Source organism: Dipteris shenzhenensis, chromosome 1, assembly GCF_047967505.1.
Source record: "Dipteris shenzhenensis isolate YYH24624 ecotype China chromosome 1, Dip_SZ_1.0, whole genome shotgun sequence".
Classification (NCBI taxonomy): domain Eukaryota; kingdom Viridiplantae; phylum Streptophyta; class Polypodiopsida; order Gleicheniales; family Dipteridaceae; genus Dipteris; species Dipteris shenzhenensis.
In genome coordinates this window covers 69,255,331-69,327,419 of record NC_141596.1, presented here as the reverse complement: position 1 = coordinate 69,327,419, position 72,089 = coordinate 69,255,331, and the positions used below count along the sequence as shown (strand labels likewise).

At 44.6% G+C, this 72,089-nt stretch overlaps 2 protein-coding genes across 2 annotated transcripts; both read right to left on the bottom strand.

Moving 5' to 3' along the window:
- Positions 1 to 11,027: 11,027 nt before the first annotated feature.
- Positions 11,028 to 12,269, bottom strand: LOC147906290 (mitochondrial import inner membrane translocase subunit TIM17-3-like). The gene has a single exon (XM_087377742.1). The coding sequence runs from the start codon at positions 12,040 to 12,042 to the stop codon at positions 11,347 to 11,349; it is 696 nt and encodes a 231-aa protein (XP_087233868.1). The 5' UTR covers positions 12,043 to 12,269; the 3' UTR covers positions 11,028 to 11,346.
- Positions 12,270 to 17,394: 5,125 nt separating this feature from the next.
- LOC147906289 (uncharacterized) lies at positions 17,395 to 65,668 on the bottom strand. The gene is made up of 3 exons (XM_087384075.1): positions 65,438 to 65,668; positions 45,798 to 45,893; positions 17,395 to 18,004 (listed from the first exon to the last, which is right to left on the bottom strand). The coding sequence occupies exons 2-3, from the start codon at positions 45,868 to 45,870 to the stop codon at positions 17,547 to 17,549; spliced, it is 531 nt and encodes a 176-aa protein (XP_087240201.1). The 5' UTR covers positions 45,871 to 45,893; positions 65,438 to 65,668; the 3' UTR covers positions 17,395 to 17,546.
- Between the last annotated feature and the right edge of the window lie 6,421 nt (positions 65,669 to 72,089).

Sequence of the window (72,089 nt, the reverse complement as noted above, 5' to 3'; positions counted from 1 at the left end):
CAGTAATCAAATTTTTGATTCTCCAGACTATCTGCTTTTCTCTCTTGCATACGAGATCCTGTTATCTGTTGAGCACAGATGTTGTATTGTTTTCTTACACTTAATGATTTTAAAAGGTGGATTAGAATATCCCAATTACTTGTGGTTATTTTTCTAAGCACCTTGATACTTACAATGAAAGAAAAAGGAAGGGATGCTGGATGCATGAATTCATAAGAAAGTGGTATCGGAATGGAGGAGTAGAAAGTAGAAAATAGAAGAGAAAAGGAAAGAAAAGAAAAAGGAAAGATAGAATTAGTAGGCAAAACACACCCACACATTCATATGCATCTATACTTCCCCTATCCCTAACTCAAGTATACCTTTGAACTCATATAAAACATTTTCCCCCCACACTTACACAATATAAAACTTTTCAATCCTTTACTTTTTATTAAACTCACACACACAATTTCAATTTCTCCAGTTACTTGCTTTTGGGCCCCCCCCAGTTAGTTTATTCTTTGTCCCTATCTAAATGTTCCCTTATACTAAAAACCTTTTAAATTTTATCCCCACACACTAAATATTTTGTTTATAAGTCTTAGAACTTTATCTATAGTTGATATATAATAGAGTTTTTGTTAACTCCCCTAAACTAAACCTGCTCCCCCCACACCCTTCTATCTTCATGCCCACCTCCCCTCGCCACTCGCTCTACCACTCATGCTTGTTTGGTTCTTATCGCACTTCTTGATTTATTGCCACTTTCTTTTTCTCCTAAGCCTACTAAACCCCATATGCCTAGCATATACTATTAAACCTTTGCATTCTTGCTTGGCGACATAACTTTCCCTTTTACGTAGCTCTATTGATAATCATTTTGGCTTTTTCTTATGCCTTCGCTCCCTGTGTTCTTAGACTTGGCTACCCCAGCTCTCCTTCCTATTCAATATCTGACAGTCATCCTCTCAGTGGTGCGGGTGATAACTCATGAAGAATATTATTAAGGTTTGAGCCCGTAGCTTGGCTAGCTTTCATGATGCTTTGGTTGTCTACTTGCGGTCTTCTAATACTCTTCTTTAACCTCGATAGTGTACACTATTGCAGTTGCAAAACATTTACGGGATCTGGGCACTCTTATAGCAATGTATTAAAGATTTGTATATATTGGTTGTAGGGACGATAAGCCCCTTTGATAGTGCATGCAAGTTTTCTTTGTTTACCCTTCTCTGTGTAGGAATCTATCCGTGTTCTTGCGGGTTCTCTACTCTTGTAACCGGTACTTCTACCCTTGCTGTCAATGATCACACTAGGCCCTTAGCGGCTCATATTGGTTTTTCTTTGATATTGCCCGCTTTGTTTCAGGTCTTCTTGTTGGTCTTTCTCATGATATGACCCTCTCTTTTATATATATATATATATATATATAGCTATTTTTCCTAAAGTCCATGTTTAGGACTTCCCTTGGTTCTTTTCTCTTATATCTATACTTGTCTCTTTTGATTTTATTTTTTAGATACTTGCCCTTTATATTCCTTTGTATTCGCTTTCTCTCTTTTATATATTATTATTATACATTTCTTTATAAGTATATTTATATATTCATTGGCACTTGTAAGACTCTTTGCTTTGTTCATCCCTACATGCATTTTTCATCTAGATTTACTTGTAGTCTCTACCATTTTTCCTACTTAAGTTAGAAATCATTTGGTTTCCTTTTTACTCATTTGCTTGGAACTCTCTCTCTCTCCTTATATATATAGATATATATTTATTTGTCAATGTAACTTAAAATGTCATACACCACTTCTTGAAGATTCACAAAATGGCAACTCTCCAAGCAGTCTCCACAAAGAGGGTAAACATCATATCATATCATTATAATGTTTGGACAATCATATATCCCAAGATAGTCATGCACATATATATAATGGGTCATGAAATATCATACACTTGAGTTCCATTCCACAAAGCTTGAAGCCTATCCCACGAATTGTGCAACACACACACACACACACATGCATGCACGCACGCACACTTACTAACCCTTTTTTCCTTTTGACCATACTAATTACTTTTCTTCCCTTTATAATCCTTCGAAAACCCTTTTTAACTACCTTCCCCCCCCCTTCTCTCTCTCTCTCTCTCTCTCTCTCTCTCTCTCTCTCTCTCTCTCTTCCTCTCTCTCCCTCTCACTCACTCACTCTCGCTCTCTCTCTCCAAAATTGCTCCCTCACTCTTTCTCTACACTTCTCTCCCCTTTCTTTCTCCTAAATTCCCTATTTACCTACTTTTTCCATGTTTACCCTCATTTTCCTAATCTTTCCTTAATTCCCTAACTATTTCCTTCCATCCCTCCCCCTAAATTCCCTTATTTTCTCCCTTTTAATTTTCCCTACTTTTTCCTAATTTCCTTTAATTTTTTCCTTTTTAAAACTTAGTTTTCTCCATTTTTTCCTACCTAATTTTCTTCCTAAAATTTTATCCTAATTTTTCATATTTTACCTTTCCTCCCCTCTTCTCCTAGTTTTCAGTATTTTTCTCCAATTTCCCTTAATTTTTTCCACGTTCTTTCTATTTTTTCTAATTTCTACTACTTTTCTTCCTCCGAATTTCCTAACTTTTCCCATTTCCTAAATTTTGCCTAGTTTTCTTACCTCTACTATTTTTCCTACTTTACCCTATTTCTTCCAAATTTCTCTCTTTCTCCCTATTTACTTCTCCCACATTTTTCCCTATTTCTTCTCCCTAACTAAAATTCCCCCCCTCCCATGAACCTCCATGAGCTTTCCACTCCCGACTACTCCTCCCATGAACTTCCATGAGATTTCCACTCCTGATTACTATTTTCTTACTAATACTTCCTTAAATTTTCATTTTTCATTTTTTCTTTAATTTATTTACTTTTTCCTAACTTCGCTTTCACTAACTAAGCCCCCCTTCTCTCCCTAACTAACTTGCACTCTAATTATTCTCTAACTACCCCAAACTAATTCCTATCTCGCCAACTTAGCCCCCTTTTTTAGTTTAATTCCCACTTAACCTTTTAATTAACCCCCCTCGGCTCTACTGCACTCAATTTTTTCCACATTTACTTCTTTGACCCCCCTGACCTTTGGTTTCCATGCCCCTCATAGTTCACTCGCTTATCCCTCGATCTCCCCACCTACTCCCTCTCATTAAACCCGATTGCTTTGTGTACTATATAAAGGAACCCCGTCTGCCTACACCCCCTCCTACCTCTACCCTACTAAGCCTCTCTCCTAGTTCTCTGCCCTCGCACTATAATCATCATGTTTTGACAGCCCCCGTGCAGTGCTGATGCTTGCTTATCGATTCCCCCACAATGAATTTCTACCATACCTACCACCTCCTTGACTGCTGTGCTCCACAAACCACTCGAGGCTCGAGCCACTATCTCCCCCTCTGCACGATAATCTCCCCCTCTCCCCGTACCATTGTACACTTTCTCCTCCTCTGTCTCTTGCGCTAGCAGTGCTATTGTAACTTTTCACCTCTGCCTCCTAAGTCCTAACCCCTCTGTGGTGCCATCATCACAAGCGCCTTCCATGTATAGTCAATGAGACTGTGCCTCCCTCCTTTGCTGATCCCGTGGTCTTCCACCTCCATCTACCCTTACACCCTCACTTAGTTATGGATTTACGGAGTCACAGGTTCCTCTTCATCTCTTATTGCATTATATTAAACACCCCACCCCTCCTCTTTTTAATCCACACTCCTCCCCTCTTTGGTCTTTTCCTCTTTGTCTAAATTCCCCCCTCTCAATATACTTATGTCTAATCTGCGGCCCCCCCCCCCCCTTATCTCCCTTTAGCTATTCACTAATTTATTTTAAACTCCATCTACCATTTAGCATCATTTATTCCCTTTAGCTCCATTTAACCTTTTTTTAATCCTCTCTCTCTTTGCTATTCACTCCGTTATTTCCCTTTACTTTTCATGCCCCACCTCCTCTAATCTCTCCCCTCAAAACTAACATTTTCATGTCTGTTATTTTCCTCCTCTAAACCTCCCCCTTTTCTATGATCTTGTAACTTTCATTAATTTCCCCACACTTCGAAAACCCCCCACCTCTCCTTAATCTCTTGTATCGTGGGTTGTCATCCAAATCCAAATCTCTATATTTTTTCTTCTTGGCTTACCTGTATTTAGAATATTTATCACTTATATTCTCCTCTTCTAACCCCCTCCCTTTGTTTAAATTCCTTTCTTCTTAATTACCCGTACAATTACGCTTCCATCTTCATTAGTTTTATTTCCCTCCACATCTTTTTACATTAATTCCCCCTTCTCGCCCCCCCCCCTTTCCCCCCTTTTTTCTTTCTATCAAATTTCCCTCTAGTTTTAACTCAATTTGGCTTGGTTGTTTAATAACTACACCTGCTAGCATCACTGCTCCTCCACACTTCTTCCATCCCCTCCACTTCCACATGCTTCTTACCCACCCCCCTTCTACAAAGTGTCAATATTTCTCTCTCTACAAGCTCTAAACTCATTCCTCTACCCAAACAATGTTGTATTTACATTAAGCTTGATAACTTTATGACTAAATGTAACTTTTATTGTGACTCCGATAACAAGGGAGGGGTGTTTATGACACCTTTCTTCCCAACTAAAGTTAAAATTGGTTCTTACTATTTTGCTTGTTGGATGGTGGCAGGTATCCAAGCTCAACTTCTATATAGTTTCCACAGTCATCTCTACAAAATGACCCACCATTGGTTTCCTTTATAAACAGGGATTCACCGCCTTGTACAAACTTTTTCGTTAATTCAATTAGTCCTATTCCATTGTCTAGCTTCACTCTTTTGTGTTTTCACTATGTAATAGGGGTGTTGTCAAATCCTTCACACACACACACACACACACACACACACACACACACAATGGGTCATGAAATATCATACACTTGAGTCCCATTCCACAAAGCTTAAAGCCTATCCACGAATTGTGCAAGATACACATTCTTTTCCTTATTAGGACCAACATGAGATGTCCCTTCATTATAGTAGGCCATAGAGGTATATCGTAACTCAAATCTATCATCGGACATGGAGACTGAGATCTTTTTGGAATACAAAAGGAATTCTATCATCCACAGCCAATCAAAGGTATAATTGGCAAGGCTTATCTTTGAACTTTGCCCACTTGCTCTCTATGTGGCACAATCTCTTCCCATAGTCGAGGTTCTCAATGTGCTATTTATTGATCTTGTTTGAGTATGATAGCCCATACGTTGGTCCAATGAAGATACAGCATAGCATACAATTCAATACAAAGACTCCATTAAAAGAACTTCATGAATGAGCATGACATGTCTAGTGCTCTTGTTTCAACTCTTATAGCAAGCATCCCTTCGATCAAGCAGAGGTCACCATAGACTCTTAGAAGACATCCTTACATAAACTCTTAGGAGATGTGCTGTCTAAAAAGTACAGATTACCATCTAAAGTTTCACTTTCATTCTCATGCTTTATTTTTGTCCAACTTAGGGCACCATACCTTTTCACTCTTTAATTAGTGCATAGATAAGTTGCTTGTACCTTATTCCAAGCTCTCTCTACCTTTTCGGTTTCTTAAGCTATCTTTTTAAAAGCTCTCTACCATAGCTATATCTCTTTGTTTTCTCAAAATAATCTATATCTTCAAGATAGCACATACATGGCCCATTTCTAAGGCAACATCTCCTTGGACTTAAGAATGGAAGTCCCCTTGAGAGCTAGTTGAGGAAAATAGAAATGTGTCTATTCTTCTCACCAATTAGTTGGATTATGGAGTCAATAGAGAGGTAACTCTTTGATATTAGAATTTAATCAAGCAATCACCCTTTCACATATCCTTTTCAATGAATCTTAGTTTATCCACGCTCCATTAGGATTTTACTTCAAAAAAAGAAAGAAACTTATCCCAAACTTATACATGTCCATAAAGTACCATGGATGTATCATGTGCATGCATGCGTGTGTGCATTCATGTGTGTGTGTGCGCGCACGTATACGTGCGCCATGGATGTATCATGAGCATGCGTGCACGCACGCACACGTGTGTTTGTTTTGGTTTCATAATCTTTTGACAGACTCATAAGGAAATGCAAATGGACACTTTAGTGGAGAATTTTACATCTCCTAGATGAAGCTCTTCAATGGATTCCTTTTTTATTGAAACCAAATCAAGGGAGTGGATCAAAGAAGGATTGGCCTTATTTCTAAGTTGGGATGGATCTAAGAATTGATGTGTGCATAGTGAATCTATAGGTATTGCAACAAAATTTAAGTTCTACATAGGTACACAAAGTTGATTAGTGTATCATCAATGTATTTATAGGTATTAGAAAATTTTGTAAGTAAATCCTACCTTTCAAGGAAAGCTAGACGATAGACAAATTGGCATTTATACCATAAAAGTAGAGGCATAAAAGTAGAGGTTACAATAAGCATGAGAAACCCATTGGGATGCCTTTCCGACACCAACGATAAGTACTAGGAAAAATAAAACAAAGTTTGTAGATATTCAAAAGTTGTTCCACTTGGAACAAAAGCTAGAAATGATGGCATGCTCTCTAGGAACCTCAAAGGTAAAACTCTTTGTTAAACTAAAATTCATGGCCAATGTAACTCGTATGTTGGGTAGCAAGTAGGAATTCGTTAAGCTTTGTACTATCTGGCTCTTGGCAAAGGGAAAGGTACAAGTTTGGTCACATCACATGCTAGACTAATCTCAAAGAGCACATTGGTCACAACACATTGCTACACTAATGATATTATACAAACCTTGCCAAACTTTGTCCCACAGTTATTGTTGGTAATCATTGATTATAATTGGGACAAGAAGAAAGCACTTCAGAAACAAGGTCACTTGTAGATCACTTAATAATTTGGGACTAACATCCTTAACATACGATAATAATAAACATAGGGTAGACAATCCCATAAAGTTAATAATTCCAATTATAGTTGAAAAGGAACATCCTCAAGTACATAAGATGAATTGCATAGAAAGATATTGTTGCTACAAAAAGAACTCTTACCTGTCGTAAGTGCTAAAAGAGACAAAGACAAACCAAATGATCCATGGAACAAGAGGACAATTGGAAATGGATATGATACCAATAGGTTCCTCAATAATTCTCACAATTACAAATGCAATGAATGCTTCAATCTTATCCTCACAACACAATAAACACCATAGGTAGCTGAGCTAGTACAAATAAATGATACTACACACACACATGCACCATGGACCCATGGATCTGAACTCTATCAACGTTATCAACAAAGACACCCATAGTTTAAGCATGGAGGAACAACAAATGGAATAAGAAAAACCAACAATTCTCGTGGTCTAAGAAAGGCTTCAAGTAGTTAAGGAAAAATTCAAATTTGAGAGCAAAGTTTATAAACAAAAATTTGGAAATAGTGTGTCTGTAGCAATTACTAGAACAAAGCCAACAAATTGAAAAAATAGCCACAACAAGTCTACTAGAGCTACAAAATTGCATAAGGAAATTGAAAAATCATCTCAAGAAGAGCTTCAAAGTTTGTATGAGACTCAATAAGCATAACTCATTCATGTAAAGGAAATCATAGCCAACTTGGAAGAATTCAGACGAAAGTAAGTAGAAAAAACCCAAGAATTTAACGAGAGCTTCAAGGCGAAAGACAATCGAATGCAACAAGAGCTAAATGCAACAAAAGACCAATTAATAGAATCATCATTGAAAAATGTAAAATTGGAGGAAAGACACATGAACCAATTGATGCAAATGCTAGAATTACAAGTGAGAATTTGTGAGCACTAATAGGTCAAAGCATATAGCAAGTCAAAATTCTAAAAGAGAAATATAAGTCATTGCATGACAAGTACAAAGAAAAGAGGTAAGAACCCCAAAGCCAGAGGGGACAAGATATGACACTAGTAGTTATAGGTTTATACCACAAGATCATTAGCATCTTGATTAGTAAAGATCACTTGGAGATCAAGGTTTCAGTGCAATGGAAATTGCAACAAATAAAGATCCTAAACTTGCCGACTTTCAAACTCGGATAAATCAACTAGAGAGAATGCTCTTGGAGCTATGACAAGAACGCCTTTTGCTTTGCAATGCACACAAATTCTAAAGATCAATCACCGTGTCTTCACAATGTATGTACGCCTCATGAGGGTAGTCCTTTCCTAAGGGCAACTCATTCATTGATACCTCTACTCTAAAGGCATCACCTACATCCAACATATACAATATCATATGCCAATTTGGCATTGAAGCTTAAAGTTTTAGTACTCATAGAGAAGCATGTGTCTGATAAACATGTAGATAACCTCACCTCCAACCTTCCCCATACCTACTGACCTCCATCATGATGTCTTTTTATCCCTCTCGGCTTCTCCTCACCACTTCTAGGAGATGAAAGCCAATAAATATTCCTACCATGTTTCTTCACGCATGGCCCCTAGCCATTTCCACCTCATTCATTAATTTCAAAAATACCAATCCCTTGACTCCCAATATTTTTCCATAACCATCATATCCTTTATCAAGGAATTATTTTCCCCTTGTTAGCCAAACTCTCAAAACCCATCCCATTTTTTGTCTTCTCCAAGCCATCCCCCTTGTGATTTTCGTAGAGCCAACCACTTAACCCTCTCCCTTGAACCTATCTTCTCCCATGAACAATGCTTGTCCTCAAACAATCCCATATTTTAGCACAAGAATGTTTGCACTCCCTGACCATCTTAGGGGTGAGGATGATCCTATATAGACATCCAAGAGAGACACGATAGAGAAAGCAAGCTGACTTGCTCAAATCCTGATGCAACAAATCCCATTCAAGATATTTGGCAAAGTACACAAAGATAAAATCTAGAGGAGGGTGGAAGTACCATTCAAGGATTTAGAAAAAATATAAATTATTTCAATGTTGCCCTAGTCAACAAGCTTGAACCACATCCAGAAGGGAGGAGAAAGAAGCTAGAATACTTGATCGCTCCTCCACATTATAGGATGCAACCAAAATTTAATATGATACCTAGGGAACCCATTGGGACACAAAGATACATACACTTAATCCAGAAGTTTAAAAAATCGAGCAAGAATTGAAAAGCATATCAAAATCAAATGAAGATTTCAAGCAAAGCACTCAGGGTACAAGCAATCCAGATTTAGTTTGCCAACTTCTATGAGACATTGGCTTTAATTCTCTAAGTATTGGTCTCATTAAATGAGGCCATGACCATACTAAGCTTCATCCACAACTTCAAATAATACTCAACAACCAACAACCATCCTTTCCACAAAAGTCAATAAAACAATACTCAATAACCAACAACCATCCTTTCCACAAAAGTCAGTACTCTTGAAGGCACTCTTTGACGCTCTAGTGCTGCAAGGAAGCGATTTAATAACTTTTGTTTCTCGACTCTGATTAGAGTTTTATTTATTCTAAGATGATTTTGGGACAAGGTGGAGATATTTGCAATCGACGTCTCAGAAAGAGAAAATAGTCCTAGAGAGCATGTGTCAAGCCTCATATTAGGTACCCTGTTCAGCTCACTCTTTATGTACTTCGCTCTCTTTCCAATTGACCAACCTATGAGGGGTCATCACTTCTGCAATCACAGAAGGAGAAAATAGAATATGTTGTAGCAACCGAATTAGCACATGAAATAGGGTACCTTCGAGAGTGGAAGGAGTAAATTATCACGAGAGTTCCACCTGTGGCTCTGACAGAAATAGAGAATGCTTATTGTAGCAAACCCTTGCAGCAGATATACTAGAATCAGGATAAAGACTCTCAGATCTGGCATACGGATGCACTCACAGATGGACCGCAGTAAATTGCAAATCTGGAAGAGAAGAGATAGAGAGGACTCAGATTATAATCGTTCACAGATGCAGGAAAAACTGCTCAGAGAAAAGCCACAAACATCCAGCAAGGTGCTGGGGAAACTCCAGTCAAGACACTGAAATACTGAACTGAATAAAGCTATGTGCTCACTCCCTCTCCTTCCTGCAGTGAATGGCAATTAATCACCTTTTTTAAGGTGTAGAGGGGCCTGGTCCCCTCCTGTGGACAGCCTATTGAGTCGGCCAACAAGGGTCAGTAATGACCCTACTGCAGGCTGACCAAGTCTCTGTGCAGCACGACCTGGTCTACGTCAGCCGGGCACCTGCCGACCTCCCTGCTGCTCCCTATAAGGCCTTTAAATAGGCACTAGCCCTGTCTGCAAAATCCACTGCAAGCCTGCAGCTTCTGCCATTACTGTGTTGCTAGGTCTACTGCAACCTACTCATCGTGACAAAACCTGCAGACTCCAGGTACAATCCCAATCAATAAGGCAATTGTGTTCAGACTCAAGATATTTCAGTCGAGAGAGAGAGAGAGAGAGAGAGAGAGAGAGAGAGAGAGAGAGAGAGAAGGGGGGGGGGGGGGGATTTCAAAGATTTCAATGTGGTCATAATCCATGAAAGTTTCATCACAAAAGCCAACCTGATGAGCCCAGAAAATAACCAAGCTCTCAAAAATCTAATCCCAGAGAGCCTGGAAACTAGTGGCTGCCATCTGACATAAACCAAACGGAGCACATAAATAAATCGCAAGTATGTGAACAAACACACCAAAATTAGTCCACGGAAGAGAAGCTTCATCTTTAATTAAATGTCTGTTTTGCAGATTTACAGCTATTCCCTACTCTTAAAAGTAGATCACACACATCCACAGTTTATTGCTGAAAAGACAGAAAAGATAGTGTCAAAATGGGCCTCTTTAACAGCAAAAACAAGCTCATACCCAAAATTCTCAAGGTGCAGATGTCTTCCCATCAACTAAAACGGCACAAGACATTTCATCAGTGTGCAATAAAGGTGTTACAGAGCTGTAAAAAGGACTGCCTTTTTAGCCTCTATTGTCATGTAAGATTAATGACATCATGCTTCCGAAAAGAAGTAATGCAATGACTCAAACAAAACCAATCAAGGTAGAGCACAGAGCAGACAACATAGGCACTTACTGCAGAGTCATAAAAGTCAATGGTCACATCAAGAGGAAATAATATCACATCATTCCCAAAGGCATATGGCGATCCCAGATAGATAGCTTATTTGTTGCCATTCTCGTAGCAAGCAGAGTTCAGCTGTCTGGGCGTCAATTTTGAGAGCGCGTTCCTGGAATAATCCTGTGGAACACTTAACTAGTTCCGACAAATTCCAGCCGAACTCAGAGAACCTTGAGCCCCACTCTAACTGTGAGAACCTCAGAGATGGAGGAGAAAACTGACGATAACCCAATTTGAACTTGTGAATTCGAATTAAGGGCCAACTTACATTTTCAGCCCGATGGTCTAACATGTTCATTTGTAGTCAAATGTGGGCATCGTTGTTCCTGATGTAGTTTCAAACGAGCCCAAAGTTTCGCTAGCGGGAGTCGATGATTCTTCTTTCTTCGTTCCTAACCATCCTCCAATCCATGAGCTCGACCTTGAATCCTCTGCGCTTGAAGTCGCGTTGCTCACAGCAGGAATCCCTTGAGCGGTGCTAGGAATACCCGAAGGAATTCCCCCAAATGTGGCTCCTCCGACACCAGCCATTTGCGGCATGGGTTCCTCCATGGGCGGGGGCATTTGAGGCATAGTAGCGAGAACCCTATTAAGCATAAGACCAGCTCCTTCGATGAGGGCAAGTATCAAACCACCAAACATAGCAGATCGAGAGGCAGATCTCAAACCGTGCCGCATCTGCAAAAAGCCACCGGTAGCTGCACCAGCGATGATGGAATTCCAAGGATCCTCCTTTTGTCGCAGGTAAACCATGGAGCAATCAAAAGTGGAAAACAAGCCTCCCCAAACAGCAAAGCTTCCTCCCACACGCGGAGCATTCATCCTCACGGCTTGGCCACCGCCGAAGACACGCTCGCCCTTGGGCGAATTCTTCACGCCTTTAAGGAAATGGAAGACGGAACCACCCACAGCGCCCATTGCGAAGGCACCGCCGATGTCATCAAGAATCCTGTCAGGGCAAGGCTCTCGGGATTGATCGGGCGCAGACATGGCGGAAGGAGGCGTGGGGGGGGGGGGGGGGATGGATGGATGGAAGAAGAAGCGAAGAGCGTGGAAGGTGCTGGTGAATGGACGTGGGCGCCGATCCTCCACTGTGGAGAGGTTGCTTGCGCTTGACGACTTCAACCTAAACCATCAATCAATGGTTTCTTCTCATATAGCTTTCACAATAGTTTAAGTAGTATGTTTAACAAAGCATGCATGTTTACATACAACCATGATCTTTTGCATCAGTAGTATCGCCCTGGGCATAAGGAGAGGGAACCTCCGTATTGAGGGATGCTCAGAGAAAAGACGAGGATGGTTTAATCCTAATGATAGATTTAGGCAAACAAGTCCATTTGCTCATTATCTTCCTACTAAAGAGGTCAAGTTTAAAAGCACGATTTTCTTAAATGTTCGAATAACAAATCGACTAACAAACCAAGGATCAATCATGAGGAGATCCCTCATTAGCTTAGAGGTCCAATCCTTCTTGAGAAAGTGCACAAGGGAAGGCTTCAATAGGTAAAAACTCACAAACTTAATGAATGAAGTCATGAGGGGATGCCTTCCTAAGGAGTCCTCAAAAGGGACTCCCATGAAAAATCCCTCACAAAGCTAAAGGCCTTTCGCTTCCAAACACATCGGGCCTTCATAGTGAATGAGCTTACGGTCATGGAAGATAATAGCTTTTCAACTAATTTTTCGAGCCTAACTATGCTTAGCCCCCTTGAAAACTCCTTAGGGAGGGACCCTTAGAGCACCTACAAAGAATCTCTAATTGTCTTAGAAAATCTTCGACTACTTAACAGATTAGACCAAAATTACAACTTTAGCAATCATCATGGCCATACAAGTCAAGGTCACTAATCACGGCCATACAAGTCAAGGTCACTAGGCTATTCTTCAAAATAACCTTTGATAGTGCATATGCTTGTGCATATGATGCCATTTTAGATGAGGATAGCCAGATTACACCATAATTGAAAAATCAATTGTGTGACCATATCAAATTGAGAGAAATTAATCAAAGTCACACGTTACATCAACCTAGTCAACCTAAGGCCTATGGACATGAAGTCTAACAATTGCCTACAAATAAAAAATAGCAAAAATGTCCAAACAAAAGGGTCAACTAGAGGATGAAAATACTTTTGATTAGATACATCATCCATCTATATCATGTCAAAATACACTAATATAAATGCAGTTCTTTACACACAATATATAGGCTTCAACCTTTTGCACGCAGAGGTATGGCTTTATTTAGGATAAGCAAAATTCAAGGACAAGGCTAAGCAAGACTTAAGTTAGCTTGTATTGAATATTTTTTGTGCGAGGCTATGCAACATGCGTGAAGGTGAGATTAGACAACTTGGAGAGGATAAGCATTGTGAAAAGGATAACAGTTGAGGATGCCAAAGAGAACTTGAAATCTCAAGGCCATGATACCTAGCTAACCTAGTACATGGGAGAGTGATAGCATGCTTTGGACTGACATCTTAATAGAAAATACCAAGAGCCTCTTTATAGAAGCGTGCAAAGCAAGCTTGAATCTTGCCCATTGTGGACATCCTTGTGGACTGACACGTAAAGGATCTTGAAGTCGGAGTGATGAGCTACTATCACTATGTGTTTAGTGAAGAGGTCAACAACCACCTTTGTTAAGGTTGAGAAGCTAGCAAAAAGAGGACATGCGACTGCTAGACCTTCTCAACCATTAGGGGAAAAAATAGCCTAAACCAAGTACTAACACTACCAACATCTCTTTTTTTAATGTACATCACAAAGGCAGAGATCCCCTAATGGCACTATCTACAAAGTCTTGTTAATAAGATCCCCAAGTTTATCATGCCATACTAGCTATGGTGGCAAAAGATACAAGGGCAATAGTTTGCATGTGGGCAATGTATGAATGCAACTTCATGACCTAGTGCTTGCTTGTGTGATTGCAAACCCTAGGAGAGCCCTTATGGACATCACGTCATACTTTAATGACTATAGTTTGATGCAATTCCTTCATATCTTCCCAAATGGTAGAGAGAAGTTTAACGACATACATGCACCATTCTAAGGGAAGGCACAGATCTAATGGCAATGTACATCATATTATACATAAATTGGTCATTAGATTAGCAAGGTTGCACTTGGAACATGGAATAAACATAGACTTGCATCTCGACAACATTTCATTGGACCTTGAAGATAGTATGAATGCCAAGTAGGTGTCATTGACTCAAGGATGGCGATGGAGTTTTAAAAGACCCAAAAGCCATTTAGAAAGCTGAAAAGCAACCTCTAAAGACATAAATTGATTTTGCATAGTAGTTTATAGCCAATGAGACAACCACCAAAATATATAACTGTAAATCAATATATAATTGTACATAAAAGGCAGGATAAAAAAGAGGAGAACATAGTTATGAAAGTATAACTCATTGGGCAAATCTCTCACAAATACAACTATGAAGTGTAGGTCATTGGGTGAACCTTTCTCCAATATAGAGTTGTAAATATTGCCCAGCTACCATTTTCAAGGATTCAATGGGTGTAAGTGTACTTAACTTCCTACATAGATTCCTTATAGATGGCTCCAAATGACTTGTGTTGATTACTTGGAGGGCTAAATCCAGAGCTCATGTAGAAAGCTATGTTAATCTTTGGGCAAATTTATCAAATTTAAAGTTGTAAATATTAGCCCAGGCAACTTGGAGAAGCCTCTAGAATCGTATTGGGCTAATATTCACCCCCATGTTTTTCCTTGATTGAAGGGAATCTACAACCATCACTCTAATATATTTGGCGATAGGATAGATCATAGTTAAGATGATCCAATCCTTCAAAAATACTCTATATTAATTTTGATTCCAATCATCCCATGCCTAACACACACCTTCTCAAAGCCATCAAATCGCATGCACATGAATTGATGATACACTAGAATGGCAACACAAAAATGTTGGACATTTTAAGGAGAGCTAGATGCAATGAAATTCTAACAATGAGACCCATGGAAGAGATGGAGTTTGCTCTAAACCTAGTGTCATAGGCTATAACTCCTCTTGTAAATGCTCCATGAACCACATTTTTTGCAATGACACATTTATGAAATATAGCTCACTATTTGACATTTGGCAACACATTTATGGTCAATGTACATTATATATGTTTACATAATAAATTCCAAAATCTGATGACTTTTTTAAACTTGTAGTTGCTTCGAGTTTTAACTTGTATTTGCATTATGGGCATTGGATGTTGATGCAAATTCATCTTAAGTTTTTGCAAAAAAATGGTTTTGTGTGTGTGTTTGAATTAATGCATGCGTAAGTGTGTGTCTTTCAAAAATTTTGCACGAGATGAGAGTGGCCTTTCAAAGATGGAATCGTTTGTGTTTTTGACTTTAAACATGCAAAATCTTTGCGTCTTGCATTTCCCTATCTTACCTGCCAAAATCTTCGCCATCATTATACTTATTTGTGCATCTTGCATTTTCCAACAAACATATCTTCACCTAAGACCAACCGACTAACACGAGGTGATCCTTTGGTTTCATATTGTTCCACCTATATAAGCCCTCAGCATGTTCTACACCCTTTGCTTCACCTATACAAGCCCTCAGTGTGCTGTACACCCTTTGTTGTCCAAAAGCTCGCAAGGCATTGAGTTGAAAAAGCTGGGGCGATCAAGCCATTGATGGTCATGAACTTGACTTCTACAAGGCCCACTTTCAAAGAATACACTCAACCAAAATGCAATGCATGCCTTCCTTAATAAACCCCCTCAAAAAAAGAAATCACCTTGACATCTATCAGTTGCTGTAATGCAAAGTTCTACTGCTTAATTCCAAGCATTGAATTTTACAATCAGAAAGTAAAACTAGTCTCAACTAGCATGCCATCATGGATAATGAAGCATTTGGACAAAGCTTGTCACATGTTCTGCACTCGTATAATCCAAGTTCACAAAGATACTACTGTATGGATCCTTGCAATCTCCAAAAGCCATGTTATAAGGGTAAAAACTTTCTATCCTTATCCATAGCCTTGGCTGAAATTGCCCTAGACAGGGACTAGTTCATTGTGGACCTTGTAAGCTCCAATTTCATTCCCCTTCCTCTCATTCTCCCCTCCATTCTTCCCTTTTTCATGTACTGCCAATCGAGGCCTTCCCCATGTGATTTTGTGAGGATGTGTCTCTCCACTGCATGCTACCATGTCTGCCTGTGACCTCTGGAAGCTATGTTGGACTGTAAAAGGTGGGGGGAAGCCAAAAACTCTTCTACGTTTACCTAGTGCTGCAAGTAAAACTCCTTTCAAAAGCTCAGTTCTAGGCATTTTCTTCTTATTCACGTCAATAATGCTGCCTAGAGCTCCTACTAGGTTTATATTCTATGAATAACTTTCCACCTAGGTCTTTATATGGATTCTAGGTAGATGTCCAACTTTCCTGCATTGTTAGATATTGCAATGTGGCCAACTTTCCACCTAGGTCTTGGTATGGATTCTAGGTTATTTCAAGATGTTATCTTTTGATTCAATGTTAACATGCTGCCTAAAGGAGATACTGTATTTTACAACACAGGATAATCGCTCCTTCTGACCTTCACCCCAGCCGCCTTTCATCATGGTGGTTGTTGCTTTGTTGAAGCTATTTGCAACGCCAGATATATAGTAGATGTTGATATAGTGCTCTCTCATTTTCTTAGGACCCATTGGGTTTGGTCCTGTCACGTCCCTTTAATGGGTTCCTTTTTGTTCTTTGCTGTCATCCAAGGAAGCTACATTACCTGCATTACCAGGCTGCAATTCTTTGGATTAAATGGAATACATTTTCACTTTTTCTTGAGATAAGCAAACCAAGGTGCCTAAGGTTCCTGCAAGTTTGTACACTTTTGATAGAGTCAGGTGAGAACTTGCTCCAAATGGTGTAATGAAAAAGGCTACTTTTACTTTCCAGTATTCATGCCTGGGCCCTGTCGTATTGTTGTGAGTGGAAGAGCCCGCCCCTGTTAAAATTGTAGCACACGTTTTCGCCTGTGTCTTCATAAAGCTTACAGCTACAGTTTTCTCATTGGTTATAGTAAGTGGCCTCAGACTGCTCCTATTGTTTGGCCCTGTGTGTCTAGGGGGTAGAAGAGTCAGAATTATAAGACTTTTGGAACCTTATATACAACGGGCATCCTAACCTTTATCTACATGTAAAAGTAGGCACTGTGCTTTTTATAAAAAACGTGTTCTGCTAAATTTTGGCATTCATAAAATTTCAATTCAATACTTTTTCTACCTTTTTTAAAGATTTCAAGTTCTCTAGACCAAGTATGGGAATATCAATGAAATATCTTACAGCACAAAATTTTTCATTTTAATATTAACCAGGAAATCCGAACACAAATCTTATTATACACTAATACCAATGAGTACAGGATATTAACTATTGCACATCATTTGAATAGACTGTCTGGATTGTTCTGGCCACATGCCATGTCCATGACAATCACTTGGAAGAAAATATCATGCAGAAGAATGATCCTGTCCCAAAATAACGAGACCATACTCTGCACCTAGCCTCAATGCAAGGGCTGTATCTTCCTTGGACATTTTAGGAGCTGCATCTGATGGATTTACCACTTCTTTGCCAACCTCAAGAAACCACCTCTCAAAGCCTGCAGGAACACATGTAAGCACCATGTGTGCAGGCTTGTCTGACTCGTTGACAAACGTATGTGCAACAAAACGTGGTAAATGTATGAAGGATCCCTTTCTAGCATTAAACTCCTGATTGCCAACTTTCCATACAAGCTCTCCTTCAAGCATATACCATGTCTCATCTTCTTGAGTGTGGATATGAAGAGGGGGCCCCGTTCCTGGAGGAACTATATGCTCAAAAAGAGAATACGAACCTCCAGTTTCATTGCCAAGGGCTTTCAAAATAACGAGCACTCCCAATACCCACACACTAATACCTTCTCCTACATAAACAGGAATCTCATTCAGTTAAAGAAAGTCTCTCTCTCTCTCTCTCTCTCTAACACACATTCTTATGCATTTGTTAATGTTTTAGACCATATGCACACTTACGGTTAACCTGTATTATTAACACCACTAACGCTTTGTTCTTGTCAGTAACATGGTATCAAAATAATGTATATTATGCAAATCAAATCGTATCTTATTGTTTACCCATCTAGTAGGTGCATGTTGCCTATGTTGTCACACACACATGATTATGTGTGGTGCATCAACATAGAAGTTAATTAGACAGATTCTATGGTGGAAAACACTGCCAATAGGGGAGACATACTCTGTTGCCACAATATATCTTGATTTCATTGAGCAAAAATCATGTACCAACCGGCAAGCAGTCAGTACTGGTCTCCAAACCACATCAATGTGTCTTATGCATACTTAAAATTGTGGTCCTGAACCAGCTGAGAGCGAGTTACCATCCTATCTTGACAGCCATGAGCTTTCTAGAAGGCTGCATGCCTTTTGGGCAGGACGCTGTTGCCGACAACTACCAATCAATATTCCATGCTATGAAGAAAGAGACGTAAAGGAGTGTAGCTTGGAGATTTAGGAGAGTCAGCATGATTTCAGCATGATGTTACTCGCACTGCAGAAAGATACTTTTGTTATATGCAGCAAGATGGACACTAAGAGATTGGCCTTGGAGGGTTGCTCTAGACTCTACCGGTGTGATAGTGCCACATAACGGTATTAAATAAGGATGAAGATGGAGTTTGACAATCAGAGACACACCAGCAATAATCAAGCGACGATGCTCGATTCAAGGGCATGTGTCACCCATGGCAGCATTTAGAGGAAAGTGATAAGCTTACACCGTTGATATAGTGCCATGTGGCAACATTAGGTAAGGATGAAGGTGGAGTTGATCAATGAGAGACACTCGAGGGATAATCAAGTGATCACACTTGCATATATGAGGGCATGTGTCACCCATTCTTTATTAAATATATACATATTTGAACTAGAATAACCAAAAACACCCTTTTACAAAGGAATAATTCACCCAAGAAAGAAGTGGCGGTAACAATCAGTCTCACCAATCTCTGTACTCCGTGACTACTCATCCTTAGGTTTATCACTGTCCAATTCTATATGCTCAATCATAGAGTTGTCCAAGACATCCCAAACAATTCTCTCTCAACCATTCATCCACTTGGGAAATAAAGAGGTAGAGGAGGATGAAAAACGCCATTTAGTTGATCCCGCTTTACAGCTTTCGAATCAGCCCCCATGGATAAGGAGGGTCACGCCACAAAAGACGAAAGACATTAGAAAGAAAGAAAGAAAGATATATTAACGTCCGCAGGAGGCCTTGCGGGCCTATGGGACAAAGTACAGAATCAAGTAACTCATACAGACCACTGTGGGATGGGGCAAAGGGCTCGCTAATGTTCTTGCTGAGCACTAAAATGCTATACTAGTACAAAATAGCAAAAAAGTAGCAAAATAGCATGAGGGTGGCATGAAAATATGAAAAAATCAAGTGCTTAGAGCTAGAGTCCAAGTGCATGAGCCGACTCCACGTTTCCAGGCTCCATGGTAGCTCTCTAATGAGATGCAAAGAGCTCATGTATCTGCATCTATCGGGCTGTCTCCCGTGGAGGTGGAGGGTGTGGTCTCCTCGATATCTGGATCCAATGGGCTCGGTTGATCTCCCTTGAGGAGAGCTGAAATAGGTCGAACCTCGATCGTGTGTGCTCTGGTCGCCTATCGCATTGTGTACGGTCTCTGTGTCCCTCGTCCAATAGTGTTGTGTCAGCTCTCTCCACCGATCTATAAATCTCTCATGTCGGCCAGCTCCTCCTCCTCTACCCCAGAGTGCCTTGGAGCTGAGTCAAATGCATAGAAATCCGTGACCTGTCTCTACGCTCGGTCTACCTCAGTGCCCTGGGGGTGCGGTGGTCCCATCCTGCTGCCCTCTGATATGTCGTAGTAGTGTCTCTCTGTGTCGTCGCATCTCCATCAGGCAGAGCCCAATACAGACCTAGTCCTGGAAGTGGATCGGTCGTGGGAGTGGGCAAAAGCCATGCCCCTCTTGAAAAAGGCAATGGTAGTGCCCTTAGATCTCATAGTAGGCTAGGCAGACACATAGAAAATGCTCCTCTATCTCGACCGCCCCCATCGTGCACAACCTACAAGTCTGCTGCTCTCTGGGTATGCTTGCAGCTCTCCCTGCCTCGATCCTCAGCTGATGGGACGAGACCCGCATCTGTCCAATGGCAATCCTCAGCGCGTGTGAGACTCCTCTGTCCTCGAGATACTGAGGTATGATGATGAGCCCATCCTCCGATACTCTTAGGAAATGGCAATAGTAGAGCTGGGTCTTGGTGGGGAACTCCTGGTCCCCCCCCCCCCAAGTGCGAGATGTGTGGAGCTGAAGGAGATCTAACCGTATGATGCGGTTAATCTCATCCCGTGGGATCAACTCGGGCGGTGCATCCATGCTATATTGAAATGGGGGAAGCCAGTCCATCTGAATGCCGTGACTGGCAAACCATGCGGTGATGTGTGCATACCATGCTGTACCGACCCCACTCTCTTCTAGTCGTATGGAAGACTCTAGTGCTAGTCTCGGAAGTCTCTCGCGAGGCAGGTCCCAAACTTTGTGGAGGAATGTCACTGTCTAAAAGATGGCATCAACCTAGAGAGGGGTCATGGCAAACTCTGCCTGTACTATTTGATGGGGGACCGGGGCTTACTCCGAATCATCCTAGAGCCTGTAGCTACTCAAATCTCCTCCATTCTGCTGCTGAAAGATCACACCCCCAAAAAGGTGCTCCACACATGGCAGTCGGCCTCACCAGCATGTCGAAAAGCCAACACTTCATTGGTGGATCCTGGAAGTGCGCCTGGAAGAATTGTCGCTCTAGTCGAGCCAAAGCACCATGCCCTTGTGTGAGTCGTGCTCTGGTTACGTGTGTCATCGTGAAAACTGGCCTTGTGAAAACACCACCCAAGTATGTGTAGGACTGCACAATCTCCATTGGCTGACTCTAGTATGTAAAGCTATGTCAGTGAAGCACTCTGTAAGAGTTGTTGAAGATCATGACCTTGGTCTACCGAAGGTTAACCATCAAGTCTCTCTCCCTCTGCAGAACACCTCTAGGGCATCTAGATCTCTTTGTGGTCCCTCTGCTGAAGATGACAGTAGGACTATGTCATCCGCATATAGTAGAATCTGTATCATCAAGTCAGCTAGTGGTACTCCCTCGCCTCCTAGGCGGTCGATGAAAGATGTGATCTCATCAATGTAGAGCCCGCCCATACGCAAAGCCACATCTTAGAGGTTTGATGATGCAGATTCGGGAGGCGCCCCAAATGCAAGTCTATTTTAGGATATGCATTCATGCTGAATGTCCATTGCAAGATGCAAGCAACCGTGGCACTGTCTGTAGCAGAAGCCGTGTCCATATCTCTTGCATGGTGTGCATGTGAAGCAATATGGCTTTGAAGGCCCTTGGAGGATTTTGGTAGATAGTGTTGTCGGGACCTTTTGTGACAACCAAAGTGCCATTGCCTTGGCAAAGAATCCAAAAGATCATGAGTGGTCAAAGCACATTGATATCTACTACCATTTCATACGACATCAGGTGGAGGAAGGAATTGTTCAACGAGTTTATTATTTCTCTAAGGACCACGCAGCAAATTTGTTCACAAAAGCCTTGCCTCGTGAGAGGTTTGAAAAGTTCAAATGGTGTCTATCTCTTTGTGAGATAGAGACCATCCTAATGACAAGGAAGTGTTGAAATATGGGTCATTGGGCTCATTATCATCCATTCACGTATGGTGCTGACATGTATTCATATGTTGTGTCGATGGAGAGGAGTAAAGAGTGTTGGAAAGGTCACCTCCCCATCTGTAAGCCCCCATATGAGGAGAGCGTGAGGGAGGGAGACCTAGGGCAGGATGTGCCCAAGAGAAAAGAAAGAGAGGGGCTGCCACATGGGCAGTCCCCCACATCAAAGAGATCAGTATGGCTGCAATGGATGGAACCTGTGGAAGGAGCAGATGGCGAGGACAGCAAGTCCTGGATCTAACCTGGCAGGAGGTCAGTCAGGGGCAGCAGACATGGCACAGGATTGCACAGATGAAGGCGCCTATGTGGAGGGCATCTGTGTGTAAATGGACACCTGCAACAGAGCCTACAGGTGGCGCAACCATGGAAGGGAGAAGCAGCACCTGGGTCGGCCATTGGTTGAGGCTGGTGGGTCTGGTTGGAGCCAGCAAATCAGGCCTGGAGATGGGCTGGCCAGGGGGGGGCTGAATCCCTGGAACAAAGGCTAAAAAAGGGCCTAGAGAAGACCCTTATATAGGGCCCTGGTTGGGCTGGTAGGGGCAGCCAACCAGGTCGGTTTTAGGGCAGACAGAAAGTCGGCCAGTTAGGGGTCTGCCAGTCGGTTTTTGCAGCAGGCCTTGGGGCCTATAAAAGGAGAGGCCCTGGGCCTCACAAATCATTCAACAGCTCAGCCATCAGAGGAGCAGCAGGAGCAGCTACACTCACACCCTCAGGCCTACATCTAGGAGGTAGAGGAGACTAGGAGTTGCTGCAGACAGAGTTCATCTAGGGCAGCAAGGTGTTTGGATCTTTGGACGGAAACCTACTTACGCTCGAGGTGGAGCACGCGAGCTCGAGTCTAGAGATAGCCAACAGATAGGAGGAGTACCTTGTGGTAAGATCAGAGGACCACACCGTTGGTGCGACTCTGGATCTATCTCTTTTGTATTGTGTCCATAGCTTTGGACAGAAATATATTATTTTGGTGGTTTCTATCTGGCTGGTTCATTGTCTATTGATGAGTCTGCACATCTATTCTATGCACATAAGTTTAAGAAGTTTGTCATTCCACACCCCACAGACACACAGTGTGAGCTCTTGGGGTATTCTATCAGTCTTCCGCTGTGCGTACCCTCTGTTGGGTCATTTCTAACAAAGAGGACTCTCGAAGCAATCCTAAAGACTTAGGGCAACCCATATTAGGGTTCAGTATATATTGCATCATGTTCATCTTTTTGGTATAGAGAGAGTGCACATTTTGTATAGCCAACTGTTGGTGTCTTCTCTAATCCTCATCACTGTGTGTGTTGAGTATTGAACTCTATGTTCACTTGAACAGGAGCTATACAACTCCTAGGGACTACTATGAGTTACCTAGAGTTGCTGCATGGACTGTATCTACTGCTGCTGAAGGTATTGCTGTTGCCAGAGGTGGAGATGGAGCCACCACTGGAGGTGCTCCACCCATTACAGGTTCATTGGGGCTTCTAACAACCTGAGGGAGGATCTTGTTAACTAAAGGGACGTTGGAATGAGAGGGGAATGCAGGTTTATATAAGGCTGGAACAGGGCCAGGGCCGACTTAGTAAGTTTCCTACAGCCTGCCATAAACTGACCCGATTGGGTCTTCTGTCTGTTGACCTGCTCATGTGGCACCCAACCACCTTGCTGATTGCCAACTTGCTGGCATGGCAGACTACTGACCTACCACGTGTCTTGCACCTGCTCTTGGTGCCTACGCCTCTCTACTGGCAGGCATACAACTTGTACATCTAATGTATTGTTCTTGCAGGTTTGACCATGGTCTGCTACCCGAATATTGTGTGGGGCTGCAGTGGCCTGCAATGGGCTGCAGAGCTGCCAGCAAGACAGCCATGACATGAGCCGCACAGCCCATGACATCCCCTTCTGCTAAAACAGAACCAAGGGCAAGGATGAAGACTCCTATCCAAGAACTACTTGTACCTGATGTTGGAGCTGAGTCATTAATAGACCAGCTACTAGCTTCTAGTAGACCAGACTAGGCATCATAAAATGTGCCCGGGCCTTCTCTGTCATCCCACTAATGCGGAGCTTAATGTCTCATGCTATTGTCGTGGTACGAATTGGTGGTTGGGTATTCCCAAATACACTATAGAGTTGGTGTACCATTGTTGAATGTATTGTGGGAAGACGAAGCTTGGTGGCAAGGGGCTCATCCAATAAATCTTCCGAACTACCACTATCAAACAAGATAGTGACTTTTTGGCTTGCTACTTGCCCATAACACGCCAGTACCTCTCATGCCGGTTCTTCTGAAGGTCTCCCTTCTGCTGAATTTCTGCCACTAGTGAGATTGTTGAGAGTGCTCTTGAGATTGTGGTAGATCTTGCCATGAGGGAAGAATTATCAATAGGATGTAGATGGGAGCAATGCCGCTTGCCATCGCCATGCACATGGAAGTGATAACAGAGACGCTTTGAGTCGTGTCTTTGTTTCTCCTTTGCATAAAAAAAACCCCCATACTTACTTCAGCTGCTAACTTTGCCATCTGAGGTGTTGTTCGGATTGGACCCTGCTTGCCTTGAGGTCTCTTGATACTTCCTGTTGAGAGGGCTTTTGGGTCCGCAACCCCTAGTCATGAGCTCAAAATTTGAGTGAGCTCACATCATTGGCCTGATGATGTGCTTTATGTGCCTGGAATCAAGAAAATTTTTCTTTCAGTGTCCTCTCTCAATAAAAGAGGATTTCAGGTTGCCTTTGAGGATGACGAGTGTGCAGTTCGAGACAGAGAAGATGATTATTATTTGAGACTATCTAGCACACATTTTCATGGTCTTTTTCAGCTTGATTTTTTAAAGAAAAAACCAAATCATGCACTTGCAATTTCTAGTCCCATTGTTGCTATGCAAAATGCAGAGTTATGGCATGCCAGATACAGGCATATCAGTTATGGTAGCTTAATGACACGTCGGAAATATGCTATGGTTGATGCTTTGCCTCCCTTGGAGTCACCTTCCCCTCATGCCTATGAAGGGTGCATATTTGGGAAGATGCACAGGTTTCCCTTTAAAAAGGATGGTGCAGTAAGAGCTGTTCGAAAATTACAGCTCATTCATAGTGATGTCTGCGGTCCCATGAGGACTCCTGCATTGGGTGGTTATCTGTATTATGTCACATTTATTGATGACTACTCAAACTACACTTGGGTCTATGGTTTAAATAAAAAATCAAATGTGTTTAGTAGGCATTTTCGACACTTTGTGGCAAAGGTTGAGAATGAAACTCGACTCAAGGTGCAGACACTATGCACAGATAGAGGGGGGGAGTATTATGTCTCATGAATTTGAGGCTTATTTGAATGAGAAAGGCATCACACATCAACTTACATTGAGGCTAACCCCTAAGCAAAATGGCAAAGCTGAGCGGAAGAATAGAACTCTTATGGAGATTGATAGATGCATGCTCATGAGCAAAAAGTTGCCTCACGCAAGCTCCTCCTGTTCCACATGCCCCGATTCAGCCACCGGCTGATTTAGCCACAGGCAGTGGAAGATGCTGCTAGGCAAGAGATTACACAAATACACGCAGCCAAAACTGTTCCGAATTGGCTGCTCCAAACGCTCAGGGAGAGTAGGCTTGATGCTCCTTTGCCTGGCAGAATTCGTAGTGCAGCAAGACACGAAGGGGGGGGGTTCATCTGTTGAATCAGCTTTTGTATGTACTCTTCTTGATGAGGAAGAGCCTGATACTTTTGAAGAGGCCAAAGACAATGTGCAGTGGATGAATGCCATGCAAGATGAGTTGCAGTCTATTAATAAAAATCAAACCTGGAATCTTGTGGATTTGCCACCAAGAAAGAATGCCATAGGTACCAGATGGGTTTTCAAAGTCAAAAGAAGGCCAGATGGGTCCATTGATAGGTACAAGGCTCGGCTAGTTGCAAAAGGCTATGCTCAGAAGAAGGGCATAGATTATGAGGAAATATTTGCTCCTACTTCTAGGATGACCACTATCAGATCAGTTATTGCTATGGCTGCACATTTTGATTGGAATGTTCATTAGTTGGACATAAAAACAACCTTTCTCAATGGAGACTTGTTGGAATAGGTTTATGTCAAGTAACCTCCTGGCTTTGAAATTTCGGGTAATGTACATAAAATGTGCAAGCTGAATAAAGCTTTGTATGGGCTGAAACAAGCCCCACATGCATGGTACTCCAAAATTGATGCCTTTATGACCAGCAAGGGGCTTCATAACAGTCCAACTGAAAGTACCCTCTACATCCAGAAGGATGGGGAGGATATTTTAGTCATCATTGTTTATGTAGATGACATGCTACTCACAGGGTCAAATGAACAAAAAATTGCAGATTTCAAAGCTGAATTGAAAGCTACATTTGACATGTTAGATTTGGGCATGTTACATTTTTATTTGGGGATCCAGTTCTTACAAGAGAGACGTGGCATCATTACGTCTCAATCCAAGTATGTGCAAAAGCTCTTGGATCGGTTCAACATGCAAGATTGCAAGCCTACAGCCACTCCCATGGCGCCAGGGCTGAAGCTTACTATGTATGATATAGGTGAATTAGTAGCTGCCACACTCTACAGCTTGGCTGTAGAATGCCTCATTTTTTTGTGCAATACACGGCCCGATATTCAGTTTGCAGTATCACAGGTGATAGCTGTAAAACGCATCTTCCGCTACTTGCAAGGCACAAAGTCTTACGGCTTGATGTTCCCCAGGGGGGGTGACTTGCAGATGCATGCTTACAGTGACTTACATTGGGCTGGAGACTATGATACTAGGCAGTTCATAAGTAGCAATTGTTTCTTTTTGGGACATGCTTGCATTTCTTGGTTGAGCAAGAAACAAGCTATTGTGGTTACCTCCTCGTATGAAGCTGAGTACAGGGCAGCTTTCACCGGAACAGTCTAGTGTGTTTGGCTGCGCCGTGTATTTGCTGATCTTCATCTCTCATTGGAGGATCCTTCTCCCATTCTCACTGATAGTCAGAGTGCTATAGCAGTGGCCAAGAATCTTGTGTTTCATGCTCGCACAAAGCACAATGAGGTTCACTATCACTATGTCAGAGAGAAGTTGCATGCAAGGGAGATCAGTATGATCTATGTGTCAACACATGACAATGTTGCAGATATCTTCACCAAAGCACTTCCACGTGAGAAGTTTGAGGCATTTCACAGTGCCCTGAACTTATCTCCTTTTGGTGATTGATCATTTCCTTGTACATCATCACATGGGCACTATAGGAGAGTGTTAGAATTATTGCCATATTCTAGGCAGTGACCAATGTAATGTCAATAAGTGGGTTAGGGGAACTTTTCCCTCATTAGAGGTTTTTCCCCCTAACCACAGTTAGGATCTCTAGCTACAGTTGGTGGTTAGTATAAGGTTTTTTCACTTAGACAAAACCTCATCTTTGTATGTTGTTCCAATCTCATTTCTATCACACGTTTTGCATTGCTCTCACTCTGTTCAGCTCCCTTTCTTCCTTCCAGAAGACCGTCCATTATTGGGTGGGGTGGCAAGAAATGGGCTCGAATGTCCTTCATGAGCTCCGCCCAATCATAGTAGCTTCGTGACAGCTTCTCCCATCAAGTGCATGGAAGCCAAGATGCACTTCTTGTTGTCTTGCATCTACACAACAGAAAAGTAGCTCTCAAATTGGTTGAGCCAAGACAAGAGAACTAATGGTTCTGTCTTCCATCATCTCTATCAAAGTACAGCTTCCCTAGGAAAGAACTTGGCTTGACTGAGGGGGATCTAATCTATCAAGCTCTACTGCTTTGGCTTGGAGAAATGAAAATAGCAAAAATCGATCATGGTTCTTCCACCCGCACAATATTTGGAAACCACACTCTCCACTTCTGGATTTCATTAGACTGCCTTGCACAAATTCTGAGATGGGAGATGAAATAATCTGCCACATTGCACACTTCCTAATCACTCTTGCTGCCTTCAAGAGATAAATAGATGAAGAGCCACTTGTGAATGTAATTCTGATGCAGATTTGAGGTGCAACCATTGCTTATATCGCCCAAGCAATGAGCCCTATATCTAGGCTGACCAGATAGCCGACCTGGACACATGTCAACCATATGTTGACTTGCCATATGGCTAATGCCATATCATATGCCACCTATTCCATGCCATGTTCACATGTTTTGCTGCCATGCCATTTGTCACGGACGTGAATTTATAATTTTTAGGAATTTACGGTGAATGACTTGGCCTCAAACTGATTAAATCTGTAAAGGACACTTCAGTGCAATTAATTCCATGGGCCAAGGCAAAGGATTTGAGGGTAGAGAGGGGTAAAAATTCAGTGACTTGTAGGGCAAGTAAGGGCAGCTCTTTTTGGCTCAAGTGGATTGGGGGCTGAGTTAGGGCTGGTTCAACTTTCTCTCAGTTCAAAATCTCATTTTTCTTGCTTCCCAGCTATCCACACACCTTCCGAGAGTCTGTTTGTCATATCTGCCATCACCCATGAGCCCTGCCAGGTCTAGGACAGCAAAATTGCATCTTCCAAAGGCTGCTACAAGAAATTGCAATTCATCAGGGCTGTTCTGGGAGCTGATTTCAGAAATCACAATTCATCCAGGTGTTGCCAGGGCATATGTTCCCATTTTGTGCACTGTTTCAGGCTGGTTTCTAATTCCAGACAGGGCGATTCACTGCTGTGGGTGTTCACGGGGCCGTTCCAAAAATTTCGCAGTTTGCAGGAGCTCCCTTGCCTGTTCCAGGATTTTGCAATTTGCTAGAGCTCTTCTGGCAAATCGCTGTCAGTTTTCCTATGATTTGAGCTGCTCCGGGCCTCTAGAACAGGGCGAAATCTTTGTTGTAGGCTTTCGGTGTGCCAGATTGGTACCAGATCCATTTTGCCTTTCAAGATTGGACTGCTAGGGGCCAGAAGGAAATCGTATTTGCTGTTTTTCACCTCTTCTAGGGCTGCTCTTGCTGATTTTGCCTGCCAGAGTGATTGAGAACTCCTCCAAACAGATTCGCTTCTCAGAGCCTTCATATCAGTCGATTGCTTCCTCGAAGCTCCCCTGCTGCCTCAAAACCTTCAGAGTTCCTTGCCTTGTTGCAACTAGCCTTTCTGTGTGCCAGGAACAGCCAGGGTTGGTTGTTTTGCTGGTCTTTGTCCTGCTAGGACTCCCGTGAAGGGTATTAGAGCTACAAGGATAGACTTGGCTGATTTCTCTCCTGCCAAAAATCATCCTCACTTGTCTGCAATCCCATAAGCGATGCTGAATAGTCTCCAAAGCAGAGAGGCAACGAGGGCAAGTAGGGTGGCTCTGAACCTGGATCTCCAAAGGTTCACTGCAATCCCACCATGGATAGAAAGCCAAAAGAAAAGAGTGATCTTTCTATTCCTATGGGATTTCTAGAGTCTCTTCCAGAAGCACCTCTGCAAATCCGCAGTGATATCAAATGTCTCCCAATGAGGAACTCTGGAAGGTCTCCAACCTCTACTATTGAGCTAGAATCTCTTGGCATTACTGACCGTGTAACGAAAGAAGGAGATGCTCTTCTCTCGATCCCCTGCGCCAATCCACTCCCACTCTCCAGGGTCCCACTGCAAATACCTAATGGGAACTCCCCTGTAGAGCCAAAGCCTCCAAGATCCGGTGGAGAGAAGCCGGGGGTCTAGGTCAAGGAACCACTCTGACTCAGATCCCTACACCAAAAGACCTACAACCCTGATAGGCTGAAAAGCATACTCAAGCAAGATGTCCTCTGTGGACCTGAGCAATCTGCCACCATCATGCACACTAAAAACCAAAGCATCCTCATGTGCATCTCGAAAGGCCAAAACCTGAAGAGGAACACCGCCTCTCGTAAAAGTACATGCCCAAGTGGAGCAAGTGAGTGGCATATCATCTGTGTCTACCCAATCCACTGGAAGGACTGCCTCAATCTGCAAGATCCTCCCTGCACTCCCTCTGAGATGTCCCGTCAATTGAGATTTGGTCTCCTCTGGAAGCCTGTGGAAAGCTTTCCATGACCCCAATGATGAGGCGGGTCCCCTCTCCCACCTGGACCACTGCATGTAGAGTGAGGCACCAAGTGGTCTGCCATGATCATCCAATATACTGTCATTCCACATGATTGGTTGCCTATCAATCTTTTCATGAGACGAAGGAGGAATCCTCCGAAGAGTGCTCCTGAAACTGGCCCATGCTTTTAGTATGGCAACCATGAGAGGGGACGAAGGTGATCTCAGGTGTGCTATGGTGAAAATCCACCTAATACTGCTCATCCAGTCTCCTCCTGAAGAAGGTGTGCACGTTTGTATGCTACTAATAAAAAAGGCCTTACACAGCTCCTGCCCTGGCATTAGTCCCCACACCACTATCTTGCAGAGTAAAGCTCTGCATTGTAAATCTGGATCAATAATATTGAGACCCCTTCCTGTGTAGGGAGGATGAGGGTCTCCCAAGCCACCCTGGCTAACGCATCTGCTGTGCCATCAAGCCCACTCCAAAGAAAATTTTTGATCGGTCTCCTGAGCTGAGTGATGCAGTTCTTAGAACGGCACCAACATGAACAAACAAACCAAGCCATGGCCAAGAGGACCTGGTTGACCACCACAACTCTAGAGGCAAGATCTAGCTTGGCTGAGCTCCAAAAAAGGAGCTTCCTCCTGATGCTCTCCAACACGGGAGCAAACTGCTGCGTGGAAGAAATATCCAAGCCGACCTGGCAGCCCAAATACCAAAGATGTCAGGTTGAGATCTAACATAGATACTCATAGCTTCAACCATGAACAAAAAAAGAAAAGGAGCAAGGGGACATCCCTGACAGACTGATCTAGAAATCTAAAATCTCTCACCCCTTTTCTCACCAATAAGTACCTGGCTGTGGGCTGATATGTACAAAGAGGAAACACCTCTGATCCAAGCATCAGTAAAGCCAAAATGTAGAAGGGTGCCCTCCAAAAAACCCAATCTACTCTGTCATAATCTTTCACAAAATCTAAGAGTAGAATGGCTAGATTCTGGCCGCTCTGCATGGCCCACTTTGAAGCTTCCCAAAAAGAGAAAATGTTATAAAAAATGCTTCTGCCATGCACAAATCCCATCTGAGTGTCATGAATAAGATCTGGGAGAAGGGGCTGCAATCAGAGGCTGATTGCCTTGGCCATAATCTTGTAACATGTCCCCAGAAGTGTGATAGGCCTCCACTGGGACACTAAATTTCTGCAACCTCCTTTCCGGATAAGGTGGATGAGACCCTCTGTGAGTGACCCGGGCATCTCGCCAGAGTCCCAAATGCCCTACAGGGCTGAAGTAATGTAGTCTCCAATCATATCCCAAAATGCAATGAAAAAAGAGGGGTGAGGCCATCCGAACCTGGGCACTTGCCCTTGTGAAGGCCTGAAAGTGCAGTCCTAAACTCTGTGTTGGTGAAAGGTGCATCAAGCAAAACATGCATATCCGGTTTCACCAACAAAGGGATGCTCTGCCAAATAACCTGTCTAGCATCCTCTCTTCCCGTGTGTCAAGATTTGCAGTAAGAAGGGCGGCATAAAAATATGAAGCTATGCACATGACATCATCTGGATCTGTCTGTAAAACCCCATGTGAGTCAATAAGTTGGGATACACTCTCTCTACTATGTCTAGGGCCAAGAGTAGAGAAAATGTGTTTATTGACTCTACCACCCATCTGAATCCAGAAGGACTCCTGTGCATGAAAGGCATACTCTGCTCTTTGATCAAGCAATATCTGTTGATGAGCCCTTGCTGTAGCAAGGCGCTCCTGAATCCAAGCATCTGAAGGCCGTTTCTGCTCTTCGCTCTGCAAAGCTGCCAACTGCTGGCGAACACCAATCTCACGTCTGAGAATATCTTATCTCCTGGTACAAGCAACTGAGTGGTAGAAGTCGCTAATACCAAAAAGGGCAGCAGCTACATGTGATGGATATGGCTGCCCACATATCTACAGGGCTACCTCTGTAAGGCCCTCCTTTGTGTACAAGGCATCTGGAATTTTGATGCTAGCAGACCGGCCTCTCAAGTGAGGCTTTGAGATAGCCAGCACAACAGGAAAGTGGTCCGAAGTGAAAACCCCAGCAGCAATGCATACCGATCCACCTCTGTCTAGTGCCCAATCATCTACATAAAATCTATCAATGCGTGCATGAATAGGTATCTGTTGCCTCCTGTTCGACCAAGAGAATAAGAGGAACTGTGGTTGAATAAGAAAGGCATCATCCAACCAAGTATCTCTGCCACAGTAGTGAAGAAGGAAGGCATCCCATGCTGCTCTCTCCAAAGACTGAAGTCCTCCTTCTCTACCTCCTTTTTTGTCTGCGGTAACTCAACAATGTTAAAGTCACCTCCAATCACCCATGAATCTGCAATGGGGGCCTAAGAGAGCAAATCCTTCCACATAATGACATGTTCCCCTCTAATGTTGGAGGCATACAGGTTAAGGAAACCAACCTACGCCCTCCAATCAAGAGAATAATCCATTGAGCCCTAGAGGGAATAATGACTCCGTGTCCAACAACTAAGGGAAGAACCGACTGCGAAACTGAAATAGAAGTGCCCCCCCTAGTGCCCAAGGCAGGCGACCAAAATGTGTGGCCAGAAAGCAACTTGCCTCACTTGGTACAATCTCTAGAATCCAGTTTGTGCTCCTGAATAAATAAGATATCAATGGAACCCCCAGTAACACTTGGATGAAGCTGCAGCTGTCTGCAGCCGCGATGTGGGACACCAGCTAGGCCTTGTATGTTCCAGCTAACAATCCTCATCGACGGGAGGATGTAGAGTGGAACACCTTACCCGACCTAGTGGCGAAAACAAACCCCTCAGCAAGGGAACACCTCCTGCTCGAGGAGCGAGAAATGAAACCAAGTGGCGGAAAATCAACAGGGGAAAGAACCTGCCACCTGATGCCCTATCAACATGAAACCCAATCATTGGCTCACCAAAAGTAGAGGGCACAAACTCCTCTCGGAAATCCGAAGCATCTGCCAGAGCTGAAAATGAGTTCCTGTGAATCAGGCCAGACACCGGAGTGCGAAGGATCCCTTCTAAGGGAAGAGGATCAACAGTGTAAACCATCCCCTTTCCCCTATCCAAGGGAGGAAGTGAGGATTGCTCTCAATCCTCTGTCTGCATAGATGCGGAGACCTCTACTGCCTCGAGGAGAGTGTCTGGCACTATTGGTTCTAGGGGAGAAGCTGCAACCGGGGAGGAGGTCAAAGTTGAAGCGTCTCGGACTGTGTGAGGTGACACTGGAGGGACAACCCGAGGTGAAGCAGAGTCCACTAGTGTATCCTCGTGAACTGAAGGAGGAATCTACACACTGGTATGCGTCGGGTGACCCTGCAGGTCGTAAGACACTTGAGGTAGAAGGTGGCGGTACCAAAGGAGTGCTCAGTGGAGGAGCACTCTGGCGAGTAAGAGCTATGCCACCATCCTGAGAAGGACCACCATGTGGAGGTCGAGGAGCAGGTGCTGGACCTATACCACCCCCCTGTCGAGGCCGAGGAGGAGGTGTTGGACCTGTATCACCCCCCTGTCGAGGCCGAGGAGCAGGTGCTGAAACTGTACCACCCCCCTGTCAAGGCCGTGGGGCGGTAGCTCTACCAGAGGGCTTCTTGGGCCTTTTCTTCTTCCTGGGGCAATCCCTCGCAAACTGTCCAATGGTCATGCATATCCTGCATTGGTCCTGTCTGCTTGTAATCTCTACTCTCTGGCGAAAAAAGGAACCATCCGGGCGTTGGATCATAACATGGTCCATCGTAAGGTTCGGATCCTTACAGAGGACCCTAACTCTAGGTACCCCATCAGCCTTGGTTGCCTCTGCTGTAATCAACAGCAACCCAGGGAAGGGTGGGATCTCAGCAACCGTGCCGAAATGCTCCCCAATAACAGAAAGAAGTCGATGGTAAACCTAGGGAAGCCTGAGAAATTAGATGAAGAGCGAAAAGATTTCCTTATCTGCCTCCACTGGGTTGAAACCAATATCAAAGGCATCAAAAAAGATCTTCTTGTGTCCCAGGTGTAAAAACTCAGCTTTGAGCACTGTGCTCGCAGCCTCTGGAGTGTCAAAAACAACTGAAAAAAACCTTGTCCCAGAAGACGAACATCTAACAATCGTGGAGTGAGGTCTGGGGGGAGAGCCGCAAGCATCTAGTCTCTGGCTTGGGATTTGGAAGGGTGAGACCCGAAGATGCGTGCGAGCAACGTGGTAGAGCATTTAATCTCTACGTCCTTCTTGAGCTGCTGTAAATCGTCTTTAGAAAAAGTAATAGTTTTCGCGACCGGTGGAGGTGAAGTAGGATTGGCTGACGGAATATCCATTGCCAATTGAGGTGAGGAGGCTGACTCTGACACTTTTTAGGCTCCATCCGCTCCAAAAAATGTTGCGGGAGAAGGAAGAGGGGGGAGACAGGAAGAAGAGGAGGGGGGTAGAGGAGAGGGCTGAGGCGGGGGGATAGGGAGCGGGGGAGAGGAGAGGGGGTAGAGGAGAGGGCTGAAGCAGGGGGGGGAAGCGGGGTAGAGGAGAGGGGAGAAGAGGGGAGGGAGGTAGAAGCAGGAGGTAGAGGCGGGGGGAAGGAAGCGGGTAGAGGGGAGGGGGGTAGAGGCGGGGGGTAAGGAGCAGGGTAGAGGGAGGGCTGAGGCAGGGAGCGGGGGAGCAAGGAAGGGGGAGCGGGCTGAGAGGGGAGAGGGCGGGCTGAGCGGTAGAGGAGAGAAGGGGGTAGAGGAGAGGGAGGTAGAGGCAGGGGGGTAGAGGCGGGGGTAGGGAGTGGGTAGAGGAGAGGGGTGTAGAGGTGGGGGGTAGGGAGCGGGGTAGAGGGAGGGCTGTGGAAGGGAGCGGGGGAGCAGGGAAGGGGGAGCGGGCTGAGAGGGGAGGGGGCGGGTTGAGAGGGAGAGGAGGGGAAGGGGTAGCGGGCTGAGAGGGAGAGAAGGAGGAAGGGAGAGGCTGAGGGAGGGGCTGAGGGTGAGGGAGGGGGCTGAGGGAGGGGCTGAAGGAGATGGGGGCAGAAGGGGAGCGGGGAGGAGCAGCAGCTCCAGGACAGAACGTACCGCATTGCTCATTTAGACCAACACACAACATGATTTCATTGATCAATCTGGCGACCAGTGTCTATGTTGCATGGAATATCCCAAAGAATCTATATGAGATTAAAGAGTCGAACACTTACTCAAGAAAATTAAGGTTTGAGACTCGGTGGGTGAAATCTTGATACCAATCTTCTTTTCTTTTGTTTTGCAAGGACTATACAGAGCAAGGTATCTTAGAGCTACCAAGGCTTCAATCACGGCACTGACGAAGGGTCCAAGAGCAGTCAGATTCCTTTTGAGAAGCTTTGGGCCGTGCTCATTGAGGAAGAACTCCGAATGAACATGTATGACGACGCTGATGTTGACAAAGCTCTAAATGCCTATCAAAGGCCAAGGGAAAAGGAAGAAGGGAACTTCAGAGAAGGAGAACTGACAAGAGGATGGATCTTCAAATTTGAAGAAGAAAAAGGTCATATGCTTCTACAATAACGAGTGCGCCATGGGGTGCAAGAAGCAAAAAGCTGATAAGGATGGTGATGAGAAATCCAAGGAGAAGAAAGAAAGGAAGTCTATTAACGTCCGCGGGAGACCAAGAGGTCTATGGGATAACATGATAACCAACTAGTACATCAGTTTAGGGAGGGCAGCTCCCAGGAAGGCCATACATCACTTTAAGACTGAGAGTCTTTTGGCTTGGATATAAACTCTTCAATGAGTGCTATGCCCCCGCGGTATACTACCCATTTTCCATCATTCCTAGCAGCATTGTCCTTAGCTAATTCCATTGCCTTATTTTTCAATTGAGTTCATGTAAGTTCTTCAGCTATCCATATCTTAGTTCCTTTCAACTTGTAGGATTGCTGAAGAAGCTTGATGCGTAGACCTCGTGAGTTAAACGTAATGAAAGCATGACCTATAGATTGTAAGATATGAGTTGCTCCGAGTTTATTATCATCATCAAGAGCATCATCCTTATCAACCGTCCAATCTATCTTAGGCATGGTTGCTTTGACATGTGCTAAGGTTTCGCTGAAAGAGTCCTCCTCTTTGTACCATCCTTCAGGGAGACTCCCTATTCTAATCTTCAAAGCATAATCACGCCTAGCTTCATGTTCTTTAATCTCTTCCTGAACGTCATCCTTATTTACCTTTGCCTCAAACTCCACAATCACTTCCTTCTTTGTGGTCAGTACTTCATGGTGAACTAGATCTTTGACTGTGGAGACAAGCTGTGGGGTAGGGGGGGAAACCTTGTACTAGAGGGCTTCTTGGGCCTTTTCTTCTTCCTGGGGCAATCCCTGGCAAAGTGTCCAATGGTCCTGCATATCCTGCACTGGTCCTGCCTGCCTATAATCTCTGCTCTCTGGCGAAAAAAGGAACCATATGAGCGCAGGATCATAACATGGTCCATCGTGAGGTTCGGATCCTTACAGAGGACCCTAACTCTAGGTACCCCATCAGCCTTGGTTGCCTCTGCTGCAGTCAATGGCAACCCAGGGAGGGGTGGGATCTCAGCAACCGCGCTGAAATGCTCCCCAATAACAGAAAGAAGTCAATGGTAAACCTGGGGAAGCCCCAAAAATCTGATGAAGAGCGAAAAGATTTCCTTATTTGCCTCCATTGGGTCGAAACTAATATCAAAGGCGTCAAAGAAGATCTTCCTGTGTCCCAGGTGTAAAAACTCAGCTTTGAGCACTGTGCTCGCAGCCTCTAGAGTGTCAAAAAAAACCTTAAAAGAACCTCGTCCCAATAGACGAACATCTAACAATCGTGGAGTGAGGTCTGGGGGGAGAGCTGCAAGCATCCAGTCTCTGGCTTGGGATCTGGAAGGGTGAGACCCGAAGATGCGTGCGAGCAATGTGGTAGAGCATTTAATTTCTACGTCCTTCTTGAGCTGCTATAACTCGTCTTTAGAAAAAGTAATAGTTTTCACGGCTGGTGGAGGTGGAGTACGATTGGTTGAGGGAATATCCATCGCCAATCGAGGTGAGGAGGCTGACTTGGACAATTTTGAGGGTCCGTCCGCTCCAAAAAATGCTGCGGGAGAAGGTAGAGGGGGGAGACAGGAAGAAGAGGAGGGGGGTAGAGGAGAGGGCTGAGGCAGGGGGATAGGGATCCGGGAGAGGAGAGGGGGTAGAGGAGAGGTCTGAAGCGGGGGGGAGGGAGCGGCGGGTAGAGGACACGGGAGAAGAGGGGAGGGAGGTAGAAGCGGGAGGTAGATGCGGGGGGAAGGAAGCAGGTAGAGGGGAGGGGGGTAGAGGCGAGGGGTAGGGAGCGGGGTAGAGGGAGGGCTGAGGCAGGGAGTGGGGTAGAGGGAGCGGGGGAGCAAGGAAGGGGGAGCGGGCTGAGAGGGGAGGGGGCGGGCTGAGCAGGAGAGGAGAGAAGGGGGTAGAGGAGAGGGAGGTAGAGGCGGGGGGTAGAGGCGGGGTTAGGGAGCGGGTAGAGGAGAGGGGTGTAGAGGCGGTGGAAAGGGAGCGGGGTAGAGGGAGGGCAGAGGCAGGGAGCGGGGAAGCAGGGAAGGAGGAGCGGGCTGAGAGGGGAGGGGGCAGGCTGAGAGGGAGAGGAGAGGAAGGGGTATCGGGCTGAGAGGGAGAGGAGGAGGAAGGGAGAGGCTGAGGGAGGGGCTGAGGGCGAGGGAGGTGCTGAAGGAAATGGGGACAGCAAGGGAGGGGGGAGGAGCAGCAGCTCCAATACAAAACGTACCGCATTGCTCATTTAGACCAACAGACAACATGATTTCATTGATCAATCTGGTGACCAGTGTCCATGTTGCATGGAATATCCCGAAGAATCTATATGAGATTAAAGAGTCCAAGAGTTCCTCAAGAAAATTAAGGTTTGAGACTCGGTGGGTGAAATCTTGATACCAATCTTCGGTTCTTTTGTTTTGCAAGGATTGTACAGAGCAAGCTATCTTAGAGCTACCAAGGCTTCAATCACGGCACTGACAAAGGGTCAAAAGAGCAGTCCGATTCCTTTTGAGAAGCTTTGGGCCATGATCATTGAGGAAGAACTCCAAATGAACATGTATGACGACGCTGATGTTGACAAAGCTCTAAATGCCTAGGCAAAGGCCAAGGGAAAAGGAAGAAGGGAACTTCAAAGAAGGCGAACCGACAAGAGGATGGATCTTCAAATTTGAAGAAGAAAAAGGTCATATGCTTCTACACTAACGAGTGTGCCATGGGGTGCAAGTAGAAAAAACCTGATAAGGATGGTGACGAGAAATCCAAGGAGGAGAATGAAAAAAAGTCTATTAATGTCCACGGGAGACCAAGAGGTCTATGGGATAACATGATAACCAACTAGTACATCAGTTTAGGGAGGGCAGCTCCCAGGAAGGCCATACATCAGTTTAAGACTGAGAGTCTTTTGGCTTGGATATAAACTCTTCAATGAGTGCTACGCCCTCGCGGTATACTACCCATTTTCCATCATTCCTAGCTGCATTGTCCTTAGCTAACTGCATTGCCTTATTTTTCAATTGAGCTCATGTAAGTTCTTCAGCTATCCATATCTTAGTTCCTTTCAACTTGTAGGATTGTTGGAGAAGCTTGATGCATAGATCCCGTGACTTAAACGTAATGATAGCATGACCTGTTGACTGTAAGATACGAGTTGCTTTGAGTTCATCATCATCATCGAGAGCACCATCCTTATCAACCATCCAATCTATCTTAGGCATGGTTGCTTTGACATGTGCTACTGATATGTGCTAAGGTTTCACTGAAAGAGTCCTCCTCTTTGTACCATCCTTCGGGGAGTCCCCCTGTTCTAATCTTCAAAGCATGATCACGCCTAGCTTCATGTTCTTTAATCTTTTCTTGAACGTCATCCTTATTTACCTTTGCCTCAAACTCCACAATCACTTCCTTCTTTGTGGTCAGTACTTCATGGTGAACTAGATCTTTGACTGTGGAGACAAGCTGTGGGGTAGGGGGGGAAACCTTGTACGAGAGGGCTTCTTGGGCCTTTTCTTCTTTTTGGGGCAATCCCTGGCAAAGTGTCCAATGGTCCTGCATATCCTGCACTGGTCCTGCCTGCCTGTAATCTCTACTCTCTGGCAAAAAAAGGAACCATCCGGACGCTGGATCATAACATGGTCCATCGTGAGGTTTGGATCCTTACAGAGGACCCTAACTCTAGGTACCCCATCAGCCTTGGTTGCCTCTGCTGTAGTCAATGGCAACCCAGGGAGGGGTGGGATCCCAGCAACCGAGTCGAAATGCTCCCCAATAACAGAAAGAAGTCGATGGTAAACCTGGGAAAGCCTCAGAAATTCGATGAAGAGCGAAAAGATTTCCTTATCTGCCTCCACTGGGTCGAAACCAATATCAAAGGCGTCAAAGAAGATCTTCCTGTGTCCCAGGTGTAAAAACTCAGCTTTGAGCATTGTGCTCGCAACCTTTGGAGTGTTAAAAACAACCTGAAAAGATCCTCGTCCCAGAAGATGAACATCTAACAATCGTGGAGTGAGGTCTGGGGGGAGAGCCACAAGCATCCAGTCTCTGGCTTGGGATCTGGAAGGGTGAGACCCGAAGATGCGTGCGAGCAATGTGGTAGATCTCTACGTCCTTCTTGAGCTGCTATAACTCGTCTCTAGAAAAAGTAATAGTTTTGACGGCCGGTGGAGGTGGAGTACGATTGGTTGAGGAAATATCCATCGCCAATCGAGGTGAGGAGGCTGACTCGGACAGTTTTGAGGCTTCGTCCACTCCAAAAAACACTGCGGGAGAAGGAAGAGGGGGGAGACAGGAAGAAGAGGAGGGGGGTAGAGGAGAGGGCTGAGGCGGGGGGATAGGGAGCGGGGGAGAGGAGAGGGGGTAGAGGAGAGGGCTGAAGCGGGGGGGAGGGACCGGGGTAGAGGAGAGGGGAGAAGAGGGGAGGGAGGTAGAAGCGGGAGATAGATGCGGGGGGAAGGAAGCGGGTAGAGGGGAGGGGGGTAGAGGCGGGGGGTAGGGAGCGGGGTAGAGGGAGGGCTGAGGCAGTGAGCGGGGGAGTGAGGAAGGGGGAGCGGGCTGAGAGGGGAGGGGGTGGGCTGAGCGGGAGAGGAGAGAAGGGGGTAGAGGAGAGGGAGGTAGAGGCTGGGGGGTAGAGGCGGGGGTAGGGAGCAAGTAGAGGAGAGGGGTGTAGAGGCGGGGGAAAGGGAGCGGGGTAGAGGGAGGGTAGAGGCAGGGAGCGGGTGAGGGGAGCGGGGGAGGAGGGAAGGGGGAGCGGGCTGAGAGGGGAGGGGGCGGGCTGAGAGGGAGAGGAGAGGAAGGGGTAGCGGGCTGAGAGGGAGAGGACGAGTAAGGGAGAGGCTGAGGGAGGGGCTGAGGGCAAGGGAGGGGGCTGAGGGAGGGGCTGAAGGAGATGGGGACAGCAAGGGAGCGGGGAGGAGCAGCAGCTCCAGGACAGAACGTACCGCATTGCTCATTTAGACCAACAGACAACATGATTTCATTGATCAATCTGGTGACCAGTGTCCATGTTACATGGAATATCCCGAAGAATCTATATGAGATTAAAGAGTCCAAGACTTCCTCAGGAAAATTAAGGTTTGAGACTCGGTGGGTGAAATCTTGATACCAATCTTCGTTTCTTTTGTTTTGCAAGGATTGTACAGAGCAAGCTATCTTAGAGCTACCAAGGCTTCAATCACGAAGCTGACGAAGGGTTAGAAGAGCGGTCAGATTCCTTTTGAGAAGCTTTGGGCCGTGATCATTGAGGAAGAACTCCGAATGAACATGTATGACGACGCTGATGTTGACAAAGCTCTAAATGCCTAGGCAAAGGCCAAGGGAAAAGGAAGAAGGGAACTTCAAAGAAGGAGAACCGACAAGAGGACGGATCTTCAAATTTGAAGAAGAAAAAGGTCATATGCTTCTACACCAACGAGTGTGCCATGGGGTGCAAGAAGAAAAAACCTGATAAGGATGGTGATGAGAAATCCAAGGAGCAGAATGAAAGAATGTCTATTAACGTCCACGGGAGACCAAGAGGTCTATGGGATAACATGATAACCAACTAGTACATCAGATTAGGGAGGGCAGCTCCCAGGAAGGCCATACATCACTTTAAGACTGAGAGTCTTTTGGCTTGGATATAAACTCTTCAATGAGTGCTACGCCCTCGCGGTATACTACCCATTTTCCTTCATTCCTAGCAGCATTGTGCTTAGCTAACTGCATTGCCTTATTTTTCAATTGAGCTCATGTAAGTTCTTCATTCCTAGCAGCATTGTGCTTAGCTAACTGCATTGCCTTATTTTTCAATTGAGCTATCCATATCTTAGTTCCTTTCAACTTGTAGGCTTGTTGGAGAAGCTTGATGCGTAGATCCCGTGAGTTAAACGTAATGATAGCATGACCTGTACACTGTAAGATATGAGTTGCTCCGAGTTCATCATCATCATCGAGAGCATCATCCTTATTAACCATCCAATCTATCTTAGGCATGGTTGCTTTGACATGTGCTACTGACATGTGCTAAGGTTTCACTGAAAGAGTCCTCCTCTTTGTACCATCCTTCGGGGAGTCCCCCTGTTCTAATCTTCAAAGCATGATCACGCCTAGCTTCATGTTCTTTAATCTTTTCCTGAACGTCATCCTTATTTACCTTTGCCTCAAACTCCACAATCACTAACTTCTTTGTGGTCAGTACTTCATGGTGAACTAGATCTTTGACTGTGGAGACAAGCTGTGGGGTAGGGGGGGAAACCTTGTACTAGAGGGCTTCATGTCTTCCTGTGGCAATCCTTGGCAAAGTGTCCAATGATCCTGCATATCCTGCATTGGTCTTGCCAGCCTGTAATCTCTACTCTCTGGCAAAAAAAGGAACCATCCGGTCGCTGGATCATAACATGGTCCATCGTAAGGTTCGGATCCTTACAAAGGACCCTAACTCTAGGTACCCCAGCAGCCTTGGTTGCCTCTGCTACAGTCAATGGCAACCCAGGGAGGGGTGGGATCTCAGCAACTGCACCGAAATGCTCCCCAATAACAGAAAGAAGTCGATGGTAAACCTGGGGAAGCCCGGGATATTTGATGAAGAGCGAAAAGATTTCCTTAGCTGCCTCCAATGGGTCGAAACCACAACCTTAAAAAAACCTTGTCCCAGAAGACAAACATCTAACAATCGTGGAGTGAGGTCTGGGGGGAGAGCCGCAAGCATCTAGTCTCTGGCTTGGGATCTGGAAGGGTAAGACCCGAAGATGCGTGCGAGCAATGTGGTAGATCTCTACGTCCTTCTTGAGCTGCTGTAACTCATCTTTAAAAAAGTAATAGTTTTCACGGCCGGTGGAGGTGGAGTAGGATTGGCTGACGGAATATCCATCGCCAATCGATGTGAGGAGGCTGACTCTGACACTTTTGAGGCTTCGTCCGCTCCAAAAAACGCTGCGGGAGAAGGAAGAAGGGGGAGACAGGAAGAAGAGGAGGGGGGTAGAGGAGAGGGCTGAGGCGGGGGGATAGGGAGCGGGGGAGAGGAGAGGGGGTAGAGGAGATGGCTGAAGTGGGGGGGAGGGAGCGGGGTAGAGGAGAGGGGAGAAGAGGGGAGGGAGGTAGAAGCGGGAGGTAGAGGCGGGGGGAAGGAAGCGGGTAGAGGGGAGGGGGGTAGAGGCAGGGGGTAGGGAGCGGGGTAGAGGGAGGGCTGAGGCAAGGAGCGGGGTAGAGGGAGCAGGGGAGCAAGGAAGGGGGAGTGGGCTGAGAGGGGAGGGGGCGGGCTGAGCGGGAGAGGAGAGAAGGGGGTAGAGGAGAGGGAGGTAGAGGCGGGGGGTAGAGGCGGGGGTAGGGAGCGGGTAGAGGAGAGGGGTGGAGATGCGGGGGTTAGGGAGCGGGGTAGAGGGAGGGCTGAGGCAGGGAGCAGGTGAGGGGGGAAGGGGGAGCGGGCTGAGAGGGCAGGGGGCAGGCTGAGAGGGAGAGGAGGGGAAGGGGTAGCGGGCTGAGAGGGAGAGGAGGAGGAAGGGAGAGGCTGAGGGAGGGGCTGAGGGCAAGGGAGGGGGCTGAGGGAGGGGCTGAAGGAGATGGGGACAGCAAGGGAGCGGGGAGGAGCAGCAGATCCATGAGAGAACGTACCGCATTGCTCATTTAGACCGACAGACAACATGATTTCATTGATCAATCTGGCGACCAGTGTCCATGTTGCATGGCATATATATGAGATTAAGGAGTCCAAGAGTTTATCAAGAAAATTGAGGTTTGAGACTCGGTGGGTGAAATCTTGGTACCAATCTTCTTTTCTTTTGTTTTGCAAGGATTGCATAGAGCAAGCTATCTTAGAGCTACCAAGGCTTCAATCACGGCACTGACGAAGGGTCAAAAGAGCAGTCCGATTCCTTTTGAGAAGCTTTGGGCCGTGATCATTGAGGAAGAATTCCGAATGAACATGTATGACGACGCTGATGTTGACAAAGCTCTAAATGCCTAGGCAAAGGCCAAGGGGAGGATGGATCTTCAAATTTGAAGAAGAAAAAGGTCATATGCTTCTACAATAACGAGTGCGCCATGGGGTGCAAGAAGAAAGAAGCTGATAAGGATGGTGACGAGAAATCCAAGGAGCAGAATGAAAGAAAGTCTATTAACGTCCATCGGAGACCAAGAGGTCTATGGGATAACATGATAACCAACTAGTACATCAGTTTAGGGAGGGCAGCTCCCAGGAAGGCCATACTAAGACTGAGAGTCTTTTGGCTTGGATATAAACTCTTCAATGAGTGCTACGCCCTCGCGGTATACTACCCATTTTCCATCATTCCCAGCAGCATTGTCCTTAGCTAATTCCATTGCTTATTTTTCAATTGAGCTCATGTAAGTTCTTCAGCTATCCATATCTTAGTTCCTTTCAACTTGTAGGATTGTTGGAGAAGCTTGATGCGTAGATCCCATGAGTTAAACGTAATGATAGCATGACCTGTAGACTGTAAGATACAAGTTGCTCCGAGTTCATCATCATCATCAAGAGCATCATCCTTATCAACCGTCCAATCTATCTTAGGCATGGTTGCTTTGACATGTGCTAAGGTTTCGCTGAAAGAGTCCTCCTCTTTGTACCATCCTTCGGGGAGTCCCCCTATTCTAATCTTCAAAGCATGATCACGCCTAGCTTCATGTTCTTTAATCTCTTCCTGAACGTCATCCTTATTTACCTTTGCCTCAAACTCCATAATCACTTCCTTCTTTGTGGTCAATACTTCATGGTGAACTAGATCTTTGACTGTGGAGACAAGCTGGGGGGTAGGGGGGGAAACCTTGCAAGATTTTACAACCTCATCGATGACTACCTGCTTGCCAGGTCCTTCTAGAACCTGAATTCTAGCTACTGCATTCACCAGTTGGATCTGTAACTCTCTTACCTGCTCTTGTAGATCAAAAATCTGTTCATGGTGCCAAATGATGGGTCTGTCTAGACCTCTTGGTAGGTAGGTATGTGCATAAGCTACAACAGTGGTGTATCGGGTCCTGCTGCTTGCGGTTCTTGGGGTTGAGGGGGGTTGCTTCAAGGAAAGGCTCATACATTCCTTGCTGGCCTCTGCTGCTACCCCGTGGCTGAGTTAACCCCCTGGCTGGGCTGGCGGTTCAGCTTAGGTAGGGGTTAACCCTTGGGTTAGGTTTAACCTCTATCGAGGTTAGGTTAGGTCATGGGTAACCTAGGTCAGGTTAGGTTAGGGTGATTTTATTTTTTTTTTGGGGGGGGAGGGGGGGGCTGCTGTCGACAAAGTTGGAAGGGGCGGTCGAATGTCCTAGCTGCTGTCGGAGGCACTAGCTGCTCCTGTCAATGGCTACTGATGGTGAGAGGATTGGTAGATGGCGAGGAGGCTGGCGAGACGGGCTGGCTGAGGGCTAGCTAAGGCTAGGCGGGGGCTAGGGCTTGCAAGGGCTGGCGACTGGCTAGGGCTGGCAGCGCCTAGGCTACATGATGGGAAGAAGAGAGAGGTGACGAGCTACGTAGAGACAGGCTATGCAGTGGAGAGAGCTAGAGCTTACGGAAGGGCTAGAGCGAGAGAGAGAGAGAGAGAGAGAGAGAGAGAGAGAGAGAGAGAGAGAGAGAGATGTGTGATGTATTAACGTCTGCGAGAGGCCTCGTGAGCGTATGAGACAAATGCAAAGCTAAAAGGTAACTCATACAAGCCACTAAGGGCTGAAGCAAAGGGCTCACTAAGGCCATTGCTGAAAATTGAAAGCTGAAGTGCTAAGCTAGTGAACGAAGTAGTAGAAGTAGCAAAATATCAAGAGAGTATCAGGTACTCATAGCTAACGCTCCTAGTACACATGCCCAGGTTCCATATATCCAAGTAACCTAGTGGCTCTCTTATGAGATGTGAGAAGCTCTCGTATATGTGCCTGTTGAGCTCTCTCTCGATGTGGTAGAGGGCGTGGTCTCCTCGATCTCTGTATCCAAAGGGCTACATCAAGGGTGACTCCTCATCTCTGGCGGTTACCTTTGAGGAGGGCTGAGATGGAGTGGACCTCGATCGTGCGTGCCCTTCTCCGTCCTGCATGTAGAGCCTGTGTCTCTCGTCTGGCAGCATCGTGCTGGAAACCCCCATTGCGAGTCCATGATGATTTCATCTCATCAAGCTCCTCTAGTGGATGAAGTCCCTCTTCTTCCGATGGACCAAATGATGATATTATCCTTTGGTCATTTGGAGGTATGGGGAAAGAATCGAGAGTGATGTCATATTGGGAGCGGTGATCAAGGCATCTCTATCTTCTAGTAGGAGGGTATCATGGATATCAACAAAATAATAAGTGGTAGGCAGCATGGATAAGAGCTAGCTTGTTGTCAACCTGGATCTTTTGATACATAGATTGCTTCTTGGGTCACTGCCCATTCTCCAAAAAATAGGGCAAAACCTTTGAATGTTCTTGGACTTCACAAAAGTTTCAAAGGATTTATGAATACGCATAGAGTCCAATAGCAAATGAGCACAAACAAATAAAATAAAAGAAACCTGCACTGATCAAGTTCACTGTCGGTGTTGTAATAGCGTGAAATTGGCTAGCGCTTATTGACACTTGGTCCATGTTTATGTCACCTTAGAAGATAGCTGTAAACAATAGACATAGTATTAGGAAACTCTCTCTCTCTCTCTCTCTCTCTCTCTCTCCCTCTCTCTCTCTCTCTCTGTGCGCACGTCTCATAGACCTATTGGTATTCCGAAGACTCTCTCTCTCTCTCTCTCTCTCTCTCTCTGTGCGCACGTCTCATAGACCTATTGGTATTCCGAAGACTTTAATAAACTTTCTATCTTTCTTTCTTTCTCATGGGGAGACAGACAATATCGCCACATCACATAGATTATAGAAGATAAGGGACTGGACCTGGATAGGCCAAGTGCCAACAACAACCTATCACTGCCTTTGTCCTCGACGTCAGCCCTCACTTGATCCCGAGCCATTCATAGAGAGCATACATATGTCCAGCCACTTGGATGGACCGCTAATTTGTTGGTGGGTGGCCAAGGGATTCTCCTTGGTAGTTTTTCCACCCTTTGGGTTTCTCTTGCAATGTATTACTTTTTTTCTCGTCATAGACATCAGCCTTGGATAGGGGTGCCCGATTAGTGGTCCACCCTTAGCTTTCATTGTATCTGGTTTCTTTTCAGTCTAATAGACCCTTTGGTCTTTTGTAGAATTTCATAGCATGGAAACATGAGGGTTATCAAACTCCAAACATGAAAGGATTTGCAAAGACATCCATCTAGTACAAAAAAAGGCCACATAGGAGGGTGAGGATTTGGATGAATTGCATGGTACGTCTGAGAGGAGTGGGAACAGGTGGTAATGGAGTGAAAGAGGAATCAAACAAGCAACTAGACATCAGAAATCCAAACAACGGCAATATCTCTCATCCGGCACTTCCCAAAAAACGGCAATATCTCTATTGAAGTCTATTCTACATTTAGAGAGAGAAATCCCAAAAAAATACAAATAGAGCACCGTGATTTTGGCAAAAGAATTTGATGCTAAAAACAAGTTTCCATATCTGTAGAGGGTAAAGATCCACTTAAGCAGGCCAAGTAGACAATGAGGGCATTTATGCACAAGCATGTGGGAAGTTTTAGAAGACACAAGAGACAACACCCCAATGGACAGAGCATTTGCTCATCCTCTCAAGTTGATTCAACAGACAACTATGCAATGGTGCAAGCTCTCTCTAAAAAATAGGAGCTCACATGTACAATCCAAGAGGCTCCACTATAGTGGACTATCTTATCATCAACCCACATACAATACACATCATAACGTAATGCAAGTTGAGGCCAAGACCATCGAACCTGATCATAGGCCAATATCATTTGTAATGGATGGCATGGAAAAGGTAGAAGTCGCTTAGGTCTGCAAAGGTAACCCCTTTTTATAGATAGACCACAACAACCTAACATATACAAGCTAGCTTTGCAAAGAGCCCTTGAGTAACGTCATTGGCCAAATAGTTGTACAAGATGAACAAAAAATTAGCAAATGTCTTGCTGAGGACACCCCATCAATGCTTCGAAACTAGCAAAAGGAGGGAAGCAAGGGAATACCATGCAATAGACTGTATGATATGGAATGCAAAACAATAAGAGAGGCATGGACACTAGTACTTGAGGAAGAAAAACCGAGAACAAGACCTTCAAAAGAAGAAAGAAAAGGGATTCATTAAGGGATGCATGCTCTAGTCATCCTCTGCATTGCATGTGGTCTTTGCGTCCCTGGCTCCGCAGCTCCAAATCGTCTCTTCCTGCCGATCCACTCTACCTTCATGTCAAAACCTGAATCCACACTATCTTGGGGCTGACTCAAACACGTAGAAGTCTATGACATGTCGTTGTGCTTGGTCTATCCCTATCTCCTATGGTGCTATCACCTCTTGCTGCCCAATTTGCCTCAATAGGGTCTCTCTGTGCAACCGCATCCCAATCATATAGAGGCCAATGTAGATTTGATCATGGACGTGGATCAGTTGAGAGAGTGGTCCAAAGCCATGTCCCTCTTGATGGTGGCAATGGTATTGTCTCCGGATCTCATATAGAGTAGACAAGTACATAGGAAATGCTCCTGTTTCTCCACCTCCTCCAACGTGCATAGCCTACAGATCTACTGCTCTCTGGGTGTGCTTGCAACTCTCCTTGCCTCGATCCTCAAGTGATGGGACAAGACCCAAATCTATCCAATGGCAATCCTTAGTGCATGTGAAACTTCTCTGTCCCCAAGGTACTACGGTCTAATGATCACTTCATCCTCTAATACTCTCAAGAATTGGTTGTGGTTGAACTTCATCTTGGTGAGGAACTCTTGTTTCCCCCCCATAAGTCCATGACGTATGGAGCTGGAGAAGATCCAACCGTATGATACCATGGATCTCATCTTGTGGGATCAGGGGGATGGTGCATCCAAGCTATATTGAAAGCAGTGAGAGAGAGAGAGAGAGAGAGAGAGAGAGAGAGAGAGTATTAAAGTCTTCGAAAGACCAATGGGCCTATAAGACTATAAGAAACCCGATACAACAAGCTGAAAGGGTGGAGCTACTGAAACGAGCATCATCACCCATGCTAGATGCTAAATGTCACATAGCAATAGAATGCACCAGTACTACATAGTCCTAAAATCAACATCATCTACATCTACATCATCATCATCATCGTGTCAAATCTCAAGTCTAGTCCAGTGTATATAGAGGACACTGGGGGGGATCCCCTAGAAGGGAGGTCATGAAGAGCTTGTCTGAGAAAGAAAGAAAGTCATATTAACGTCTGCGGGTGGCCTCATGGGCCTATGGGACGAAATGCAAAATGTCGAAATTACTTACAACATCTTGATAAACCAGAGAGTCGAGGAGTGCACATGGCGTCTCAGCTCGAGGTTATTATAGCTAGCACATAACTAAGTTCTAGTCCTATAAAAAATGGCCTTTGTTACACCAATTTAAGGCTGAGGGTCTTTAGGTTTAGATTTGAATCTCTAATTAACGCCAATCCAACTCTATAAACTGCCTCCTTTTCAGCTTTGCGTGCATTCTTCACTTTGGTAAGTTCGATATTCCTTTGTTTGAGCTGAGTTGGAGTGAGCTCCTCAGCTATTCAAACCCGTGTAATGGCAAAGAATATTGTTTGTCTGGCAAAGAATCTTTACTCTTCCTTCCCTCTCATTGAAATAAACTTGTAGCTGTCTTCCTTGTCAACTAATGTCATTTGCATCCCATTCAACTTGTGCTATCTCCTTCTTCAGGCATGTGATTCTCTCCTCTAGATCGAATCCTTCATCATCATCAAAGTAGTCAAGGCTATCTTCTGCTAGCCCTTTAAGTGTAGTATTTTCTTATTCTGTACTCTACTTTCCTGCTCTTTGACCTCCATGTCTTTACTGCTAACATTTGCAGTCATCTTCTGCTTTTTGGAAGTTACCTGAGTAGTGATGATATCCTTTACTTTGGATACCAAACTGAGTGTTGGTGGAGACGAAGTACATTTTGTGTAACACTTCCTGGATAATTTCCCATTTTCCTTCCTCTTCCATATCGCTACTCTTCCTTTCTAGAGCTGCAATTCTAAACTTGAGCTCACGAATTTCCTGCTGCAAATAGTAAATATGCTCTTGTGGGTCGATCATGCTCACCATTTTCCTATTCTGTAGATAACTCTTTGCATATGGAGAGGGCATCTTTGAGAGAGAGAGAGAGAGAGAGAGTATTAGCATTAGTCTGTGAAAATGGTCCATGAGACTGAAAAAAAACAATGAAATCTAAGGGATGGGGCTGCTAAATGGGCAACCATATCCAAGGATGATGTCTGTAACGAGAAAAAATAAATGCATCACACTATCACTATTCCAAGAGAGAGAAAAGCCAAATAGGGGAGCAATCCCTCCGCTATCCATCTAAGTGACTCGACCTATGTATGTAGTCTGTGGGACCATGTCCATAGGTTGATTGAGGAGAGACGAGAGCTTGTCTGAGAGAGAGAGAGGAGAGAGGAATGGGGTAGAGGAGAGAGACGAACAGAGGTTAAAGAAAGAAAGAAAGCTTATTAAAAGTCTTCGGAAGACCAAAGGGTTTTTGAGGCTAAAAGAAACTTGATACAATGATCTGAGGCGTGGAGCCACTAAGCGGTCATCAACACCCATGACGAGTATAAAAAGAACGGAAAGTCCACAATCATGATCATAATGGGACTAATACATCGAGAGAGAAAAACTCTCCAAGGCGAGGTGTCAATCCTGAGAAGGGGGCGTCGCCATGTGAGGTTGTGGTGGTGGCATAATACTTGTGATGAGATGATGGCAGCTGCCGACATGCGTGGTCTGCTGTGGCCTTACGGCGAACAAGTGCCACTGTCACCGTTGTGGTTCGTGTCTTTGGTCTAGTGAGCATGGAGGGAAGTTCTTCCATATGTGCCTCAGTTCGCTGGCAAGTCCGTTGTTTCTCTGGCTCGGGTCCCTGTGTCCGTCGTCTCCGTAAGTCCTATTATTAGATGCTAACTGGCTGGAAAAAACTCAGTGATCATGCTCTGCGAGGAGTCTGGCTGTGTACCCTGATCTTGCCTACATGTATAGAGCAACGACTCCTTCTGTCATGAATAGAAGCTGCCAAGCATCTCTAATCTGGGTAGGAGTGGAGGCTTGATAGGGATTCGAAACCATCTTTGAAGAGCCAATGATAGCGATCTCAGATCTCATAGTACACAGGCGCATCTAAAAGCGAAGTACTCATTTGACTTGATCTTCTAGTGATCACATAAAGTGCAGACGCAGCCCTCTCTAGGTATGCCCTCTGCCCGACCACTTTCAATGCGAGGCACTGTGATAAGACATAGAGCTGTCCAATTGATCTCCTCAAGGAGTGGGAGAGGTGGATCCATGTGCATCCTAATGGATCAATAAAGTCCTCATTTGTAATCTGCACGCAGTGGTCCCTGTAGAAGTTGAGCTTGACAGAAATCTCCCGGGGTGCTAACCAAGTCCTAAATGTGTGCTGTAAGAGATCCTCTCGGATGGCCTAGTTCACTTGTCATATGCAAAAAGTTGGATGAAAGGAGCCTCGACACTATACTGGAAGGAAGATTAACATGTCTATATGTAGCCCCGCCATCTGCAAGTGCATGCATACCAATACCTTTGGTCGCCCTCTGCCGTCAGTGCCATGGATGACAAGAAGGTCAACCAAGGAAGCCTACGTCGCCCTATGGTGCAGGAGCCATACTATCTAATGTGATAGAGATATGTGATAACCTAAAACACCGCATCGAGCTGTACTTGGGATGCTCCGAACTCAGCCAATACTATTTGATGTGGAACTGAGGGCTTACTCTAAATCATCCGTGAAATTATGAGAACCTGAAGCCTCTCAATTCAAGCCCACTCTGTCTCTGATAGGTCTGGCCCCCAACAAGGGCTGCCATACATGCCTGCACGTTGGACCCAAAGAGTCAAAGAGGATGGTTTTGGTCCGGGGGTCTTGCAAGTGAAAATAAAAACACTACCTCTCGAGCCTGGCCAGTGTAGCTGGTCAGCATCGTGAAGATCGGGCTAGAGAAAAGGGCCCCCAAGTGTAGGATGCAACCACTCCACCGACAGTCCTAAGGTGAAATGCTCTCTCTGCATGGCTGCCCGAGACGTGTTGAAGATAGACATAGCCAGATCCTTTTCCAATCCTTACATAGATGGAATTTTTTATCAGATTGTAGGTCCAAAGATGTATTCATTCATGGATGTCTATAATGAATATAATCAGATTTCTATAGCGCCCAGGATCAGTCACAAAATTTCTTTATTATAAAATGGGTGTTTATGCCACCAAAGTCATGCCATTTGGTCTATGGTGTTTATGCCACCAAAGTCATGCCATTTGGTCTATGAAATGCACCATTTACCTTTCAAATATTCATGGTTGACACTTTTCGGATTATCTGAAGGTGTTGGCCATGTCCCATGAGTGCCTCGCTATCCCAAGCTTTGCTAGACTGGTACTTTGAGGGGGTCAGGCCCGAGGTCAAGTAGACCAAAACAGATCACTTCTTTGTCAGTGTATGTTTTTGAGAGACCCCTTGGGTCAAACCAAAGGGTACCATTACAATTCCACACAACCATATGTAGTCTATTTTGTACTCTCATCTCCAAGGCCCAACACCGTCATGTGCGTAGTCTATTTTGTACTCTCATCTCCAAGGCCCAACACCATCATGTGCTAACCCTTTAATTCACTCCTGGATGATCTCTTTACCATCTCTATATGCAGCCCATTTCAATTGCTTCCATCACCTTTACGATCCCCTCCCTCCGGTGTTCTTGTTGTAAGAGTGTAAGATCATCATCCAAGAAAGTGACGGTTCCCTTCAATGTTGCCAGACCTGTCTGTTATTGTCTGGAATCTCAGAACCAATGGCCTTGTCGGTGGGTCAGCCTTGCCCACCCTCCAAAAGCTGCCTTGAAAGTGAGGTTGACTCCCATCTTGGTGAACAAGGTCTTGGCATCCGCCATATGGGTATCCCCTATTGCAAGGCCTCTGACCAAGACATTGAAGAATTTGCTGTCCCGTCTCTTGTCCTCCTCAAGGGCATCTGATAAGATCTTTTTCTTAGGGGCTGATGTGCCTTTTCTGACCAAATCCTTCCACTACATCATCTTTGCCTCCCCCTTGCTGATTTGTTGTTTAAGTTATGTGTGATTCCCTTGCATTGTGGCCTGCATAGCTGCAATGTCTTTCTTGAGATTGGCATTTTCTGTTTTGATCTCTTCCATGGCTTTGCAAGTCCCTTCTGGAGTCCCTTTCATCTTTTGATTTTCTGCAATTCAGTCCCTAATGCATGCACCTTGTCCTGCAGGCTGGTTTTAACATATTCTTACTCTGCTTTTTCCTTCTCCCATTCCTCTCTCTTGGCCTTCTCTTTTCTCCATTCTTCCTGCACCTTTCCCCTTTGCTTCTACGTTGTCGCTTGCTGCTGAAAGGCGCTTGGAGAGGCTTGGAGGCCCGCCATCTGCAGATCCGCTCGAGGCTGTGAGGCTGTGGTTTGATCGCGGGCTGATAGAGTCGGGTGGAGCTGCCGCTGGGATTCTCTGTGTGGTTGCGGGCTGGTCATGACCTCCTTGAGTCAACCGGGAGCTTGAAACCTTCAAGGCTACTAGTTGATGAGTCATTGCAGCTCTAGCAAGATCGAAAGGTGAAGAAAGAGGATGAAGGAGAAGAAGGGGGGGCTGAGGGAGGGGAGAGTGAGGGCTAAGGGGAGAGAGGGGGATGAAGGAGGCTGAGGGGGGGAGAGAGGCTAGGAGAGGGGGCAGCAGGGGGCGAGGTGAGAGGAGGGGAGTAGAGGGTAGGCGGAGATGGAGGGAGGGCTAGGGGGTGAGGGCGGAGAGGCTAGGGGGTAGGCGGAGAGGGTAGAGGGTAGGCGGAGGGGCTAGGGAGTGAGGGCGGACAGTAGACGGGGTGTGGAGGGTAGGCGGAGAGGGAGGGAGGGCTAGGGGGTGAGGGCAGAAAGGATAGGGAGTAGGTGGAGAGGCTAGGGGGTAGGTGGAGGGGCTAGGGAGTGAGGGTGGAGAGTAGGGGATAGGCGGAGAGGTGGAGGAGGGCAGCGGGCTGAGACGAGAGGCTGAGGGGGTACGGGAGGGAGAGCAGAGGGCTGGTGGAGGGGAGGAGCTGAGTGGAGAGAAGAGGGGGGGCCGTACGGCTGAGGTGAGGGAGGGGAGCAGCACAGGTCGGGGAGGAGCAGCAGCTCCGCTGCTTTTACTCGTGTGGACAGCATTTGGATCCAGATCTGCCTCCATGGTGGAACTCCTCTGCCAGGTACTTCCATATTCTATTGGCTGTCCACATGACAGCTCATGTGCTGCCCATGTGGCAGCCCCATGCCTATTACTACCTTATGGTCCACGCCCCCGATGCACTCCTCTCTATGGGGGATCACAAGTGGGGAGGTGACTAGTCCTATTCCAACACCCCCTCTCACCGACCCACATTGGCCCGATCCCAATCCTCGATGAAGATGCTCTAGTAGCTCCCGTGTCCTAGCCCTCTGGAACACTTTGGCATTGTGATAGTCTTCCCAGCTGAGAGTAGTATCCACTAATTCGGACATCGAATTTAGCTTTAAACAAGGGACTGGTGGCGACTTTTCCTATAGATGGCGGCGCAGCTACAAGTACAAGCTCTAGTAGGAGGCGACAGCCAATGTCTCCAAAGGCCGGCTTCCAAAGATGGTAATGCTTCTAGCAATCTCGGGCAAGATATGACGGCGGCAGCTGAGTTGTGGGTCAACAGAAACTAAGGGCAAAGTCTCCCCAAATGTGCTACCTGTTTGCACAACGAGTGACGGCCCAAAAATAATGGGGGCTGATTCTCCTCTAATACGGTGATGGCTATTTCTAGCATTGCCGGAGAGGGGCAGAAACACCAATTGCGCCACACCTAATTTCTTAAACTACTCATTAGTTAAAAATTGAAGTTGCCTGCTGAGAGTCCAAGTGCCACAAATATGTAGTCTATCTAGCAAAGGGCAATGATAAAAAAGCTTGGGACACCATGATACCATGGTCTAGAGGTGGACAATCGAGGTTATGAGAATGCTTTGGATTTTCATCAATAAGAATATGCTCTAGTTTATGAGTAGAAAAGGTAATGGTCATGGCCAATCCGACAAACTTAGAAGAATTATATATATTATTGGGTTTGTCTAGATTTTAAAGATTCGTTTAAAAAATATGCTAAAATAGTTGTTTCAATGATGGATCAGCCCAAAGAGAAGGAAAGTATCTTTATCTGGCATGAACCTCAAAGGAAAACTAAAAGTAGCTATAGTGTAGCCCTTTTCTTAAAAGTATTGGACCAACTAACCATTTGTGTTTGAAATAAGTGCTAGTAATTTTGTTAATGAAGCGGTAATTATACAAAAAGATCATCTAGTAGCTTTTGAAAGTAAGAAGTTAGACCGTGCTCAATGGAATTACTAGGCATATGAGAAGGAACTGCATGATATAGTTTATGCATTAAAGAAATAGAGAGACTACTTATATCGCACTAAATTTGAGATCATATTTGATAAGAGAGTATCAAATGGATTTGCAATCGGCCTAAGTTTCAAGGAAAAAAGGCTAAATGGGCTAAATTAATGCCAGAATTTGATATCCAATTAACATATCGAAAGGAAATTTTCAATATAGTAGCAAATTCATTAAGTGGAATGCCAATAGTTAATGAATCGAGTCTTAGGAAATTCCAAAATGATTTCCTAGAGTCCATAAAAGCATGATACTCACTTTTTTGAAATATGAAAAGCAATTATTGAGAGGGATCCAACAAGTTGAGGAGCTTTCACAGAGGAGCCACATGGTAATGGGGACACACCATAGGTTGGCAACAAACGGCTCAAATGAAAAGAATATAATATTGAAAATGATTGCCTGCTCTACAAAGGTTGCGTATGTGTCCGGATAATAATGACAGAAACCACCAAATTCTTTTGGAGTGTCATGATAGTCCTAGTTATGGACACCCAAGAATTCAGACAATGTATGCACAATTCTTTTGGCCTGGAATAAATAAGGATGCCCAAGATCATGTTTTGAAATGCCGAAAATGCTAGGTCAAGTTGAACGCCTTAAGGTAAGTGGTTTGTTACATCCTTTGGAGATCCCCTTTGGCAAATGGGCAAACATCTCCATGGATTTTATTGTTGGATTACCTAGGACACAAAGAGGCATGATTCTATGTAGGTTTGGCTTAATTTATTCCAACCAATGAACCTTAAATTAGCAAAGCTACTAGTGGAGCATATTTATAGATTGTATGGGCTACCAACTGGTATTATTAACTACCCCATTTTTGAAAACGTCCCCATAGTTGATAGTAACTACCACAATTTTCTATTGATCCAAGGTAGACGATCGGTGGCTTTTGAAAGCAATAAACTTGACCCAGCTTAGAAAAATGAATTAACATATGAAGGAGAACTCTATGCTAATATCCATGCTGTGAAAAGATGGAGGTAATACTGAAATCCTCTTTGATCAAGAGAGTATCAAGTGATTGTGGAATCAGCCCGGGTTAAAAGGCCGAAAGGCCAAACGAGATGAATTAATACAAGTGTTTGATATCCCATTAAGATAGTATAAATAAAATATAATAGGTAGCCGATGCATTGAGTCAAATGCCTATGGTAAATGAGCTGTGTTTTACTCAGCTTCATAATGAATTCCTTACAAGGGAACATGATCATGCAATAAGTCTTTAGTGAAAGGGGTCCGATGGAGGTTTTATTTGTTAATGATGGCCATCCTATAGTTTCAACACTAGTAGTTAGCCTTGCTGTGCAAACAATAGATATTGGTGAAAATAGTAGCACTTGCCAACATGAATTATATGTGCCTTTTATTGGTGAAGCACCTACGATTGGTGCTGAGCAAGGACAGAATGGAAAAAGTGTATTATAGAACATGATAACTACTCTATAAGATTAAAATTTGTATCCCAGATAACAAAGACACCAAGCATCAATTGCTATATGGGCATCATGATAGTTTGGAAGACTCGTGCTCTTTTAGAAGATAGTTCTTCTAGCCTGGTATGAATAAGGATATCCAAGACTATGTTGTTAAGTGCCAGAAGTGCCAAGTTAATAAGGTAGGACGTCTTAAACTAGGCGGTTTGTTGCATCCTTTAGAGATTCCATCTGGCACATGGGAAAGTATCTCTATGGATTAGATTATTGTTACAATACATGGAAGTCATCTGTGGGGGTAATATTTCATCGATTGAGCAAGATGGCCCATTTCATTCTAGCTTGAAAATATGTGAAAAACCCTCAATCGGTAAAATTGTCTGTTGAAAGAGTTTTCAGATTATATGGTTTACCCACTGGTATTGTTATGATCAAGATACTACTTTGATAGCCAGTTTTGGAGGGTTAGAAACTAAGCTGAATATGAGCATACTCCGCAATTGGATTGTCTAATAAAATGCTATAAGATATGTTGCATGATTATGTTAGTAAGTAGTAGACAAATTAGGAAGAGTATCTTCCAATTTTAGAGTTTCCTATTATAGTGCAAAGCATTCTATCTACATGCTATATACCTAGATGAATCCAGGAACATTCCCAAACTCATCCTCTAAAAACACAACATAGTGCAGTTTCAATCTCAAGATAGTCACTCATAAGATTCAAAACCATAAACTCCATCATGCATAGCATGGACTAGCTACTATGGCATCCCCACTGACATCATTAGTGCCCAACTGTAGGTGTAGACCATAGTATAAAAATATGCTCTCACACATACAAATCCACCTATTTGAGCATCCATTTATACAAAGTCTTCATACTGAGTTTCTGTCGGCACTTCGGAGGCGAAGGGCAGACTCAGCCATGACGAAGGCTAGCACTAAAGAAGGTGGCTAATCCAAAAGTAGTACAAAATCTCTTCATTCAAGCTACAACTCCTTGTAAAGTCTAAACGATTTCATCTTAGTCTCTCCCAAACGAGCATCTAAATCTAGCTGATAAGGCAATGCACCATATCAAAATGGGAAAGATGCATGTGTGATGAGATTCCATTTGTTGTCAAAATTTTCTATAGGTTTGTTGCCATTTAAAATTGATATAGGAATGAGTTTAAAGATAGAAAGAATTATTGCAATACCAGTAGGCTGCAACTTGGTTAATGATTTATGGTTTTTTGTCTAGGACTCCACCATTTATAGGGCTTGAAAGAGAAAGGGTTGAAGCAGCCAAAGACTTTCTCCAAGACATGCATTAGATGTTGAGGCATGCCTAGGAAAGTATTAAGAAGGGCTGAAAGTTATATGGATGCAAAGTAGAATTCGAAGAAGGTCAGAGTTTATTTTGAGAGTACTTGAGTTGTCTTAAACTCTAAAGACTGGTGAATGCCCCATGTTGTCTCCAAGTTATTGTGGTCCATTCACAATACTTTAAAGGATTGGTGAGCTTGCTCATAAGTTAGCCTTACCAAAAGGCTGTAGAGTTAAGAATTCTTGGTATTAAAGAAAGGTGTACATTCCATACAATTATTCAAGAATATTTAGTACAGTGGAAAATCGGTTTAGAAGAAAAGGCTACATGGAAAAGTGTAAGACAAGACTCTGCTTTGCCCTCTATATATTGTGCGCTCCCATTAGCTTCTGTGGCTCCCAATTGATGAGGACAATGGGCCAAAGGCCCCCTATATATAGGTGACGGGCTGGTCTTCCCCCCACCCACTAGATCTGGCCAACTGGGTTTGCTGTAGACTCGATCCAAGCTTGCTATTCTACCAGGTTAGGCTAACCCTGCTAAGATTGCTGACCCAAACTTATTCTGACCTGCCCCACCTGGTCTACCAATTGGCGAGCCTGGTCTAGGGTCCATAAAACCCCCAACAGTCGTCCATTGTTAGCCTCTTAGTGCCTCTTAACTTGTTGGTTTGCTTGACAATTTTCCTTCTTGCAAACTTGTCATTCAGAACTAATTGGGCTTGTGTGCCTTGTTGGAGGACACCAACCATATCTTTTGAGTCCCATTCAATCTAGGGGATTGCTTCTATGACATGTTCCAGCTTTTCTGCCATGCTCCCATCCTGCCAGCCCATAGATAATCCTCCTATGCGTAGAATCCGGCTATTACTGGCTCTTTTCTCCTGTTCTTGTACTTCTTCATAAACATCCCATGTATTGGTTTTGTTGTCCATTTTGGCTGTAATTTCCTGTATTACTGATTTGACCTGAGTAGCAACTAAGTCCTAGACTTTGGTTACCAGCTTTGGTAAGAGCGCTATTTCACTTTGAATCTGTGATATTTCTTGTATGATTTCCGATTTTCCTCTCTTTTCCATATTGAAAACTTTCATCTCCAGAGAGGCGAGTCGAGCCTTAGCCTCTTTGAGTTCTTGCTGTAGATAGTAAACTTGTTCATGTAGGTTCAGACCTGCTAGTTTGTTGCATTGCCCTTGATAATTCAGATCATAAGGAGAGGGAGTCGGACAAAACCAGTAATGGCAGCAAAGGAGATTTTCTTCGTTGTAGGTGTCGAGGTACGAGTTGAGATAGTAGATTTCTTCTCCATGGAGGCCTTTGACTCCATGACGGCCTGAAAGTATTTTGGAGAGAGAGGGAGAGGAAGAGAGAGAGAGAGAGAGAGAGAGAGAGAGAGAGAGTCATCTTGCCTACATGGTCACCAGAAACGTTTTGAACGTTTTGAAGTTTCATAAGGTTTCAAAAATGTTCTCGCGTTTCAAAGACCCGAAGTTTTGTTTACCCCATCGGTCTACAGAACACATAAATAAGGGGTCCAAAACATGCAAAAGACTTTCAACTCAATAGTACAGTACTACAATCTAGAGACATGAGAAGGGGCAAGAGCTAGGACTCAAATATGGACTCTAGAGATACTAAGTTACAACAATCTACAAACTGAAGACATGTTTCTTGAGCATTAGGCCATGCCCTTGGGCCCTAGACCCTAGTCTCTAGCGTTCACAGTAATGTCAAAATTGAATTGGGGGCTATTTAATTTTTTGGGGGCCTTGATGAAAGCACCACCAAGTTGCAATTGTTAGTAAGGGTCTACTTGCTGTAGCTAACCTACTCAGCGGAAGGATCAGTCAACCTCTCTCTAATCTCTCATAAGATGGTGCAAAAACAATGAGTAGATGAACTGAAAACCAGGGCAAAAATGAATTACAAAACACTCAGTATATACATCCACAGTGTGGGAAACTTGCTCAAGATGCCCTACAATCATCCAGCAAATGTCAGGGAACACTACAGCTGAAAAATGAAGGCTGAACTTAGATCTATGGAGAGCCTATGGCCTGCTTAACAACTGGATGCCACCCTCGCCCCCCCCCCCCCCCCCAAGCAGGCCAGCCCCAGAGGAATAAAAAATGACTTGACTTAAGGCATCCACCACACTATTCAACGCGATAACGTATTTCAAAATCAAAATCTTGCATTAATTCTGCCCATCTAGCTTTCCGTCCCCTCAATTCAGACCCATCACACACATACTTGATTGATTGATGATCGGTCAATACAAGAAACTTCGAACCATACAAGTAGTGTCTCCAAACCTTCAAGGCATACACGACTGCATAGAGTTCTTTTTCTAGTGTGGGCCAACGATATTGGGTGTCGTCTAGCTTCTTACTCTCAAAAGCTACAGATCTGTCCTCTTGGAATAAAGCTGCCCCAATCGCAAAATCACTCGCATCGGCCTCAAAAACATAAGGCCGGGTAGGATCGGGCAATGCAAGAACGGGTGCTTCCTTGATAGAAAACTTCAAGGTTTCAAAAGCCTTGTTCAATGCATCATTCCAAGAGATCGACTGGATAGACCTGTGTCCACGACCTTTCAATATGTTTGTCAGGGGTGCCGTGATGTGTGAATAATCACGCACAGACTTCCGTAGAAATACCGTAAATCCTAGGAAAGAACGAAGTTGTTTCACAATCTGAGGGATAGGCCATTCTAAAACCTTCTGGATACGATCCAGATCCAGATCAATGCTAATACCTTCAGAAGAAATCTTGTGTCCTAAATAAATGATCTCCTTCATAAAAAAGTCATATTTACTCATCTTTGCATAGAGCTTATGCTGTCTTAGAATAACTAAGACAATCCGGAGGTGTCCTAAGTGATCCTCTAGCGTTCGGCTATATACCAAGATGTCATCTAAGAACACTACAACAAATTTGCCCAGAAAATCTCGGAACAAATCGTTCATCATTTGCTGGAAGGTGGCAGGAGCATTGGTGAAACCAAAAGGTAATACAAGAAACTTGTAGTGGCCATACCTAGTTCGGAATCCATCTCTTTTCTTTATACTCCAGGGAGTTGCTTAAGCTATGGGTGCAACTAAATTAAGATGAGATTTTGTCTTTTGAAAGAGTTTCTCAACTCACAACCATTCTTGTCCTTGAGTTTTGTTGTCATCCTCTTCTTCTTAATTTGACTAATAACGAGAATATTTACAAAGGTCAAGTACATAAAGAACAATAAAAAGTACCTTTTCCTTCATCTGACTCAGTGGTCAATTCCTTTAACTAGCCACCTCCCACTGTCTTCAACCATCATCGATGACTTTGGATGCATTGGCTTCATAATCTTGAACCAGCCCTTCATGTTGGATGTGTGCTTCGAAGCACCACTATGAACATACAAATCATCCTTATGCTCAATTGCTGCATAAGTCAAGGAATGTGCAATAATCAGAAAGAGCACTTCTTTTGTAATTATTTTGCAAACCTTGACTTTGACCCTTCTTTGGATTTATCATCCTTTTTTAATTCTTCTAATTTGCCTCCTTCTTATGTAATCCTTGGCAATGTGACCAAGCTTGTCACAATAGAAACATTTTCTTTTCTTTTTCTTTTACTCACTATCATTGGTTTGTCCCCCTTCAAGTTGTCGCGTTTGGGCTCACCTTTGCCACCTTTCCCTCTAGCAAGGAAGGCCTTCTCACCACCATCATCATACTTCTTCTCATGACCTTCTTCCTACATCATTAAGGACCCAAGCTCTTCGAAAGTGAGAGGCCCGGTCTGTTATCCGACTTTCGTGGTTGTCATGAACCATTGGAAGCTTCTAGGAAACGGTCTTAAAACAAGCATGGATAATTCAGTTAATCCACCTAGTGAACAACTAATACAAGCTAGTCCTTACCACGTTCACCTTAGTGAGATGGTCATGAACCTTATCACCCCTCCTCCATCCTCATGGTGAATAGTTGATTCTGAAGGGAAAGGATCCTTGAGGTATTCTTCGTCTCCTACAAGTCCTGCATAGGGACTATATTGTAGGTTAGTCCTGATAAGTTGTCAATAGGTTTGGGTATTCAAGCCCGTTGTGTGCCCCTCCCTGTAATTTCTAATATATTTCAGCATAGTTTGCATCATGAGCATAAGCTGCTCTCCCTATCACACATTCTCTTCTCCTGATCATGGAAAATCCCATTTTCGCTTGAGTTGCGCGAGGCGTCGCGGGCTCGATCGGGGTTGGGATGCTGCGGGTGCTCGGGGCGTCGTTGGCACCACGGGGATGGGACGGTGCGGGTGCTCGGGGTGTCGGGCCTCGACAAGGGTTGAAACCGGTGCGGGAGAACCGGTGCGGGAGATCAGAGGGCCATCGTAGTCACGGGCTCGATCGGGGTCGGGACGCTACAGGTGCTCGAGGCATCGTTGGCACTACAGGGACGAGACGGCGCGGGTGCTCGGGGTGTCGAGGCCGCAACGAGGGTTGGGACCAACACGGGAGATCATAGGGCCATCGTCGTCGGGATGCGATATAGAGAAACGGTAGGGTTTGCAGTGGAGCGATAAAAAATAGACGATACTTAGACACAACTGAAGAACGGAACTCAGAAAACATAGTGCCTGTCGGTAATATGAAAAACTGAATACAAGAAACTCAAGCAGTCGTGTCTCAAGGACCATGGTTGAGGCGAATCAGAAAGATGATTCCATGTAGAGGAACAGTAGAAAAGATAGCAGCAGAGGGAGCGAAACGCAATCCTTCGTGAAGCTCGATGATGATGAAGATGATGAAGGGCTGGAGCTGCCCTAGGAAATGGATGAAAACAGCATGCTCTGAGGAAGGAACCTTCAGGCTATCTGGAATAGCAACATGATGAAGAAAAGGAGCTCATCTGGCTGTAGATTTGGAGGTGTATGCGCAACAGAGGATGAGGAGATGTGGAAGCTTGTCGGCAGCCACTCAGGAGCAGATCTGGAGCAACAACTGGAGGTCCAGGGCTAGATCTGGTGGAGAGGAATAGAGGGGCAGAGGATGGAGCAGGCATAATAGCCAGATCTGGAGCAGGAGGGGCTGCAACAAAGGATGGAGGAGGTGAGAAGCAGCTGCAGGTCCTGTCCCATTAGAGTGAGGGGGTAGGGAGTCTTTTATAAGCCTGACCTAGCAGGTTGGCCAGCTGGTCGGCCAGCTAGTTGGTCAGTTCCTAGGTCGGTGGACCAGCCAGCTGGTCGGTCAATTCCAGGTCGGCCAGCTGGTTGGCCAGCTAGTCGGCCAGTTCGTGGCCAGACCAGCTGGTCGGCCTGATTCTGGCAGCTGGTCGGCCAGCCCTGTTTGGTGCACTTTTGTGCCTTTGATGCCCCTAAAATAGGGAGCGCTGCAAGCTGGTATGTTTGCCCCTAAAATTGGGGATTGTAGTTGCTTAACACCCCCTCTCAATTGCCAATTTGGAGGGGCAGACATTGTGTGCTTGGAGCTTCGTGTAGAGATGTCGACGGTGGTGGTGGCTATCCCTGCCAAATGCCCAAGAGATGCAATGCAAAAATGCAGCGAAGGTCACAAGAGGAGTGCCCTTGCAAGGAAATTGTTCACTTCCTCAAGTGCCTGAGTTACACGTATGATCAGCTGAAGTAAGAGCACTGTGAAGCTCAAGAGAATCAGCCACCCCCTCTCACCGCCGAAAGGTGGAGGAAAAACAAAGGTAAAGAACAAATATCTCGTAGCAGCACTGATAATCCAGAGATGGTGAGATTCCGCCAAAGGAAGAGGTCGTAGCTGAACAGTGAGCCAGTGTGTGCCCGATCTTGGACCTCGGGAGAGAGGAGTCTATCCCCGCCTCCATGAATGTAGAAGATTCGAAACAACAGTCATCAAGACACATCTGAACAGAAAGAGTCCTGCCTAGGGAGAACTTGTAGATCCTGGAAGTCGATGCCGATGGAGATCTGGTAGAGGTGAAGGATCATGACCTCCTTGTTCGAAGGAATCGGGAGTGTCAAGTCTGAAACCAAAAAGGGAGGGAGGGATGGGAGTAGAAGATGGAGGTTAGAAAGGGAGGGAGGGATGGGAGTAGAAGATGGAGGTAAGAAAGGGAGGGAGGGATGGGAGTAGAAGATGGAGGTAAGAAAGGGAGGGAGGTTCTCTCCCGTAGTGCGCAGCGGAATAAAGAGGGAACTGATATGTTCATAGGAGTGATGCTCCCCGTACCTATGGCCTCCATGAAGAAGCACGATCTTTAGATCACCAGAGATTTGGGGTCTTTAAATCACCATGGCTCTGATACCATATAGAGAAACGATAGGGTTTGCAGTGGAGCGATAAAAAATAGACGATACTTAGACACAACTGAAGAACGGAACTCAGAAAACATAGTGCCTGTCGGTAATATGAAAAACTGAATACAAGAAACTCAAGCCGTCGTGTCTCAAGGACCGTGGCTGAGGCAAATCAGAAAGATGATTCCATGTAGAGAAACAGTAGAAAAGATAGCAGCAGAGGGAGCGAAACGCAGTCCTCCGTGAAGCTCGATGATGACGAAGATGATGAAGGGCTGGAGCTGCCCTAGGAAATGGCTGCAAACAGCATGCTCTGAGGAAGGAACCTTCAGGCTATCTGGAATAGCAACATGATGAAGAAAAGGAGCTCATCTGGCTCTAGATTTGGAGGTGTATGCGCAGCAGAGGATGAGGAGATGTGGAAGCTTGTCGGCAGCCACTCAGGAGCAGATCTAAAGCAGCAGCTGGAGGTCTAGGGCTAGATCTGGTGGAGAGGAATAGAGGGGCACAGGATGGAGCAGGCATAATAGCCAGATCTGGAGCAGGAGGGGCTGCAGCAAAGGATGGAGGAGGTGAGGAGCAGCTGCAAGTCCTGTCCCATTAGAGTGAGGGGGTAGGGAGTGTTTTATAGGCCTGACCTAGGAGGTTGGCCAGCTGGTCGGTCAGTTCCTAGGTCGGTGGGCCAGCCAGCTGGTTGGCCAGCTGGTCGGCCAGTTCCAAGTTGGCCAGACCAGCTGGTCGACCTGATTCTGGCAGCTGGTCGGCCAGCCCTGTTTTGTGCACTTTTGTGCCTTTGATGCCCCTAAAATAGGGAGTGCTGCAAGCTGGTATGTTTGCCCCTAAAATTGGGGATTGTAGTTGCTTAACACGCGAGGGTGTTCGGGCGCCACGGGGTCCCAACCCGACTCAAGGCACCGGAGTGGGTGGAGGCACGCCGGGGTTGGGCACGACAAGACTGCGCTACGGGGTCAAGACCGATGTGACAACTTGAGGGCCAACGCAAGGGTCCACAAGGTCCGAGAGCGACGCGTGTGCGGGTGGGGTCGGAGGGCGACGCGTGTGCGCGAGAGTGCTGGGCGTCGAGGTCGGGACGCTACGGGTGAAGATTAAAGATATTCAGCCCCTTTGATTTACCTAGCAGATAAAATGGGCTGAGAGAATATGTGCTTGATACTTTGGTTTACCTTGAACTCTGCTCCATTTAAACACTGCTGCCAAAGCAAGGGTTCAGATGCGACCTGGCCTCCATTGAGCATGTAGTAGAGCAGAAACCTTCCTCCGCCTTGCTGGCAGACCATAATGGGGAGGCATGCCTACTCTTCACACCATCAAGGCTTGCCAACCAGAGTAATCCTTTCACTCGAGTGGGATTATGCAGACGCAACATGGGGACTGGATGGCAGAGTTTCTTCGAGCCAAGGGGTTCAGCTTGGCAGGCACCCAGCTCTGGCGCAAAACGAAACCCGCAAGGTCTATATAGAGTGCCTATTATCACCTTGAAAATTATGTCTTCTGATCCACTGGGCGAAAATCAACAAAGAAGATTAAACATGTGTGAAGGGAAGTGTTCCATGTGTTAATAAGTCCAAAAAGCAATCCTTGTACCCCAACTCGGTGACGATCTATCAATCGAGGGAAGTCAGCAACAAGAGAGATGAATTCGTGTTGGTTTGTATCGTCTTGCTCTTTAGACTCTAGAAGCAGTGTCAGCACATGGAGTGGCTATCTACAGCTGCCCCTACGAAGACAAAGCTTCTATAAAACGCTTCAGAAAGCTCGCTCCACTCTTCAAACGGTCTCATTGAGCTGCGCAAGAGTAGGAAAGCGAAGACTATATTCACTGATAAAATGATAAGAGCACAGCGCCGTAGTGCTTTGTTATTTTCTTTTAAAGTTAATTAATTGTGTGTGTCAAATTTCCATATTTTTAATAGCCCAATGTCTTAACCAAGATGTATTACATTCATAGGTGGTTTGAGTTAAAGTTTGTAAGTGTAGTGTGCACATTCGAATGGTCAAACCAATGTATGAAAGTGCTTCCGGCCATGTAGTTGTGGTGGTCTTTGTTTGTCCAAATATGGTCTAGAGTAGACATGTCGATTGTTGAGGGCACATGTATTAGTTGTTTCACGTTTTGTTGGCACATGAAAGCACCGATTTTGGACATATTTCTTGTTTTCTTGTTGAAGTCACCCATAATGTATATTTCTGTGTCCTCATTGACTTGGACGAGCAGTTGCAGTGCACATATTAGGCTTTGTGTTTTGGCATGAGGCGATTTGTAAAAGATTTAGTATAGCTAACTTTAGATAGAAGTTCTGTTCATGTATTGTGAACAAGCACTCTACTTCTTCTTCATTATAGTCAATGAGTGGAAGGTTTCCTTTGTAATATGTAGAAATTCTGAGGCCTTGGTTTATGGAGATGTTACAGAATCTTGGAAGTTTGGACCTTGTTGAGTGAGATGCATGTGTCTCTTGTAGACAGAGTATTATTGTTGTAAGGATACTTTCGCTTTGAATTATGTCTACATTGTATAAGTGGGATGATCTCATGTGATTTTGAGCAGTTTTTGGTCTTTAAATAAGTTTCTTTGTAGAGGTTTCCATGCACAATTGCATTTGTAAGTGTTGGAAACTTGTTGTAGCCTACTTTCACATGTTTTTGCCTCTAGTTTTGTTAGTATGAAAAGATGGGTTGGGTCTTGAACATGAGATAGTACAAGTAGACAAGCCCATGTGATTTGAATGCCAAATTGTCCATGGAGAGGCCTTGTGCTCGATGTATTGTTCTTGCCGCTTCTGGTTGTATTGGAAATTGTCGACGGCAAATAGTGTTGAGGTAGATCTTTCCCACTTGGAAAACCTATAATAGTGGTGTCCATGTGTGGGAAGTGTCCATGTTGTAGAGATTATTATGTTGAGAACGAGCTTTCCTGCCAATTCTTTTATCAAAGAATACTATCCAAACCACTACTGGTTTGGTGGTTATGCTTGAGTTTCTAAATAAACCATTTGCACCATTGAGTATGCCATCGTCAATGTACTAGTTGTGTTTGGGCTATTAATTGTAGGCTTGCAATGAGCGATTGTGTTTTTTAATTATTTCTTCATCTGAGAGACTTGGTGCTTTTTTATTCATCATGTGTAGGTTGATATCTCTACAAATCAATATGTGGTACTCATGTGGTAGTTTCTTAAGGATATGATCAATGTGGTGACGAAAGCTCCACTATCATATATAGGAGGGACTTATGTTTTGAGACTCTTAGAATCTATTCTACATATTAGCCATGGACAAACTACAAAATACAATGATTTGTTGACACATGGTAGCTTGGACAAGAAGGCCTAGGAAATGTTGCCATCCACTTACCACCCTTGGACTCTTGGACTCTTGAATTATCACTATCTCTTGGATTAACACACATGCACACTCATATATACACATATGCATGTGTGTCTGTGCACGTGCACACACACACACACACACACACACATGCACAAGACTAGTATGGGCACTTGGACTCTTAGGCTCTTAGACTACCACTCTTGGACTACCAATGGCCCACATACACACACACACACACACACACACACTTGGACTACCAATGGCCCACATATACACATGCCAAACACACACACACACACACACACACACACTTTTTTTTTTAATAGTAAAATCCAGTGCAGTGTATTTATATTCTCATAAATATACAAGATGGCAAGTCTCCAAAATGGAGAGTATCCCAAAGATCAGAAACATAAAAAGAAAAGCTCTATGCAAGAAGCATATATATCACCCTCATGGCTGGCATCATATAAGGATTGCCGCAATGAGGCTCGGAAAGATTCATATGACTTGTGAATCTACCAACCCAAGTATGCCAAATTATGCTCACTCCAGATTGTCCAAAGAGCCCAATATCTCACCCATGAGAGAAATACTGAGTATTGAGACAAAGACCTCATACATTTGCCAAATAACCAAAAATGTTTCCCAAATCTGTGACTCGGGAAACGAAGCCGAAGATGATCAGGAGGTTCCTAGAACGCGGGTAGTACCAAAGCAAATGAAGGATAGTCTCTGAAGGAGCCTGACATCGTAAACATGTGAATGGTGCAATGTGACGTTTGGCAATGTGATTCCCACTGACAATGTGCCGGTCATGCATCTCCAAAGAAAAAGTCTTTGTTTCAAAGGCATTTTACACTTCCATAATATCCGGAGATTCTTCAGCCACCATGAGAGGGGCTTCCTGATATGCCACAAAGTATTAGCATATTGCTGAATCCATGGAGCAGGCTGAAGAAGCCTGTAGGCTTTGATGGAGATCAAGGCAGGCAAAGGTACAGGATGAGAGCATGTAGCAGAGGGTTGCAATTGCCAATCCATAAGCCTATCTGTGTCAGCCACAGGAGGAATAGGTAGAAGAGGATGTAACAAATCAGCAATTTTCTTCCATATCCCATATGCCTGATTACATCTTTGGAATGCACCACCTGACCTGGCCAGAGAATAGAATGCCAGTCACATTGTTTCAAGGGAAGCAATTTAGATTTGTCAAAATTGACATGCAATCCCGTTGCCAATCCATACAATGATAGTGTGGTCATAAGCATGTGGACTTCCTGGGGAGAGAATTCTGTGGCATAAAGAAGGAATCATCAGCATATGCTTGTGCCAAAAAAGATGCAACCCCACACACACACACACACACACACACACACAAGCAGACACTCACTAACACACATACACACACATGCAAGTATGTTTGCAAACACATACACTGTCACACATGTAGATAGATGCACTCACTAATACACATACACACGTGTGCAAGTATGTTCGCAAACACACACTATCACACATGTAGATAGATGCACACATAAATAGATATGTGAGTGTGCACCCACACACACATAAGTGCATAGGCACACATGGACATGCACATACACATGCATACATATGCACACACACCAAACACATACATAAATAGTTCCTTGCTTATATTAGTCAATCAAACAATCATGCAATTAATCTAATGTTGTAGCATCGTGCAGGTTCCCTACTAGTAATGACTTATATGCCTTGATGATGTAGACTTTTTAACGTGTGTATGTAGTCAATGCATAGTTTAAATTAATATATTTCATTACAAATGGTGGATGCATTGCACTTACCTTAACATGTATGGTGTTTATACTCTAGTTAAAAAATGACTAGCATCAAGCTTGCTTTATCATCTAGGAATCTTGGAAGAATGTGTTGGATCACATTGACTATTTTGTGAACTATTCCATATTGGACATGAAGTCCGAGCTCCTTTATTTGGATAAAGCTATGCGAGGTGAAACAATGCATACCTTGAGCTTTATCAATTCTTCTATAGACATGTACAATGTGATTTGAGTGTGACACAAGAGTCTTGGAATGACATTTTTGCATATGGAGTTGTTACATTCTTTGGAATATGTTATGCCCCTCTTCTCACTGGAATTGTATATATGTAATTTCTTTGATTCAACCAATCATAAATGGGCTTGTTACTATGGCAAATTAGATCCTTGAAGCATAGTCTCTCACAAGAAATGCTTGCATAGATTGGCACATCCTCTATTAGAGAATCCACTTATAGCAGAGGCGATGGCATTTGGCAGCTGTTGAAGGGAGGCCGAGACCTCCTTCAATACGAGGAGTAGTGGCATATGACCATGGAAATGAATGCCACCTATCATACCATACAAAATCTCTTGCCAACTTATCCAACTTAGCTAGTGAAGAAGCTGAGAAAGGCATCATTGAACAAACAAACACAAGAGTGGGGAGCACGATGTGTTGAAGAATAGTGATCTGACCTGGCAAGAGAGCCTTTTATCATGCCACTTGTGAAACAACACTATCTCCCTGTCATTGAGTAACAAAAGCGACAGTTGCGAGGGAGGTTCTTCTCTGAGGTCCCACAAAATGCAAGCCTTGGGACTAAGGCGTTTTGGTTGGGCAGGCAGAATGTAAAGAACCCAACCAAGTGACGACAAAATCCCATGCAGATGAGGTAGGAATAGTTCATGCATAACTAGAAAGTGTACCCATACAGGACAATGGTGTTGCGACACTTCAGAAAAGGTTGCTGACCAAGGTAGCGTGTAGATAAGATTCCCACGAAAACCAACTTAACACGAGAGCAACCAGTCACACTCAACCATAGATGCAACAGATGCTTGGAAGAAACCCTTGCCCACAAAATGGAAGTCTCGAGGCGAGCACTTACCTTGAAAAGGAGATGGGAAAATTCTTCCTCCAAAGGGACTCGGCCCATGAACAACATAAAGAAGCTACATGAATGCAGGTGATTATATTCACGACATAGGCTATAAGGAGAGATGGGGACTTGAGCTCTGAAGGTGTGGGAATCCGACTGGAGAGCGTCAATAGTCACACGTTGCTTGGCATTAAGAGTGCTTTCCCACGGCGTGCTAGAGCTGGCAAATATCGAGCCCGCCTCTGCATATCAATTCCTTGGACACTTGTGCATAACTGATCCCGAAAAGCCCCATTAAGGTAAATATCAAGGTGTGACCTCGTAATGCCCGGGTGGAGAGGTTTTATTTCCATCTCCACTGAGGTGTTGCAAGTGCTCAATGCTAGCCCCTACATTTCAGGGGCCACGCATGGGAACGTTTCGAGCCCAAGCATTCCCCAGCATTTTTGATGAATATGCCAAGCGTGGGAACATCCTCTAAGCTCCTACACGTCCTTAGCTAGACACTCAAAGGAAATAGGGTCAGCAACCACCATGCTTGGCATATTCATCAAAGTGTGGCCCCATAATGCCCGGGTGGAGAGGTTTTATTTTCGTCTCCACCGCGGCGTTGCAAGTGCTCAATGCTAGCCCCTACATTTTAGGGGCCATGCATGGGAATGTTTTGAGCCCAAGCATTCCCCAGCATTTTTGATGAATATGCCAAGCGTGGGAACATCCTCTAAGCTCCTACAAGCTAGACCCTCAAAGGAAACAGGGTCAGCAACTTCCCATTCACCATGCTTAGTGATTCAATGTACGAATCTGGGATTTGGGTGTCCATCACTCCGTCAGAAGGAGGATCGTCATCATGGCGAGGTGCCTGAGGTACAAGCCCAGTAGAGGAGATGGGCGGAGGCTCAGGCAAGCGGCGTTGACCAACGAGCATCGCACCAACTTGTTAGCTCTTCCTCACCAAACCATTCGTTCAACTCTCCCCTCCCCTCTCCCCTTTATTTAATTAATTCAAGCCCTCCCCCCTTTATCCCTAAATATTTGCCTTCATATATCACTCCCCCCTCCGCACACCAAATAACTAATTGATACTAGGGGGTTTTTTCTCATTGAGGGACCCTATTTTGCAAGATAATCTTGGTTTGAATTTTGTAGGGGAGGTGAATAATCTTGGTTTAAATTTGGTAGGAGAGGTGAATAGTGCAAGATAATCTTAGGTACACAAACTTGTATCCTTTATAAGGCTAAGTATATTTCGAGTACAAATAATTATTTAGATTCGCAAAAAATCACGAAAATCTTAACGCAACATCAGGTACACAAGCTTGTATCCTTTATAACGCTAAGCATATTTCGAGTAAGAAACTCTGTTGCCATCATATATCACTACTCCCTCCCACACCAACTAATTAATTAATAGGGCACTATGGGGCCCTATTTAAGTACCCATCTCATACCAAGCTTGTAGAAGTTTTGATCTTGTAAAATTAGCCTCATTCCATTAAAGCTTTCATCATCCCTGATGTATTTGCCATATTCCATTGGAATTTTTTTTGATGAACTCAAATTATAAGCTTTCTCATGGCTTTGGTGATGTTGCATGAGCTACTTATAATAGAAGACAACTAGCATGGGGCTGTACTCCAGAGTTGCAAAGATCTAATGACAAACAATAGAGAAAACCAAACATAAAACCTTAGAAAGAAAAGACATTCATGCTCTTTTACAAAAGAAGGGAATATTCATGTGAGTGAGAATTGAATTGGAAATGAAGAGCACACACCATTTCAATTGGCATTCAATCTTGAAGCCATCTTATTGAAGGAATTTCTCGTACCCAAGCTTAAGGATAGTAGAAAGAAAACCGAGTATTTACAGATTTCAATAGCACGGAACACATGTATGAAGAAAAGAAAAGAAAAAAGGTTAGGCTATAAGGTTTGTGTTGAAGCCCTCTGCAACAATCTCAGCTGTTGAGCCACATGAAACATCCTGAAGCAA

Bases quoted from the DNA above. Each gene is read 5' to 3' on its own strand.
- LOC147906290 (XM_087377742.1), bottom strand. From the start codon at position 12,042: ATGTCTGCGCCCGATCAATCCCGAGAGCCTTGCCCTGACAGGATTCTT.
- LOC147906289 (XM_087384075.1), bottom strand. From the start codon at position 45,870: ATGGACCAAGTGTCAATAAGCGCTAGCCAATTTCACGCTATTACAACA. The intron at 18,005-45,797 runs GTTTCTTTTATT...CTGTTTATGTAG, and splicing joins AGTGAACTTGATCAGTGCAG to GAGAAGGTATTAGTGTGTGG.